This window comes from Pongo abelii, chromosome 19 (assembly GCF_028885655.2).
Source record: "Pongo abelii isolate AG06213 chromosome 19, NHGRI_mPonAbe1-v2.0_pri, whole genome shotgun sequence".
NCBI classification, from domain to species: domain Eukaryota; kingdom Metazoa; phylum Chordata; class Mammalia; order Primates; family Hominidae; genus Pongo; species Pongo abelii.
Genome location: NC_072004.2, coordinates 19,249,271 through 19,314,805, shown reverse-complemented (window position 1 = coordinate 19,314,805; position 65,535 = coordinate 19,249,271). Strand labels below are relative to the sequence as shown.

The window sequence follows — 65,535 nt, the reverse complement described above, 5'->3', positions numbered from 1 at the left end:
TGTGCGTCATGCCCTTACTAAGGAGGCATGGCAGGGAATGTGTGTCTGTAAGGAAATGAAGATGGCTCAAGCCCCTGGTTCCCTGGGTGTTTGCACAGGCACCCTCCCTGCAGACCTTTCTTTGGTCTCTTTCTCTCTCTTAGTGAAAGAGAGAAGCAGAGCCCCAGCGGGTACCCGGCTGCTTAGGGCTCAACCCAAGGTCACAAGCTTCCTCGAGAGCCTGGTGGGATGGGGGCACCATAGGGCCTCCCAAACCAAGGGGGCAGCATTCAGTGGAGCCTTGTGCCCAGGAAAGTGACAGACAAGATGTCTCGGTTCATCAAAGACCCAACCACAATGCAGTGAGGAAGGGCAGCTGCCAAAGGTTTTATTCTCCAGGAGGAGGGGCTCTCGGGGGCTGTGAGCAGCAGGCACGAGGACTTTATTGCACGTGTGGTTAGGTGATGACGACCTACAGCTGCACTGGGAACTGGGACTCAGAGTGCCCCGACCTCCTGCTCTATCTCTCTCTGTCCCTCTCTCCCTCTCTGTCTCTCTGCCTCTCTCCCTCTCTGCCTCTCTCCCTCTCTGCCTCTCTCCCTCTCTGCCTCTCTCCTTCTCTGCCTCTCTGTCTCTTTCCCTCTCTGCCTCTCTTCCTCTCTATCTCTCTCTTCCTCCATCTCTCTCTCCCTCTCTGTCTCCTCTGTCTCTCTCTCCCTCTCTGCCTCCTCTGTCTCTCTCCTCATATCTCTCTCCCCATCTCTCTCCCCTCTCCCCACCTCTCTTTCTCTCTCCCCTCCTCTCCATCTCTCTCCCTCCTCCTTTCCCTCCCTGACCCCCCTTTATGCACCTGGGCCCCCCTCCTGGGCAGGCACACACACAATGCCAAGGCCGCTGTCTGGGATGTGTGGGCAAGGCTGCAGGACTGTGGTCCTGGTGTGGCGCCCCCACCTTCCAGCACAAGTGGGGTCGGGGGTCCCAGGCGTGACTGCACTCTCCTGGGTGGGCGCCCTGCACTCGGGGAAGCAGAAGCTGCAAGTCTCCACTGGCTCGGGGGATGTGCCCACAGGGCTGCCGGCTTCCATCACGTGATCTGCAGAGGCAAGAGTGGAGGGCGTGGGCCAGGCCTGGCCCTGCACTAGGGTAGAGGTGACTGTGTGGGCAGCCCCACTCTCCCCCAATGCAAGAGCTAAGGGCAATCACCGGCCTAGAACGCCCCTAGGCCGGTGTCAGTGTCCCCCAGTTGCCGACCAGAACCTGTGCCAGGGCAGGGGTGGGCAGGCAAATCTTGACTCTCACTTCTGTCCAGCACCAAGCCTGACACCCCCCGCAAAGGGACGCCTCCTCCTGGGCTTAGCCCTGAAGGCCCTGCATCCGGAGAATCCTGGGCCCAGGCAAACCTGAAGACTGACACCCCACACCCACCCTTCCTGGGTGCCACTCTCCCAGGTATCTGTCTGCCAGGATGTCTTAACCTGATTTTATCAAGCTATAGCAAGTAACAGGGATGAGCCCTGGGCCTCTCTACTTAGAAACAGGGGCAATGACAGGACCGAGGGATGGCCCGAGGCTTGTCACCCAAGCAGTGAGAAGGGTGAGGACCCCGGTTTCATGCACTCACCCTGGGAAGACTTGGCCGGACTTTGACGGGGCCTTGAGCGGGGCTGGCAGGAGCAGGGATCCCCCCTCTTCTTGAGGAAGCAGGCCACCGCCACCAGGAAGCAGCAGAGGACGGCACACAGGCAGAGCCCCAGCGTGCTGTAGACCAGGGCCACCTGATCTGCACTCAGCTTCAGCCCCGGGAGAGCTGCAAGACAGTGTGAGACCCCTCTATGCAGTGCCTCCTCCTCTTCCTCTCATTAGGCTCAAGCAATCTACATGCCCGCATCCCCCTGCTGTGAGCCTGTCTGGCTCCTGGAGAGGCTGGGCTCCTTTCCTGACCCTGAGGCTGCTGGGATGCTCTCTGGATCCTGGAGGAAGTTGATCCCTCCCCACATCCTGGCAGCAACTTCCTAAGGCCTCGAAGCTGGAAACGTGAGCTGGGCCTTCTTGTTTCTCCACTTGCTAGGGCTGTAATTGGGACAGCGCTAGAGATGGGCTGATGGGTGAATCGACAAACGAACAGACGATGCTCCAGGGAGCATGTCTCTGTGCATCCTGAACTGGGCCCTTCCTCCAAGGAGAAGGCTTCCTGGGTGAGCATTTACAGTCGTCCCTTGGTATTCATGGGGGACTGGTTCCAGGATCCCCCACAGATACCAAAATCTGCGGATGTCCAAGTGCCTGATACAAGACGGCCTCGCATTTGCATATAACCTATGCACATCCTCCTATACAATTAGAGTCATCTCTAGATTACTTATAATACCAAATACAATATAGATGCCATGTAGATGGGTGTTATACTGTATTGTTTAGGGAATAACAATGAGAAAAAATGGCTGCAGAGGTTCAGTACAGATGCAACTATCCCCTTATCTTTTCTGAGTATTTTCCAGCTGCTGTTGGTTGAATCCACAGACATGGGTCACACAACACAGAAGGCCCACTGTGTTTGAGAGTAGGACAGGTGACATTACACTGAGACCAGGACAGCAGGTGCCAACCAGGAGGGCCTTGGGCATCAGGGCACCTGGCCACCCTATGACTCAGGACTTGTGCCTCCAGGTTTGGATGCCAGAGACAGACTCAGCCCAGATAAAAACCCTCCCCTTGGAAGTTCTCCTTATCCCAAAAGCTCTTCCTTGACCCTGGAGCTGGGCATCCTCTAGGCGCTGGGTGGAAAGACACAGATGAGCCAGATTTAAGATGACACGTCAAGAAAAGCGAGTCCCACTTCGTGCCAGGCACTTCCCCTACAGCACCCCCTTCATCCTTCTGCTCTGATGGTGGACAACTACCCCCATTTAAAAAACTGAGACAGAATTTGTATACCATCAAATTTGCCATATGAAAGTGTACAACCAGTGGCTTTTAGCCCATCACAAGGTTGTGCAGCAATGGCCACTATCTAATTGGAGACAATTTTTATCACCAAACAGAAACCCTGTCTCATCAGCAGTCCCTCCCCATTCCCTCTTCCCAGCCCCTGGCAACTGTTCATCTCTTTTCTGTCTCTATGGATTTGCCTGTTCTGGACATTTCATATTAATGAAATCATACAACATGTGGTCTTTTATGCCTGGCTCCTTGCACTTGGCTTTGAGTTTTCAAGGTTCACCATGTCCTGCCATGCTGTGTATTAGACCTTTGTTCCTCTTTAGGCGGAATGGACAGACCACATCTGTTTACGCATTCAACAGGGAATGGGCATTTGGGTTGCTTCCACTTTCTGGCTATTGTGAATGATGCTGCTGTGAACATTCACATCCACATGTTTGTGTGGACAGATGTTTTCCATTTTCTTGGGTGTATACACCTAGGAGAAGAATGGCTGGGTCACATAATAACTCTGTTTCATTTTTTGAGGGCCTGCTGGACTGCGTTGCACAGCATCCGCCATTCACACTTCATTTTACAGATGACAAAACTGACTCTCTAAGATATTGTTCCCAGTCTCAGACCTGCACCCAGGAGCCGGTCCGACCAATTCCCAGGCCGGTGCTCCAAGCCCGTGGGCCACACAGCGGTCCCAGGGCTGGCGCTGCCCCTCTTCCTCACACACGCTCTTAGATTCAGGAATCTCATAAAGTGACAGAGCTGCCAGGACTCTTAGGGGTCATCAGTGTCACTCTGACATTTACAGGGGGGAGATGGGAACTTGGGGTGAGTTAGTGTCACTCCACCAGCCGGTGGCTATCCTTCCTGTCTGGTGCCCAGAGCTCAGAGAGGCCTAACGGATTAAAGTAAAGCCCCCAGGATGTGCAAACTTGGTGCCACATATCCAAGGCTTACCTGCCCCTACTCACCTCTCGAATCAAACGCAAACACTGCCCTGGAGGCATGAGCAAGGGAGACGCTGCCAGCCCTCAGAGCACAGACAAAATGCCAGGCTACAAGTTGTTACTAAGCGGAAATGAACGGCGTTGATTCAGGGAGGAAAACTAAACATCCGTGCATATTTCAAACATTTCATCATGAGATTCTGAAACCCGACTGTTCAGAGACCATGCAAGTGTTCAGAGACCACACCCAGAGCACAGTCACTTGACATCATGCCCTGTGGACCATCTGGGCTGGGCTGGGCCTCATCCTATCCAGGAGAGTGCCATGGGGGCGAGGTTGTGCCACTCTAGGCCTCTGCCTCAAGAAGGCCTGACAGCCTCGGTGTTTGCTCCCTTGGGCCTGAGCCACCACTCGAGAAGTCCAACTGGAGAGTCCCAGTGGAGATGGGCAGGCCCTGAGATCAGCTGGAGGAGAAGCAAGGCCTGAATATCCCAGCATCAGAGTCAAGCCTCCAGTGGCTCTATCCCCAGCACCATCTGCATGACAGACCCCAAGCAAGAGCAGCGGAAGACCCGCCCAGCTGAGCCCTGCCTCCCCACAGAGCCACGCAACGTCACAACATGAAGATAAGGATCTGGTGACAAGTGTCCAGATCCAGTGACAAGTGTCCTTATACAAGAAGAGAAGGGAAGAGACACAGGCACAAGAGAGAAGCCATGTGAAGACAGAGGCAGAGGTGGGAGTGATGCGGCCACAAGCCCAGGAGACCTGGTTCTGACCTTATTCCCAGAAGGGGTCATGGGCACCCCCAATGTCTGCAGGACACAGAGGCTGAGCAGCTTCATGGCTGATCACATGCCAGCACCTCTCCCTCCAGTTCTAATCTCATGCCAATGCACTGTCTCTCTTTCCCCCTCCCAGGTCTCTGGTTCCTATTATTGCCAGACGTAGCCTCTCACAGGGTCCCTGCTGCCATCACCACCATCCAGGGGCAACAGAGAGCTCTCCCCACAGCCCTGCTCTTACCCCTTCTCTCGTTGCTGCCCCTGCCCCCAGCAGGACATCAGCCTCCCAGCCTGGCACATAGGACCCTCTGTCATCTGGCATCTGGTCCCTCCTAGTGCCATCTCCAGCTGCCCCTGAATCCTTGCTCTTCCCAACTCAGTCTTCTGCAACCCCCATGTTGGGGGACAGGGTCCTGCCTTTGGTGCTTTTCCTCATCTTCTGCTGGATAGAGGAGCAGCCCCACCCACTAGGGCAGGCTCCCTGGGCCACCTGTTCCCCTCAGGGAGACGCAGACACTCCCTGCACCTGCCCCGGAGCCCGGGCAGGAAGCTCCTCGCGTTGGCCTGGAGTCGTCGCAGTAGAACCCCACGCCAGTCTCCTCTCCTGTTCAACATCTCAAGCCATTTTCAGTCCAGCTTGGGAACCTGCCCTGCTCTCCCCACCAAGCCCCATGTGTGAGCAGCAGGGCTTTCTGTGCTCTCTTGGTGAGCATGTGGAGCGGTCAGTCTCTACCTTTAAAGCAGATCTGGGGCGGGGTCCCTCCTGCTTCTGTGGAATGGCCACCATACTCCTGCAGGCTGGGAGCCCGAGAGGAAGGGATTTAGCCCAGCCTCCAGCACAGAGCCCCCTCACAGCCTCCCAACAGCACAGTTCTCTGCTCCTAGCAGCACCTGTACGTGCTGTTGCCTCTGTCTGGAACCCTGTCCCCACTGTGTGGCTTCAACATAGTTGCTTTTTGAATGAGCAGTTCCAGCGCACAGAGCACGTGCTCCCCAAAAAACATATTCTCCCAAATCACCCTCACAGCAACTCTATGAAGGCGAACAACTCCAGCCTCACAGAACTAAGGCTCAGAGAGGGTCGGTAGCTTGCCCCAGGTCACACGGCTTGTGAAGGCCATAACTAGGGGTCTGGCTCCACACTCTGCACCCGCACCCCAGCCTGCCCTAAAGGCTCCTCCTCGGGGAAGCCTTCCTTGTCCCCGTGTCAGCTGCAGCTGGGTTACATGGCCCCCGTGCACTGAGAGGAATTTGTCATCTGCATGGCTTGTCCACTGCCTGGCCTTCCACGAGACGGTGAGCTCCATGGGTCTGGGACAGGAACTGCCTCATTCTCCCCGCTCCCTATGCACAGCAAGCCTGCCACAGTTCCAGGTCCCACTAAGGAGTGGCAGTTCTGAATGGGATGCAAGAGAAACCTGGAGTCAGGGTGAGGTGGGGCCTGGCAGGGCTGGAGACAGGGAACGGCAGAATTCAGGGAGCCCACGGAAGGGGGCAGAGAACAGGTGAGCCCTTCCACCATGTGCAGCTGGAGAACTTGGTCACATGGTGTCCTCTGCTCCCTGCCCTTAAATAGGTCCACCTCTGGGTCCCTCCCCTGGCCATGTGGCTCTGTACTTCCTGTTTGCAATCCACAGCAAGCTGCCCTCCTGCCCCACCAGCCCATGCGGGCATCAGAGGTCAGAACAGAACAGACCTTAACCCTGGGCCCCTGGAGAAATACAGGGCAGGACAGGGCAGTGCACAGCAACAGTCACAGAGCCACCAAAAGCCTCGCCATGGCACAAGTGTGGCAGCTGATGTAGGGTGAGGCATGGTAATGCCGACCCCACTGGCACCAACATGTCCTCACACAGCCCCCAATGCTCACAGCCTTGGGCTCCATCCCTGGAGCCAAGATGAGGCTCCGAGGTTCTGTCCAGTGCCTCTGGGAAGGGGGCTTGGTTGATGGTCACACACAGGAAGTGGCTAACCTTGTCCCAGGGGCAATAGTTCACCGCCAAGGAGCAATAGCCTGTGGATGCCACTCTGGGTCATTTTGCTGTTGCAGAGGGGACAAACTTTGGAACCCCCAGACTGTGCTCAAATCCCAGCTCAGCCATGCACTCCCTGTGTGACTATCAGTGAGTCACTCCAAATTTGAGACTCACTCTCTCGATCTGTGAGGTGGCTAGGAATGACCCACGGGGGAATCTATTGCATCAGAGGCGGGCAATGTTCCAGGTTCGCAGGAAGTTTCAAATGCATCACTGGATGCAGGGAAGGTGTGCAGGTGGCCAGACAGCAGGGCAGCAGGCATGATCACTCACATCTGTGGCTGGGCTCTTCAGCCCCTCTGTATCCACACCCCCTCCATGTGAATCTGCACCTCCCCTCAGGAGAGGCTGTGCTAGATTAAAAATGGCCTTGAATTCACCATGGCTACAAGTTTCCCCCCTCCCCCAGCTTGCTCCTTCCACCAAGAGGTGGCGTCTGTTTCCCCTCTGGAATCCGATGGCACTGTGAATGGAAGAAAATGCAGCAGCGGTGATGAAGTGTAAGTTCCCAGCCTAGGTGGCTAGAGGCCTGCATGCTCCTGTCTGCTGCACTCCTGTATCGTCATGAGATGGATGTCCCTGGCCAGCCCACTGGTCCCAGGAGGAGGATGAGAGGCACATGGAGCAGAGCCAGCCTGGCACAGCTGAGCCCAGCCAAACCCCTGACTCGGGAGAAAGCACACATCTCCGCATTTGGGGATGGCTTGTTAGGCAGCAGCAGTTAACTGGCAGGAGAGCAGGAGATGCCAGGCTAAGCAGGGACAATGGGGTGCTGGGCAAACCTCCATCATCAGGCACACAGGCCCTGCCCATGGGACCTTGGCCCTGGGACCTGGCCTCATGGAAATGATGTTATCACAGGAAAATCACTGCAAAGGAAAGGAACCAATCAGCCCCGAGAAGAGCAGGGCCAATGCCATCGCTAGTGTTTATGGATCCACATGGCATCCCCCCTCTTCTGTCCTTTCTGATGCCACAGAGCAGGGCAGGTGCACAAAGAGGTGTTTGCTGGGATAGGAGTCATTAGATCATTTCTGATGCCTGGCACTTAGCAGATGCCCAGCTCAACAGGACCCTTCTTCCCATGTCCAAAGTGGCCATCTCCAGCCATAAGTTTTTTCATTTTCTTTACTTATTTTTTATTCTTTTTATTTTTATTTTATTTTATTTTTTTTTTTTTGAGACACAGTCTCACTGTGTCCCTCAGGCTGGAGAGCAATGGCACGATCTTGGCTCACCAAAACCCTCACCTCTTGGGTTCAAACAATTCTCCTGCCTCAGCCTCCCAAGCAGCTGGGACTACAGGTGTGCACCACCAGATCCAGCTAATTTTTGTATTTTTGGTAGAGATAGGGTTTCCCCTTGTTGATCCAGCTGATCTTGAACTCCTGACCACAAGTGATCCACCTGCCTCTGCCTCCCAAAGTGCTAGGATTACAGACGTGAGTCACCATGCCATGCCTTTTCTTTTTAAAATTTTTTTCCCTCTGGCAATGGCCAATGAACCACATAAACTTTTTTAGCGATACCTTTCCCTTCTCTTTCTTAGGAAGCCTCTTTTGCCTCTAAATGGAATCTGATGGATTCACAGCCAGATTCGACCAGATGCACAAAGAAGAGCTGGTACCAATTCTACTGCAACTATTCCAAAAAATCAAGGATGGTCTCCTTTAACTCATTCTGGAAAGCCAGCTTCACTCTGGTACCAAAACCTGGCAAAGACACAACAACAAAAGAAAACTACAAGCCGATATCCCTGAGGAACATAGATGCAAGATGGATTACAGATTTAAATGTAAGACCCTAAACTATAAGAATCCTAGAGAAATCCTGGAAAATACCATCCTGGACATTGGCCCTGGGAAAGAATTTATGACTAAGTCCTCAAAAGCAATTGCAACAAAAACAAAAATTGACAAGTGGGATCTAATTAAATGAAAGAGCTTCTGCACTGCAAAATAAACTATCAGTGTAAACAGGCAGCCTACAGAATGGGAGAAAATGTTTGCAAACTATGCACCCAACAAAGGTCTAATATCCGTAATCTATGAGGAAGTTAAACAATTCAAAAAGCAAACAACAAATAACCCCATTAAAAAGTAGGCAAAAGACATGAACAGACACTTTTCAAAAGAAGGCATGCAAGCAGCCAACAAACATGAAAAACGCTCAACATCACTGATCATCAGAGAAATGCAAATCAAAACCACAATGAGGGACCATCTCACACCAGTAAGAATGGCTATTGTTAGAAAGTAAAAAAACAACAGATGCTGGTGAGGCTACAGAGAAAAGGGAACGCTTATACACTGCTGGTGGAATGTAAATTAGTTCAGCCACTGTAGAAAGCAGTTTGGAGACTCCTCAGAGGACTTAAAACAGAGTTACCATTCAGCACAGCAATCCCATTACTGGGTATGTATCCAAAGGAAAATAAACCATTCTACCAAAAAGACACATACACACGTCTGTTCATCACAGCACAATTCACAATAGCAAAGACATGGAATCAATCTAGGCACCCATCAATGGTTGGATAAAGAAAACGTGGTAAATATACACGATGAAATACTACACAGCCATAAAAAGAAAAATATGTTTTTTGCAGCAATATGGATGCAACTGGAGGCCATTATCCTAAGTGAATTAATGCAGAAACAGAAAATACCACATGTTCTCACTTATAAGTGAAATGCTAAGTGTTGAATACAGATGGACGTAAAGACAGGAACAACAGACACTGGGGCCTACTAGAAGGTGGAGGCAGGGAGAGGGCAAGGGCTGAAAAACTCCCTATCGGGTGCTATGCTCACCACCTGGGTGACAAGACCATTTGTACCTCAAACCTTAGCATCAAGCAACATACCCATGAAACAAACCTACACATGTACCCCCGGATCTAAAATAAAAGTTGAAATTATAAATAAAATAATAATAGAAATAAATGGAGTCTGCAGCACTGGTGGAGGGCAGGTGGTGGCTGCTGCTCAGGTGCTCACACAGGTGGGTCTGCTGCTTACTTGTGCCTGTGCTTCAAGAACTGGCACAGCCTCGGCAGCCTCTAGTGCAAGGCTCTTCCTCACATGGCAGGTCCTTTCTCCTGCTTTCTTCTTGTCCACAGGCTTCTGGAAATATTGCCTACATTGTTTTTTTTAATCCTGGGATGATCTCCCTGGCTTCTGGCCATTTGCTTGGACTCTGGGCTTCGTGCATTGTGGACTCTCCTGTTCTAGGCCTGGCATCAGGCCTCCCACCCTTTCTCACCCTGCGTGACACCATGCAGGTTTGCCTCGGGTGGCTTACCTGGACTTGCTTCTGAGCCTCTGTGCTCCGATCCTTGGTACCTTCCCAAGTTGTCTGAATTGTTTTCAACTTCTCCACTCCGCTGTCTCCTGAGCTCCGGTGGAAGGTTCACTGGGCTCCTGAGCTTGTTCTCACAGAAGTATGCACATTGCTTAGGGTGCTGTCCACAGATGGAGGCACAGCTGATGCAGTCCCTCAGGAGATGGTCATAGAACTTGCCTTGCTCCTTGCGGCAGCTGAGTGACCCTGGGAGAGAGAAATTCATGATACTGCTGGGTAACACAGACTAGCAGGAACTCTGGGTTTGACCACAAAAGACATCAAAGTTAAAAAAATATATATGGTAAAATTCCAGAAGGCAATTCCAGAGAAAGCCAAATACTTTTACAATATACACATTGAAGACTATGCATTGTCCTCTAAGTACTATTTTAGCTGCATTGCATTTTGATGTGTAGTATTTTTCCTCTACCTAGTTCAAAATGCACTTATTTTTCATTATTATTTTTTCTTTGACCTATGGTTTATTTACAAGTGCATTTCTTAGTTTCCAAACATATGAAGATTTTCAGTTATCATTTAAAATTTAGATCTAGATTACATTGTTACATAAGACTTTTACTTGCATTTTTCAAGCCTCATCAAGGAGAAATATATTTCAAATCAGCATAAGGAATGAAGCGGAAAAGCCAGAATCCTCTTTGACAAGCTGGGGGAGGGGGCTGGAAGGAAGGTGGAAAAGTTCACGTAAATAGTGTTTCTTCTATCTTAATACTAAATGAGAATTACAGCAGCTTACACAAGTATCAGTGCCAAGGCACAGAAGCCAAGGAAACTAAAGCCAAATCACATTTGCCTTAAGAGCACAGTGGACCCAACTTTGAATGCATAAAGAAATCTATTTGGAACAATCAATTATTTATCTAAAGCCTCAGAATATTTCTTTCTAATTTTTTTTTTTTTTTTGAGAAGGAGTTTCGCTCTTGTCACCCAGGCTGGAGTGCAATGGCACGATCTCGGCTCACTGCAACCTCTGCCTCCCAGGTTCAAGCAATTCTCCTGCCTCAGCCTCCCAAGTAGCTGGGATTACAGGCGACCACCACAACACCCGGCTAATTTTTGTATTTTTAGTAGAGATGAAGTTTCTCCATGTTGGCCAGGCTGGTCGTGAACCCCTGACCTCAGGTGATCTCCCTGCCTCAGCCTCCCAAAGTGCTGGGATTACAGGTGGCATGAACCACCGCATCTGGTCTAGCCTCAGAGTATTTGTACATGGAAGTTTTTATGTGAAAAATGCAAGTTTCCTTTGTCTTTAGAATAAGGTATGGCTTTTGAGATGTCCTGACTTCGTAAATATGAATAAATAAATAAATATGTATAAATAAAATGTATGTGGCTCACACATATATTTTAAGGACACATTTCAGAGACAGTGCAGGATAGTGGATAAGAACCCAAATTTCAGAACCAAATTTCAGTTGGGGCCATCCCTGGCTGTACCACTTGCAGGCAGTGTGGTCTTAGCCTCTCCACGCCTCAGTTTCCTCATTTCCAACATAGGGAAAGTAACATTACTGACTTCTTCTTAGGGTTGTTGGCAGAGTTGTAGGGCCCAGCACAGTGCCTGGCAAATACTAAATGCTCACTTAATGGAAGGCTTGAGTAGAATATTCATTTGAGCCTCTTCACAAAGCAAACAGATCTGTTCTTGTGTCTTTGACAGAGTAAAGGAAGCAACTAAAAGATCACGGAATTGGGACCTTAGGGAAAACTCAGATGGCCCACATGGGGCCAGTGACCTCCCCTGCTCTGGCCCTGCCCTATCCCCCGGGCTGCCCTGAACCTCACAGAAACTGACACCTCCACTCTGCGTCACACAGGGTTAGCCCAGCATTGGTGTCCTTGGGGCTTTCTGCGACCTCCTCTCCTGTTGCAGGTGGTGCCTGAGCACCCCAGACCACTGACCCTCCCTGCCTGACCTCACACCCCTCCCCTCCCCCGCCTGGGACTCAGTCCTCCCCACTGTTTCCCATCTCTGAGCCTCTGCTCATAGTGCCCTTTCTTCCAGGCGCCTATCTGATTTCCGCGTTCTGTGGCCTCTTAACAATCTGCCTCTGATGGTGCTTCCTCTAGGGACACCTCCCTGCTCCCCAGCCCTTCAGCTGAAGGTGGTCTCTCCCAACTGTGGCTTTCTACCTTGACACATAGTCATTTCTCCCATTAGATGACACTGTCTTTGAAGGGCCACGTCAGATTCCTATTTCCATGGGGCTGGAGCACTCCATCTATGTTTGTGGGATGAACCAATGAATGTTCTAATTCATTAATGGGTAGTGGTTCAGGTCATGATTTAGGAGTCAGAGTCCCGGGTTCAAACCAGGATGTCGCTGTGACACCTCCACTTTTAAACTGGGTGATCTTGGGTAAGTCACTCAGCCTCTCTGAGTTCCCCTCAGTAAGTATATTCATGAAGGACTTACTATGTGTCAGGCACTGTGCTAAGCTCAAGTCAGACATAGTGCCCCTGCCAGGGAGCTCCCAGTCTAGCGGTTGAGTCAGACATAAAACACATACACACGAAGGAACAAAACAGCAAATTGTGGTAAGTTCTATCAAGGAAAAGAACAGGTTATGAAAAAGAACAGCAAGCAACGAATAATTTTCAAGACAATCAGGAAAAACTGGATGTGGCCTGAGTATTACACGATGTTAATAAATTATTGCTGGCAGTGATAGGATATTCGGATTATGTTTCACAGGTCTTCGTGGTCCAGTATCTGCAGGTAAAATTATATGAGATCTTGGCTGTGCTTTAAAATACACAAGGCAGGCTGGGCGCAGTGGCTCAAGCCTGTAATCCCAGCACTTTGGGAGGCCGAGGTGGGTGGATCACCTAAGGTCAGGAGTTCAAGACCAGCCTGACCAACATGGAGAAACCCCGTCTCTACTGAAAATACAAAATTAGCTGGGTGTGGTGGCGCATGCCTGTAATCCCAGCTACTCGGGAGGCTGAGGAGGGAGAATCACTTGAACTCGGGAGGTGGAGGTTGCGGTGAGCCAAGATGGCACCATTGCACTCCAGCCTGAGCAACAAGAGTGAAACTTCATCTCAAAAAAAATAAATAAATAAAAAATACAATAAATAAAATAAAATACACAAGTCAAAAAAATTGGTTGGGAAAGTACAAGGCAGAATTTAAACAATTTGTGAAGCTGGTGATGGGTTTAGAGGGCGTCATTGTGCTGTCCTCTCTATGTACATGTGTGATAAGTTCTGTAATAAAAAGTTTCAAAAGAATATAACAACACACAGTGACAAGGGAGGGCCTAGTTCTACTGGATGGTCAGAGGAGACCCCTGACGTTTGGGCTGAGACCTGAAGATTGAGTGGGAGAAAGCTGAGGGAAGATGATAGAGGGAATGCATTCCAGGCAGCGGGAATAACATGTGCAAAGGAACTGAGGCAGGAAAGAATGGACTGTGTTTGAGACACTGAAAGGAGGTTGTGTGACCAAAGCAGAAAGGTGGAGGGGTAAGAGGTGCCACACTGTACATCTCCTCCTGCCACCCTTTCCTCAGCCACCTGACTGTGGGGCCAGAGGGTGCTCTAGGGAGAAAGGAGGAGGGTGATCACACTGTCCCCTCAGCTCAGGCCCCAGAACTCACTGCAGAAGGCTGCACAGGTGCGCTGGCTCTGATGGTTGCAAATGGTTTTGCAGGACATGCAGGTGCCCAGCAGAGGATCCCAGTACTGCTCTTCGGGGCAGGATCTCATAGCCACCCCTGTCCACAGGCCCTGTGGAGCTGAGAGACCAGGAGAGTGAGGGCAGCTGGCAGGCGGCCACAGCCCGGCCTCTTGTCCCTGATGGGAACCCAGACGGCCTCTCCTGCCCACATTCCCACAGACAACCTTTCTGTCTCAGGAGCAGAGAGGGCAGACAAAGTTGGCTTCTAGCCCCCACTGCACTTGCTAGGGGCCTGGGGCAGCCACCTCCCCTCTCCAGCCTCAGTTTCCCCATCTGCACATGGTTGTTTTCAGGCCCCCTGCTCTCTCACATCAGCAGTGCCCTACTGGGCCCTGTTCCTTGCCCTCCTTAATGTGCCACACCTCTCCCTGCCACAGGGTCTTTGCACATGCTGTTCCCTCGAATGACGTGCCCTTCTCCCCAGCCCCTGCCCCTCAGCTGCTTATTCCTTCTCAGACTGAGACCTCTGTCTAAAACTGATCTCCAAGGGAAGCCTTTCTGACTCACCCCCTAGACTAGGACGCGGTCCTTCTTCTACACACTTGCGCTGCCCTTTACTTGTTGCTGTGGTCACTTTCCTTCTATGCGTGTGGTTATTTGATGCTGGCTCCTACACTAACTGTTAGCACCATCTGGCAGGCACTGTGCCTAATTTTTCTTGTCAATTGCTGAGTCCTCGGAACCTAGATAGTACTTAGGACATAGTACGTGCTCATTAAGTGAATGGTTTCTTTAAGTGCAGACCAAGTCAATGCCTAGCACACAGCAAGAACCAAGAAATGTCATTTCCTTTCCATTTTCTTTTTTTACTGATGTATAAAACAACCACAATGATGTGTGTAAGGTGCACAAAAAGCTGAAGAATACAGCTTGGTGAAATTTGGTGTATGTATGCACCTGTGTCATTACAGCCCACATTGAGATGGAGGACATTTCCTCACCCCTGAAGCCTCCCTGGGGTCCCCTCTCACCCAATGCCCACTCCTAGAGGCAGCTACTCTTCTGTTGTTACCCTCATAAGCTAATATTGCCCCTTCTGGAACTTCCGTATCTGGTTTTGTTCCTCCACGTGGTGCCTGAGACTCATCCATGTGGGCGCTCTCTGCATGTCTGGTTTTGTGTTACTGTGAGTCTTCCACTGTGTCCATGCATCACCTTCTCTATCCTCTTCTGATTTCATGACATTTGCTTCCCCCAATAACTTCTCCTTAAAAATGCTTAAAAGCATTTTGCAAGGCATGTGTTTGTTCTTTTTTTTTTTTTAGATGGAGTCTTTCTCTGTTGCCCAGGCTGGAGTGCAGTGGGTGTGATCTTGGCTCACTGCAACCTCCACCTCCCAGGTTCAAGCAGTTCTCCTGCAGCCTCCCAAGTAGCTGGGATTACAAGTGCATGCTACCACGTCTGGCTAATTTTTGTATTTTTAGTAGAGAAGGGGTTTCACTACGTTGGCCAGTCTGGTCTCAAACTCCTGACCTCGTGATCCGCCCGCCTTGGCCTCCCGAAGTGCTGGGATTATAGGCATGAGCCACCACACGCAGTGGCATGTGTTTGTTCTTTAACGAAAGCAAGCTGAGGGAAGACCAGAGGTGGCTGGACACCATGGCTCATGCCTGTAATCCGAGCATTTTGGGAGGTAGAGGTGGGAGGATTTCTTGAGGCCAGGAGTTCAAGATCAGCCTGAGAAACATAGTGAGATCCTGTCTCTACAAAAGGATTTTAAAAATTAGCCACGTGCTATAGTCCCAGCTATTCAGGAGGCTGAGACAGGAGGATCGCTTGAGCCTGAGAGTTCAAGGCTGAGGTGAGCTATGACCACATCACTGCACTCCAGCCTGGATAACAGAGTGAGACCCAGTCTCTAAAAAAGGAAAAGAAAAAAGAGCAGAGGCCTCTCATTTAACACGGCAGCTTAAACACAAGGGTTTATCTTCCTTCCCTCCTGAAACCATGCTAAGCTGACAGTCAAGTCCATCTGTCTTCAGAGATCAAGGGAATGGCAGAGGTTTCTACAGCAAAGAACACATGTCTCTAACATTCTGGGAGATGGAGGAACCAGAGTACCTGACTGCCTTTGAGAATCTCTCATCATTGATGCCTACATGGGAAGGAAGTTGTTCTGAGTCACAGAACTCAAGGAAGTCTCCAGATTTGGAGGCACCAAGTATCTCTGACAGCAGGGGCTGGGCAGAAGGCGTGAAGCTCTGTGAGAGGATTGGTTGGAAACTTACATAAAGAGGGTGTGACCCCAGCACATCCCCATTCCAAGGCAGGTGCCAGTCCCTCACCCACCCAGGCATAAGAGTAGAGTCTCCTTAGACACAGGTAAGAGTAGAAACGTGTCCTTCCTGGCAACAGGGGAATTGTGAGAGTCTTCCTCCTGGACAGTCAGTCTCCCCTCTCTTTACCCACCCCAGTTTCTATCTAAGGAGTGTGGCAACCAGGTTTTTAAAGATGCCTACCTCCCTACCGTGCAATTGGCAGGAAGTCAGAAGTCTCTGCTCTGGGAAAACAGACCCAAAGGAAAAGACCCAGAGGCACTGACAGCGGGAGATTCTCTCCGGAAAATGTCCAAGTCCCTGCCTGATCCCACTGGAGCAAAGCTTCTACATCAGTGAGCCCATCTGCTTACCCAGAACTTCCAGGCAGCTGTCAATGCCTCAGTCTGACTTGAGAACCAATGGCCAAGGGTCACCTGATATGGGAGCGCCGCCTCTAGCAAGAAAGCAAACTCAAACCAAACAGAAGACAAACACCTGGCACCAACGAAGACATGCAGGAAACAGAAGAGCATTTTTAAAACAAGAGCAGCAACAGTTGAGATCCCCAGAAATATAAGAGAGGATTGTGTATCTAAGAAACAAAACAGCAGACTATTTGTAAAGGACGTTCGTAGAACAAATGAGAATTGTTAGAATTATAATTTATAGCCAGAATAAAGACATCAGTAGAAGGGCTGGAAGATGTAATCGAATAAATTGTCTAGAAAATAAGAGACAAAAGATATGAGATTATGGAATCATTTCAGGAGCTCCGAAGGTTGACTAATGATTGGAAGGACATTGGCTCCAGACTGAAAGAGTCAATCAAGCATCAGTGCAATACAGTCTCACAAACTGGGATACATCATCATATTTACGAAGTCAGGACATCTCAAAAGCAATCCTGGGATGTGAGGAGTGACATGGAGGAAAGCAGTAGAGTGGCAAGCTCTGGGAAACTGTGCCTCCTGCTAAATGACTACGGAGCTGCCAGCCACTGTCTGAAGTCACTATTTGGGAACTCTGGAGTTGTCCAGGGGAAAGCTTGATGGTAAATTTCAGGAATTTCAGCCTATCACATGGTAGTGGCTACTATTCCATGGCAGTGCCACTTGCTGGAGCCAGGATAAGCAAGAAGGACCCTTGTCCTCCAAATATTGGGGTTGTGGGTTCTGATTGCTGATGGCTGCCTGTGACCACTGATGGGCCAGCACAAAGGACATTGTTTCAACCCTCAAGGGCTGAAGTGGCTTCCACGGGATTTAAAGAGGCAGTATCCTTCTCTGGTCGGGGAGCCAAGCACTTAAGGAAATCTTTGTTGGGTCACTGGTTGACTGCAGAGATAAAAGAACAGAAACTTCAGTGACTACACACAACAAGGAATACATACTGTGCAAAAATACAAATTAAAGTTGGAAAAATACATAGCTTGAAACTAAAAGTTTGGAAAAGTCACAAACAGATGGCTTCAGCCCTTAAAAGGCAAGTTTCAGCAATCCTTGAGGAGTGGTAAGGTTAGATTTCCAGTCACCACAACATAACACTCAAAATGTCCAGGTCTCAAAAAAATATTACAAAGCATACAAAGCAGCAGCTTTGCCACATTTACAGGAAATACAGACTATGACAGAAACCATTTCCAGGGAAGTCTATATATTGGGATTACTAGTCAAAGGTGTGAAATCAAGATTTGTGTTAAGCATGTTCAATGAGCTTAAGGAAACAGACAAAGAACTGAAGGAAGTCAGGAAAATGTTGTATGAACACAATGAGCACATGGTAAAGAGAAAGAAGTGGTAAAAAAGGAACCAAAACTTGGAAGCAACCAAAATGTCCTTCAGTAGGTAAATGTATAAACAAAGTGTGGTATATTCAAACAATGGACTGTTATTCAATACTGAAAAATGAGCTATCAAGGCATTAACAGACATGGAGTAACCTCAAATGCATATTACTAAGTGAGAGAAACAAAGCTAAAAAGTCTACTGTATGATTTCAACTCCGTGACATTCTGGAAAAGTCAAAAACTATGGAGACAATAAAAAGATCAGTGATTCCCAGGGGTTGGAGGACGGGAGGGATGATTAGGTGGAGCACAGAGGATTTTTAGGGCAGTGAAGCTACTCTGTAAGATACTCCAATGGTGGACACATGTCCACGTACATTTGTTCAAAGCCATGTACAACACTGAGAGTGAACCCTAATGTAAACGTCGGACTTTAAATGATAATGACGTGTCAGTGTAGGTTCACTGATTGTAACAAATGCACCATCTGGTTTAGGATGTTGATAGTTGAGGAGGCTGTGCGGGGGGATGTGGACAGGGATGTGGGACCTCTCTGTACTTTTGCTAAATTTTTCTGTGAGCCTAAAAATGCTCTAAAAGTATTCTTTTTTTTTTTTTTTAAAGAACCTTACAGAAGTTCTGGAATGAAAAAGTTCAAAAAGTGAAATACGTACCTTAATGGAAGGGAACTATCGCAAATTTAAGCAAGCAGAAGAGGCAATTGGCAAACTTAAAGATAAAACAATTGAAGTAATTGTCTGTGTAGCAAAAATGAAAAAAGATTGAGGAAAATTGAACAGAGCCAAATGTACTAACATGTGCTCATAGAAGTTACAGAAGGAGAAGAGACAAAATGGCAGAAAAAGTATTTGAAGGAATAATGGCCAAACTTCCCAAATCTGAGAAAACATGTGACTATACTCATCCAGGAATCTCAATAAATTTGATGCAGGAAAACTTCAAAGAAACCCACACCAAGACATATTACAATAAAATTGAAGAAACCCAAGGCCAGAGAGAATTGTGAAAGCAGCAAGAGAGAAGCAACGTCTTGAGTACAAAGGATCCTCAATACGGTAACCACTGATTTCTCCTAAGAAACCGTGGCAGCCAGAAGGTAGTGGAATGATATATTTAAAGTCCTGAAAGAAAACAGTAAGCTATCAACCAGGAATTGTATATACTTTTAAATCAGCTTTCAATAATGAAGGAGAAATTAAGACATTTCCAGATAAACAAAATCTGAGGAGTGCATTATCAGTAGACTTGCCCTACAAGAAATCCTAAAGGGAGTCTTTCATGCTGAAATAAAAGTACTCTAGACAGTACCTTGAAGCCATAAGAAAAAGTGAAGTAAATATAAAGGTAACTAAATAAGTAACTATAAAAGCCAGAATTATTTTACATTTTGCATGGTTTGTAACTCCTATTTTTTTCCTATATGATTTAATAGGCAATGAGTAAAACAGTGTTACAAACCTATGTTAGTGGCCATAGAGTGTACAAAGATGCAATATGTGATAATAACAATATAAAGGGAAAGGCAGGGACATATAGGAACAAAGCTTTTATGACCTACTGAAACTAAGTTGATATTATTCAAACTAGGATGTCATAAGTTTAAGATATTAATTGTAATCTCCAAGAAAATAACTAAAATATGTATAGAAAAAGAAAGAAAAGGAGACTCAAAGTGGCCCACTACAAAAAAAAATGAACAAAATACAAAAATGAAGTAATTGAAGAAACAAAAACATATAAGGCATACATAAAACAAATATATAAATGGCTGAAGTAAATCTTTATCAGTAATCATATTAAATGTAAATGAACTAAACTCTGCTAGTAAAAAAAATTGGCAGATTGGATTTAAAAACCCACAGGCTTCATGTATATTCTGTGTATAAGAGACTTACTTTAGATTAAAAAAAATACAAAGCCAGAATTATTTTACTTTTTGCATGGTTTGTAACTCCAGTTTTTTTCCTATATGATTTAATAAGCAATGAGTAAAATAGTGGTGAAATAGAGGTTGAAAGTAAAAGAATGGAAAAGGTATTTTATGCAAATAGTAAGCGAAAGAGAGCTGGGGCAGCTATACTGTTAGACAAAACAGACTTTAAATCACAAAAAGGTTACAAAAGACAAAGAAAGACAATATATATTAATAAAGGGGATACAGCATAAAGATGTAACAATTATAAATGTATACACACCTAATGACAGGGTTCCAAAATATATGAAACAAAAATTGACAGAACTGAAGGGAGAAATAGATAGTCCTACACTAATATTGGGATATTTCAGTACCTCACTTTCAATAATAAGACAGAACAACCAGACAGATAAATAAGAAAATAGAGGACATCAAGAACACTATAAACCAATTAGACATCACAGATATATAGACAACGCTCAATGCAACAACAGCAGAATACACACTCTTTTCAAGTGCACATGGAACATTCTCCAGGATAGACCTCATGTTCAGCCACAAAACAAGGCTAAACTTTAAAATTTTTTAATTTTTTAAAATTAAAATTATTCAAAGTTTCTTTTCTGATCATAATGGTATAAAACTACAGATCAATAACAGAAGGAAAACTGGAAAATTCACAAATATGTGTAAATTAAACAACACGCTCTTCAACAACAAATTGGTCGAAGAAGAAATGACAAGGGAAATTATAAAATATCTTGAGACAAATGAAAATGAAAATACAACATGCCAGAAGTTATGAAATACAACAAAAGCAATGCAAAGAGGGAAATTAATGTAAATACATACACTGAAAAAGAAGAATCACAACCTGATCATAACTAAATCATAACCTAATTATATACGTTGAGGAAATAAAAATAGAAGAACAAACCAAATCCAAAAACAGCAGAAGGAAAGAAATAATGAAGACTAGAGCAGAGATCAGTAACACAGAGAATGAAAAAACAATAGAGAAAATCAACAAAACCAAAAGCTGGCTCTTTGAAAAGATCAACAAAATTGACAAACCTTTAGGTAGACTGACTGTGAAAAAGAGAGATGACTCATATTATTAAAATCAGAAATGACATTAAGAACTTTATTATTTATTTTACAGAAATAAAAAGGATTATAAAAGAATAGTATAAACAATGGTACACCAACAAATTGGATAACCTAGATAAAAATGGACATATTCTTAGAGATACACAATCTACCAAAACTGACAAATGAATGAATAGAAAATTTGAATACTCCTATAACGAGATTGAATCAGTAATCAGAAACCTACCAGTGACAAGCTCAGGACAAGATTGCTTTACTAGTGAATTCTACCAAAACATTTAAAAAAGAATGGACACCAATTCTTCTGAAATTCTTCCCAAAAATCAAAGAGGAAAGAACACTTCCTAACTCATTCATGAAATCAGCATTACACTAATACAAAATCACAATAAAGATGTCACAAGGAGAGAAAATTACCAATATGCCTTATATATGCAAATTGAACCCAATGGCGCATTAAAAGTTTATTCACCATGAGCAAGTGGGATTTATTTTTGGAGTGCAGTGATAGTTCAACATACATTTTATCAACCAGTAAAATGTTCCACACTAAAGGAATGAATAATAAAACTAAATGGTCATCTCAATTGATGCAGAAAATGCACTTGACTAAATCCAACTTTTTTAAATGATAAAAACTCTGAAGAAACTAGGAGTAGAAAGTAACTTTCCTATCATGATAAAGGCCATATTTGAGAATCCCACATTCTCAATGGTGAAAGTGAAAGCTTTCCCCTAAGATCAGAACAAGGTCAGGATACACACATTTGCCACTTCTCTTCAACATAGCACCAGGAGCACTAGCCAGAGCACTTAGACAAGAAAAAGAAATAAAAGTATCCACAGTGGAAAGGAGAGCATAAGATTATCTCTGTTCACAGATAACCCAATCTTATATGTAGAAAACCCTAACAATTCCATTCAGTGGGGAAAAGGACAGTCTCTTCCACAAATGATGCTGGAAAAATTGGATATTCACATGCAGGAGAATGAATTTGAATGGTTACCTAATGCCACATACAAAAATTAACTCAAAATGGACTAAGGGCTAAAACTATAAAACTTTTGGAAGAAAACATAGGGGGAAATCTCCATGCACTAAATTTGACAATGATATCTTGGATACAGCACCAAAGGCATAGGCAATGAAAGGAAAAAATTAGATAAATTGGACTTCCATCAAAATTTAAAATTTTGTGCACCAAAGGACACTTTTGAGAGAGTGAAAAGACAACTCACAGAATGGGAGAAAGTATCTTCAAATCATATACCTAATATGGGATTAATATCCAGAATATATAAAGAACTCCTAAAACTCAACAACAAAAAACCAAACAACTCAAGTCAAAACTGAGCAAAAGGCTTGAATCAGCGTTTCTCCAAATAAAACATTCAAGTGGTCAATAAGCACAAGAAAAGATGCTCGACATCATTAGTCATTAGGGAAATGCAAATCAAAACTACAATGAGATATCATTTCACACCCATTAGGATGGCTATTACTAAAAATGGAAAATAAGCAGCGTTAGAAACGTGAAGAAAGTGCATGTGAAGGCACTGCTCATGGGAATGTATAACAGAGCAACAGCTATGGAAAAGTCTGGCATTTCCTCAAAAAGACAAACATAAAACTACCACATGACCCAGTAATTCCACTCCTAAGTAAACATCCAAAAGAACTGAAACAGGGATGCAAACAGTTACTTGTGCCCCAACATTCAGAACAGCATATTCACAATAGCCAAATGTGGAAGCAGCCCAGTTGTTTATCAGCATATGAATGGACGAAGAAAATATGTTACAGGTACACAGCAGGATACTATGATGTTATTAAAATAAATGGAATACTTATACATGCTACAATGTGGATAAACTTTGAAGATATTATGCTAAGTGAAATAAGACAGTCATATAGAGACAAATATTGTACAATTTCCCTTACCTGAAGGAAGTAGAAGAGGCAAATTCACAGAGTTAGAGAGTGAAATAGAGGTTAGCACAAGCAGCCGTTATTGATTAATGGGTACAGAATTTCTTTCTGGGGCCAAAAAAAGTTTTGGATATAGATAGTGGTGCTTGTGCATGTACTTAATGCCACTTAATTGAATATGTCATAATGATTAAAATGGTAAAAGTTTCATTATATATATTTTACCAGCAAAAAGTAGAAGTAGAAAGCAGAAAGTAAGCAGAAAATGGAGCAATGCCTTAAAGTTTATGATAGAAAGTTATTTTCAGTCTAGAACATTGTTATCTATCAAGTGTGAGGTAGAATAAAGACTTTCTCAGACATGCAAGATCTTGGAAGCTACTGGAAGACTTGCTCCACTGAATCTGGGGAGTGGCCAAAAAAACCACGGGTGGTAAAGAACAGGACCCCTCTCAGCGGAGGGGGGAAGATGGACATTCTCAGCATGATGGTGAAGGACTTCCCCAGTGACAGCTGCTTGGAGGTCTAGAGGGTACCCTATCCCAGCTAAAATGGAAGAAGGGTAAATGTCACCAGTGAAAATACAGAAGTGATAGGTAAGTGAAGATGTCTGACCAACTGACAGGGTGGATTTGTCCCAGAGCTGGAGATGAATTACCTGCATGTAAAACAGAGGAGTTACCAACTCCAGCGAAACAAAATACATTACTAAGAAAAGAAAGGTAGGCCAGGTGTGGTGGCTCATGCCTGTTATCCAGTCACTTTGGGAGACCAAGGCAGGTGGATCAGTTGAGGTCAGGAGTTCAAGACCAGCCTGGCCAATATGGTGAAACCCTGTCTTCACTGAAAATACAAAAATTAGCTGGGTGTGGTGGTGCATGCCTGTAATCTCAGCTACTTGAGAAGCTGAAGCAGGAGAATCACTTGAAACCAGGAGACAGAGGTTGCAGTGAGCTAAGATTGTGCCACTGCATTCCAGCCTGGGCCACAGAGTGAGACTTGGTCTCCCAAAAAAAAAAGAAAGAAAGAAAGAAAAGAAAGGAAAAGAAAAGTACTCATAGGACATGTACAGCAGCTCGGCTGTGGGCAATATTTACATTGTCATAAATAAATGAGCCATCTGAGTCAATGAATAAGGTGGAGACGTGGAATTATTCCTTCTGTAAAAGAGTTTACTCACTGTGAGAGCCATTAGACCATTGTCAGTGAACAAAGGCAAAAACAGGCTTTCTAGGAGAGAGGAAGGAGAAGGGGAAGAACAAAAAGGCAGAGGAGTTGACATTCTGGAGCAGAGCCAGCAGGCAGCAGGTCTATCTTGACTCCAACTGAAAACGCGCCCCTCCTTCACTGGGGGCCTGGGGAGGGGAGGCTGCATGCATGCAGATAGTGACGTCCAAGTTAAGTTCTCACCTTAGAAAGTGGGAAATCAATCCAGAGTGTCTAAAATGGACAAGTCAAGGACCAGCAGGGGGAGTGGACCAGATTCTGAGCCACTTTGGGGATGAGCCTGGGGAGAGCCATGGAGCAGCCCTGCTTGGAACCCTGGGCTGTGAGTCATGGGGCTGGTACTCCTCGCTGTGTGACCTTGGGCACAACTTTCCCTCTTGGAGACCCAGTGTCCTCCCCTGTAAGATGAGGATGCTGTTGCTTACTCAGAATCATTGTGAGCAGCATACGCATGGCAGGTGCCTAATATGGTATTGAGCACACTAGTAAAGACAACCCCCTGAGCTGCTGCCCTTATTAATATTGCCATTTCTTGTGATAAGGAGTGCTGTGCTGGACAAGGCCTACACCTGGATCGAGAAAACACAAATTTTAGGGGCCAATTCCTGTTGGCGTGAGCCAACTCCCTCTTTTCCTCCTTGGTGGGGAGGGGTCTGTGCAGAAGTGAAGGAGCAGGGTTGGGGGGAGGGGTCAGCTCGTCATTCTTAACCTTTACAATTTCACCAAGAAAACCTGTAGATGTGACTGGAAGAGAAGGAACAGTAAAAGTTTGGCAGATAGGAGGAATTTCTTATCCAGTTTTTTGTTGTTGTTGTTGTTGTTGTTGTTGTTGAGACAGAGTCTGGCACTGCCGCCCAGGCTGGAGTGCAGTGGCACCATCTCGGCTCACTGCAAGCTCCACCTCCCGGGTTCACGCCATTCTCCTGCCTCAGCCTCCAGAGTAGCTGGCACTACAGGTGCCGCCACCACGCCTGGCTAATTTTTTTGTATTTTTAGTACAGACAGGGTTTCACCGTGTTAGCCAGGATGGTCTCGATCTCCTGACCTCGTGATCCCCCACCTCGGCCTCCCAAAGTGCTGCGATTACAGGCGTGAGCCACAGAGCCCGGCCTTTCTCATCCAGTCTTTCAAGCAAACACTGACTGCAAACTTGGGCTGGGGGCTATGAATTGAGCTCACCAGTGGGGTGGGGGCAGGAGAAGATTCCAGCGTGCAGAGACAGGGTGTGTGCCCCGATGAGGCTGCAGCCTGAGACCTGAGGGACATGCAGGGGAATGGATGGCGACCTTACAACCTGGCTTCTGCTAACTGGGAAGGAGGAAGAGGAAGAAATGGAGGAGGAAAAGAAGGATGAGGAAGAGGAGGCAGAAGAGGAGAAGAAGGGAAAAAGAAGAGAGATGAGGAAGACAGGGAAGAGAAGGGGAGGAGAAAGAAGGAGGAGGAGGAAAAGATGGCTTTTGGTTTCTGTGAGCTGTATATGGTTTTTCCCCAGGCTATTTTGAAATATTGAAAATGGCTCTAAGACCCCCCTGCCTGCTCCCACCTCCACTCAGAATGAACCTTCAGAGATGTTCAAGGTTGAGAGTCCACCATCCCCATGCTTTCTTTTTTTTTTTTTTTTTTGAGATGGAGTTTCGCTCTTGTTCCCCAGGCTGGAGTGCAGTGGTGAGATCTTGGCTCACTGCAACCTTTGCCTCCTGAGTTCAAGCGATTCTTCTGCCTCAGCCTCCTGAATAGCTGGGATTACAGGTGTGTGCCACTACACCTGGCTAATTTTTGTATTTTTGGTAGACGGGGTTTCTCCATGTTAGTCAGGCTGATCTCAAACCCCTGACCTCAGGTGATCTGCCTGCCTCGGCCTCCCAAAGTTCTGGGATTACAGGCGTGAGCCACCATGCCCGGCCTCCCATGCTGGTTCTAAAGGAAGAAGAACTTAGTCAGGTCCTGGGAGAACTGGTCAAGTCACCTTCTCAGTTTTCTGTTTGTGAAACGGGGACAGCCACTTCTACCCATCATAATTTTCACCTCCTGCCAGCTCATGTTGAAAACGGATTCGCCATGGTTCAGGGACCCAGAGTGTGCCGGAGTCAAGTGCCCGTGGTGGGGAAAGCACGGCTGAGTCATCTTGGGAAGGACTCTGGCTGTGCATAACCTCAGTTTTCCTGACCTGTAAAATGGACACTCTAGGCTTTCTTTTGTAGATCTTCTCAAGGGTGTGTACATGACAAGCATGTAACTGGCCCAAGACATGGCTGCTACTACTGGTATAATAACTACCAGTAGTGATATAAATAGTGTGAAATATAATGGGCTAATAGTTATCATTTTATAATAATTTATAATAATGTAAAAGAATTTTAATATTAGTGATAATTACATTTTCTTTTGTAGAGACAGGGTCTTGCTCTGTCTCTACAAAATTACATTGGTGCAATCATAGCTCACTGCAGCCTTGAACTCCTGGGTTCAAGTGATTCTCTCCCCTCAGCTTCCCAAGTAGCTAAGACAACAGGTGTGAGCCCCTGTGCCCAGCCAATGATAATCATTAATAATGATAGTAGCATCAAATTAGTGCTCTGGGCTGGGGGAACTACCCCCAGAACCTGAACTCCCAGCACCCACTGCTGGGTGACATTTCTTGTTGGTAATGTGACATTTCAGGATATAGCCATTCTGCTTCCCCGTACTGTCTCATTTGTCTCTGAATCCAGTGCCTTCCGTGATAGCAGGCACACAGCAGGTGCGGGATAAATGCTAATCAGTAGCTGGATATAGTTGTACTCAGTAAAGACTTGTGGAGGGAAAAGCAAGCCGCATTCTTGCACTGAGCTGATAGACAGCTGGGCAGGGATCATACTGAGTTTCAGCAGCAGCTCCCTCCCTGCCTGCATCTTCTCCATCCAGGGAGGATGCAGGGAGAGGTGCCCTGGTGGGGAAAGGCGAAAGTCTTGGCTGTTGCTTTCAACACTTGGGAGAGAGGATTCTTGGCACAAAGTGACTGGTCCAGAAATGAGCACAGGAAATAATTTCCCTCAGATCAAAAAGCAACCCGATAAAATATTTAAATGTGAAAAGAATAAAAATATGTAAATTTAATAGAGAAGAAACCATTTCATAATTTTTTTACATCATCGAAGTGTGAAAGGCCTTTCTAACTATGACCCAAAATCTATAAAAGAAAAGATGCATAACACAGAATCCACAAAACAACAGGCAAACAAAAAAACTTTTTTATGGCTGGATGCGGCGGCTGATGCTTGTAATCCCAGCACTTTGGAGCCCGAGGTGGGTGGATCACCTGAGGTCAGGAGTTCGAAATCAGTTTGACCAATATGAGGAAACCTTGTCTTTACTAGAAATACAAAAATTAGCTGGGCATGGTGGTGTGCACCTGTAATCTCAGCTACGCAGGAGGCTGAGGCAGGAGAATCGCTCGAACCCAGATGGGGAAAGTTGCAGTGAGCCAAGATTACACCACTGCACTCCAGCCTAAGCGACAGAGTGAGACTCTATCTCAAAAAAGAAAACAAAAAAAAAAAAAACACAAAAAACAACAACAACAAAAACCCCAAAACTTCTTTATGACAACAAACACCCAATTCCAAAGACATATGAAAAACAGGCACAAAACCTTTGCAACTCAGATCTAAAGAATAAGCAGAAAAATAAAGAGCTACCCATGAGAAAAATGGGCAAAGGTCATGAATAGTCAGTTCACAGTCAGGGAAATACAACATAAGGATGCTTGGTCTCATTCAAAAGTGACAGGCAAATTCAAACTACACTGATACCATCTTCACGCTGAGATTGTTAAAACTCCAAAAGTTTAGTAAAACCTTCTATTGGCAGAGCCTGTGGGGAGAGTGGCATTCTTATTCATTGTGGAAGGAGAGTAAATAGAAATAACCCCAATGGAGGGTAATTTGGCAACATTTGTCAAAATTACTGATGGATTTACCCACTGACCCAGTGATTAAACTTTGAAATTTATCCTGAAGTGTGAAATGATAAACTTATTACAGCAACATTTTTTTTTTTTTAGTATATGTGCTGCTGAAGTGAGCACAACATATGGGTTTTTTTTGTTTGTTTCTTCTTTTTATTTTTTTATTTTATTTTTTTTTTGAGATGGAGTCTCACTCTGTCTCCCAGGCTGGAGTGCAGTGGTGCGATCTCGGCTCACTGAAACTTCTGCCTCCTGGGTTCAAGTGATTCTCCTGCCTCAGCCTTCTGAGTAGCTGGGATTACGGGCACTCGCCAGCATGCCTAGCTAATTTTTGTATTTTTAGTAGAGATGGGGTTTCACCATGTTGGCCAGGCTGATCTGGAACTCCTGACTTCAGGTGATCCGCCCACCTCAGACTTTCAAAGTGCTGGGATTACAGATGTGAGCCACCATGCCTGGCCAATTGCAGCAACATTTGTAATAGCAGAAGATTAAAAGTAACCCAACATCCATCAGCAGGGAATTGACTGAGTAAATTACAGTATGTTTATACACTAGATTGTTCTGTAGCTATCAACAAAAGTAATGAGGAAGCTCTCTGTATGTTGCTGTGGAAAGAACAGCAAGACATATTAACTAAAAAACAAAAATAAAAACAAAACAAGGTATATAACGGCATGGCTCCTAGGCCCTGTTTTTGTTTTGGAGGTTATTTTTGAAAAAAGGGGGAAATTGTAATCATATTCGTAAATGGTCATGTATGCATAAGAAAATTCTGTTAAAAATAAGAAACCAGGCCGGGCGCAGTGGCTCACTCCTGTAATCCCAGCACTTTGGGAGGCCGAGGCTGGCGGATCACGAGGTCAGGCTAACCTGACCTAACACAGTGAAACCCCGTCTCTACTAAAAATATATAAAAAAAAAATTAGTCGGGCGTGGTGGTGGGTGCCTGTAGTCCCAGCTATTCAGGAGTCTGAGGCAGGAGAATGGCGTGAACCCAGGAGGCAGTGCTTGCAGTGAGTGGGGATCGTGCCACTGCACTCTAGCCTGGGCGACAGAGTGAGACTCCGTCTCAAAAAATAAAAAAAAAAAGAAAAAGAAACCAAACACACTATTTTAAAGAAAATATTTAAGAAAAAATTTAATAAAAGAAATGCAAGAAGGCCAGGCATGGTGGCTCACGCCTGTAATCCCAGCACTTTGGGAGGCCGAGGTGGGTGGATCACGAGGTCAGGAGATCAAGACCATCCTGGCTAACACGGTGAAACCGCATCTCTACTAAAAAAAAATACAAAAAATTAGCCGGGTGTGGTGGCGGGTGCCTGTAGTCCCAGCTACTCAGGATGCTGAGGCAGGAAAATGGCCTGAACCTGGGAGGCAGAACTTGCAGTGAGCCGAGATCGCGCCACTGCACTCCAGCCTGGGCGACAAGAGCGAAACCCTGTCTCAAAAAAAAAAAAAAAGAAAAGAAAAGAAATGCAAGACATACATGAAAACTAAAAAACATTGCTGAAGGAAATTAAAGATTTAGATAAATGGAAAGCCATCCCACGCTCATGGATTGAAAGAAAACAAAGCATAGTTGGAAGACTCATGGTTCCCTACTTCAAAACTTATTGCAAGGCAATGCTAATTAAGATAGGGTGGTACTGGCATCAGACAGGCATAAATCAACAAAATATAATTGAGAGTCCAAAAATAAAGCCTAACAGTTATGATCAACGGATTTTCAACAAGGATACCCAGACAATTCAATGGGAGAAAGAATAGTGTTTTCAAAAATGATGCTGGGTCAACTGGGTATTCACATACAAAAGAGTGAATTTAGGCCATTATCTCACACCACACACAAACGTTAACTCAAAGTAGATCATAGACTTACATGTAAGAGCTAAAACCACAGAACTCATAGAAGAAAACATAGAAGTAAATCTTCATGATTTGAGGCTAGGCAATGACACCAAATGTGCATGTGATAGAAGAGAAGATTGTTCAAAATGGGACTTAATCAAAATGAAAAACTTTTGCGTTCCAAAGAAAATCATGAAGAAAGTAAAAAGACAATTCACAAACTTGGAGAAAATAGGTTCAAATATTATACCTGAAAAGGAGCTTGTGTCCAAAAATATATAAAGAATGCTTATAACAGAATAATGAAAAGGCAACCCAATTTTTCTATGGGCTAAATATTTCAATAGACATTTTCCCCCAAAAAAACCATATAAATGGCCAAACAAGCACATGAAAAGATGCTCAACATCATTTGTCACTAGGGAAATGCAAATCCAAACCACAGTGAGATACCACCTCACACCCCCTGGGAAGGCTAGAATGAGAAAGACGGTCAATGACAAGTGTCGGTGAAGATGTGGCGAAATCGGAACCCTCGTGCATGAAGTGAATTATAAAATAGTGCAGCTGCTTTAGAAAGCATTTGGCAGTTCCTTAAAATGTTAAACCTAGAATTTATCATATGACCCAGGAATTCCACTTGTAGGTATCCATCTACTTAAGAGAAATGAAGACATGTTCACCCAAAACTTGAACCCAAAAGTTCATGGAAGCATTATTAACAATCACAGTGACAAAAAAATAGAAACAACCCATATGTCCATCCACTGATGACTGGATAAGCCACATGATATATCCATAAAATGAAATGTTATCTAGCCACAAAACTGAAGGAAGTACTGACACCTGCTACAACATGGATGGCCCTTGAAAACATTATGCCAAGTGGAAGCAGCTAGTCACAATACACCACATATGATTCCATTTATGGAAAATGTCCAAAATAGGCAAATCTATAGAGTCAGAGAGTAGATTAGCCTGGGGCTAGGGAGGAATGAAGACTGACAAAGTTTCTTTTTGGGGTCATCAAAATGTTCTAAAATTAGCTTATGGTGATGGTTGCACAACTCTGTAAATATACTAAAAACACAGACTTGTGTACTTTACACAGGTGAATTTCACCGCATGTAAGTTATATGTAAATAAAGCTGCTTATTCTAGGGGAGGTGGGAACTGGGCAGATGGAGGACAAGGAGGAAGAAAAGACTTTCTATTATATATCTTTCAATACTTTCTGGGTTTCAAACCATCTAACTATACTATCTATTCAAAAGCAAATCCAAAATCAAAGGATCAAACAAAATTAAAGACAGACCCCTGATTCTCCCCACATTTGGGTTGGGGAGCAAAGAGGGAGAAAGTCACCACCCACCACATATCACCATGAAGGGTTGGTTGAGTGGAACATGGGCAGAAGGTTCTATGTGACAAGGGCAGCCTTGGAGAGGTTCCAAGACCCATTCATTGCCTGGAAGCCACCAAAGCCACTGGACCTGATAGACAGACAGTGCCTGACTGACCAGATGGCAGATGCCAAGCTGCCCAGAGGGCCTGTCCCTGCCCCCTCCTCTACCACCATGTGGACCTACATAAAATCCCAGAACCATCATCAAGTGCCAAAGGAGGGCAGGAAAACCCCATGACTGACACCAGCCAGGCAGAATAGAAGCTTGAGAGAGAAACTTCGTTAATGGAAAGGGAAGAAAGGGAACTCCTCTCTGACACTGGCTTTGTGGGCTGGGCTCAGACTCTGGGCCGCCACAAATTTGGATGAGGATGGAGACTCTGTCCTGCACCCCGAGACCAGAGCTCAGCCAAGGAGGGTGATTCTCAGAGCCCTCTGCTTGTGCCTCTTCACGTGCTTGGCCAGTTAACAGATGCTGCACCAAGACAGAGCTCTGTGGTCAAATTAGCTTGAAAAACACTGGGTTAAAGAAAGTCAAGGCAGTTTTTTAACTGCAGGCCTTCTCAGAGCCTTTCCTCATGACTCCCCAAGAGGGGGTCTAGTAGTTTCATCAAAGCACTTTTGTGTTTTTGAGGGATGTCTTGTAGGAAAGACAGTCTTCTTCGTTTTACACTGAGGGGAAGTGGCTCAGCCAAGGTCCCAGAGCGGGCCAGTGAACAAGTGGCCAGGGCTGATTCGGCAGCACCAGACAGCTTCTGCCACTGCCAGGTAACTGTTCTAGCTGGGTCCTGACTCGTGGTCCCAGAGCACTGGGCAATTTCATCCTGTGTTAAGGCAGCCTCTGGCCACTGCCTTGTCCAAGTCTCTCAGAAACTTTACATATTTGAGCCCCTGGCTGTGTAGATTCTGGGGATGTGGTGGCTGGACACAAAAGAGGACCAAAGAACAGATTTGCTCCTTGCCTGGGGTGTGGGACAGAGCAGCAGGCAGAGGCTGTGAATCTAGGCTGTGTCCCGGGTCCATCTGGCCATGGGTTCTGTCTGCACTAAAGGACCTGGGGCCCTTTCATAAAACCTTAGAAACCCACCCTGATAAAAATGCTATAGGGGCCAGGCGCCGTGGCTCATGCCTGTAATCCCAACACTTTGGAGGCTGAGGCAGGTGGATCACCTGAGGTCAGGAGTTTGAGATCAGCCTGGCCAACGGGCGAAAGCCTATCTCTACTAAAAATACAAAAAATTAGCCGGGCGCGGTGGTGGGCACCTATAATTTCATCCACTCGGGAGGCTGAGGCAGGAGAATGGCTTGAACCTGGGAGGCGGAGGTTGCAGAAAGCCGAGATCATGCCATTGCACTCCAGCCTGGGTGACAGAGCAAGACTCTGTCTAAAAAAAAAAAAAAAAAGCTGTAAATAGTCCAGTTTTGTCAACAAATAACTGAGAAAAAATGGGTGGAAACTGTTATAGATTAAAACATAGCCAAAAGTCTAATGTAGGACAGGCTGATTTGAACAAATCAACTGAGAAAGATATTAATGAGACAGCTGGTACAGTCTGAACCCTGGCGGGCTATGTGATGATGTTCAGGAATTGTTGTTTCAGCAGGGGTGAAGGTGTGATGCTTAGTCTTTTGTTTGTTTTTAGTTTATGTTCTTAAGGAATAAATCCTGCAGTCTCAGCAACTCAAACAATCTGGTGTTTGAGATTAGCATTAAAATGGTCCAGTGGGCATGTAGAGGGGAAAATGGGGGCTGTGCGGGGGCCGTGGTGACAAAGGGAATTCCTGCCCGTGTGGCCAAGCCTGCAGCCTCAGTGGCTTCTCTCCCGGAAGGCAAGCCCCACACCCCAGAGGCATCCAGACTCGGGGCTCTCCACGTGCAGGGGCTTGGGGAGGCTGGGACTGCCCCAGTGTGTGGATCTGCTGTGGGCCTTGCACCCACTGGACCCTGCAACCCCCACAGCACTCAGGCCCAACCCTCCTCACACCTCCCACCTGCCCTCCTGCCCTCCTGCCCGGCTACTCACACCGCTCCTCCTGGTCCACACGGCTCCGGCCACCTCGCCTGCTCCGGCCCAGGCCACTCATTACTCAGGATGCTTATTATTAGTCTTAGATCTGATTAGTGCCTGGGCTGCACTTCCTGGGTTTTCCCCTTAACCTGTTGGATGTAAATCAGCCACACCCACTCCCGCCCCCATGCCTGTGCATTGGGTCTCAGGAGCCCAGGTGGGTGGCCACAGCCCAGGCTCCTGGCATCCCATGGGGTACACACAGAGCAGTGGAAGGCCTGCCGGGCCTTGCGATGAGGTATTGACTATGGGATGGCCCAGGCTCTTCTAGATCTGGCCTTGGCCATCCCTTGGTCCTGATCTCCTGCCGCCCCCCCCGGCACACACCAAGCCAGGCCAGCTCTCCAGCCTCCCAGCATCACTCAGGCCTTTCTCTCTTCCTGGGTATACTTATTCTATTCATTGCCTGGTCAGCTCCTCCTGCTCTTCCTTCAAGGCTCCATTGAGGTGTCACCTCCTCCAGGAAGCCCTGACTGTCTCAGCTTGTCAGGTGGTGCTTATTCTCTGTATCTCCTTGACCCTGTCCAACACCTAGCAGAGCACTGGAGAGGCTGAACCCCAGGGCCGGACAGCCTGCGTTTGAATCTTGACTCTGCTGCACACCAGCAGAAGGCCTTGGTGGCAATTTATGGAACTCCTCTGTGCCTCCATGTTCTCTGTGTAAAACAAGGATGAGGTCAGGCATGGTGGCTCACGCCTGTAATCCTAGCACTTTGGGAGGCCAAGGCGGGTGGATTGTCTGAGCTCAGGAGTTCGAGACCACCCTGGGCAACACGGTGAAACCCCATCTCTACTAAAAAAAAAAAAACAAAAAATTAGCTGGGCGTGGTGGCACGTGCCTGTAGTCCCATCTATTTGGGAGGCTGTGGCAGGAGAATGAACCTGGGAGTCAGAGGTTGTAGTGAGCCGAGATCGTGCCATTGCACTCCAGCCTGGGCGACAGAGACTCCATCTCAAAAAAAAAAAAAAAAAAAGGATGAGAACATTGCCCGTCTCACAGGTGGTTATGAGCATGAAATGAGGGAGGGAGCAAAGTTATGTTCTTAGAGCAGGTTCTTGGCACACAGTAAGTCCTCAATAAAGGCCGTGGAGAATGAATACTACGGCCCGTATTGCACTGCATGGCGACTGCACTCCTGTGTCTTCCCCATCCTCTGAAACCTCCCAGGGGATGGGAGGCCCAGCAACAGCCAGAGGCGGAGTGAGAGGAACATAAAAGCCAAAGAAATCCCATGGGCCCTTAGGAAGAAACTGAAGGACGAGGAGGATGTGGGCAGGTGGAGAGGAAGGAGGGAGGCTCCAGGAAGCAGCTGGAGCAGGGTGATGGTGCACAGAGCAGGAGAGGAGATGCAGGCGGTCAGTAAACATAGAAAATGTCCAGTCTCCCAAAAATCAGAAAAAAAACTGAACAATGAAAAACTAATTTTCACCCATCAGGTTGCAAAGTTTTAAAGTTGGTAACATCAAGGGCAGGGGGGTGATCTACAGAAACATGAACTCAGGGCCCACTGGAGGGAGGGAGCTGGCAACAGCATTCTGGAGGGCAACCAGCCAGGGTCAGTTAAATGCAGAGCACAGACCTAACCCACCCCCCAGAAATTCTCCTCCTCGGTGAGCCTCCTCATGACAGCGAGAAACGGGAAACAATGTAAATGTTCATGCAGCAGAGGATGCCTGAATAAGCAGAGTGCACAGGCCAGAGCCAGGAATCTATGCCACAGTTAAAAGAATGAGAAATCTCGAAGCTCTCAGGACAGACGCTGAGTAAATAAAAGTAGCTTATAGCATGAGCCTTACAGCATGATGCCTTTTAGTAAAACAAAACCAAAAGCAAACAACACACACGCACACACACACACACACAGTACAGCGCTGTGTTGTCTGTGATCACGCACACATGACTGTGAAGCATAAGAAGTCTGCAAAGACGTGCATGACGCTGCTGGCTCTCATCGGGTGGGGCAAGAGGGAACCAGGACTGGGGGTGAAAGTCAAAGGGGACTTTAGCCCTATTTGTAACTTTTACATTTAATTACTTATGTCAATGAACAGTAACAAAACCATAGCTGGGCTCTGGCAGGTGGATTTCTAAGAGAGAGGTAAGAAAGAGATTCCATTGCCAGGAACTTTCTGCCTGTTGAAATGGGCAAGCCCAAAGTCACTACAGGATGCCCTCATTGAGTCCCCCCTCACCTCCTGTTTGCACACCCCCAGGGTTAGGGCTGTCACCACCTCACGGAGCAGCTGGCTCCCTGAGGGGTACCTCTGATGGTTAGAAAGCTCAGCTGTAGCCTGGGCAACGTAGCGACCCTGTCTCTATAATTTTTTTTTTTTTTGAGACTTAGTCTTACTCTGTTGCCCAGGCTGGAGTGTGGTGGCGTGATCTCAGCTCACTGCAACCTCTACCTCCTGGGTTCAAGCGATTCTCATGCCTCAGCCTCCTGAGTAGCTGGGACTAGAGGCGTGAGCCACCACTCCTGGCTAATTTTTGTATTTTTAGTAGAGACGGGGTTTCACCATGTTGGCCAGGCTGGTCTCGAACTCCTGACCTCAGGTGATCCACCCATCTCAGCCTCCCAAAGTGTTGGGATTACAGGTGTTAGCCACTGCACCCGGCCTAATTTTTTTTTTAATTAGCTGGGTGTGGTGGTGTGCACCCGTAGTCCTAGCAACTTGGGAGGCTGGAGGATTGCAACCTTGGGCTGGAGCTCAGGAGTTCAAGGCTACAGTGAGCTATGATCACACCACTGCACTCCAGCTTGGGCTACAGAATGAGACCCTGTTGCAAAAAAGGAGGAGGAGGAAGAAGAAGAAGAAGGAGAAAGAGGAGAAGGAAGGAGAAGGAGGAAAGACAGCAAGTTCAGCTTTGTCCAGTGAGCAGACTGTGCTTCCAGACTGTGCTTCCATGGGACTGAATGCTGCTCTCTGCAGCCACACACATTGTCTGGAGTTTTAAAGCCAATACCTGTTATGCATGAAATGAAAAACAAACAAAATCCAGCCTGATTTGGGGAGTGGCTGAGAATTGAATGGCAGGGTTCCCTAATGTCTTATTGCCAATCACAGCTTGTTAATGCTTTTGCTCAAATGCAGTTCACAGAGAATGGATTTAATTTGCTTTCTATTTTCTTTAATTAGATGGTGTAATTTACAGACAGTGAAATGCACCCTTTTAAAATGGGAAGTTCAGTGTTCTCATACATGCACACCCAGGCAACCACAATCCAGATCACAACTCAGAGCACACACAGCCCCCAGAAAGTCCCTCACTGCCCCTTCCAGCCGGCACACCCCACTCCATCCCCAAGAGAGCCACGATTCTGACTCCCACCATCACAGATTCATTTTGCTTGTTCCCCGAACTTTGTATAAATGGAAACATACAAATGGAATCATTTCATGAAACACAAAAATAGATTCCCCCTCTGCACTGGCTCCCCCAGAAGATTGAACAGGTGCTGGAGGTTTCTAAAGCTCATTCTGAGACCAGCCTTTTTTTGAGCTGTCTCCCAAGAGGATGCGGGATTCTAATTTTAAGCTCCACAGCCAAGGTGACAGAAGAGATTTAGAACCCAGAGTAGAGATAACTCATACACCTTAAGGTTTTGGACCTGGTTCATTTATATATGTGTAATTAACGAGTTAAAATGCACACATAGTAAAGAAAAAAATTCAAGCAGTGTGAAAGAATATGGCAGAAGTAAATTTCTCTCCTATCTAGTTATCCTAGGCCCATCATGTCCCTACTCAAAGGCAGCAACCCTTAGTGGACCTTGTTCACACAGCCTCCCAGCAAAGCCTAGGCATTTCTGAGCATGTGCGTGTCGCTAGAGGATATATTTCCCCCCTCCCTCCCCCTCCATACCTTTTCTTTTTTTTTTAACACAACTGCTGGCTTATACAGATCAAGGTCGCTGTTTAGCATGCTACCTTTTCCATTTAGTATAGACTGCCGGACAGTTCTTAGCTTTTTAAACGAACTCCTACAGTGCTCATTGGGAGTAACAACAGGGAAAACTTAGGGCACTATTCTAAACATGTAACATCTGCTCATTTAATTCACATTTTACCATCTTTGTCACCTTGAAGGGCATGAGCTCCTTAAGTTAAATTGTTTGAAGAAAGGGAACACTGGCCTGTTGATCAATATTTCCCAGGGAGATGGTTCCACTCTGCACTAGCATGTCCATGGCATTTTGGCCCTAAAGACCCACATCCTTGCAGGTGCTGTGGTCTCTTTGAGCCCCCTCATGTCTGCCACCTACTCCTGGTCCCTTGAGGCCCTGCTGTTGAACCTCCTCTGAGACAGTTCTGGGTGTAAAACAAAAGGAAGAGTCTCCAAAAGAGGACATTTCTTAGACATGCAGCGAAAGCCCTCATTTTCATTATTGCCATTTACATAGATGACTCAGATGTGCTGAATTTCCTGTTGCTAATGTAGCTGTTCATTTGTGCTAATTTCTCAGAAATGCTAGATACCATTATTTTAGCAAAACTCACTTTGAAAAAGCAAAGAGCAGGGTTTAAAAAAATAATAATAAGTGTCCCCAGTGTTCTGTGGGAAGATCTATTTTCTCTACTTTAAAATGTTTCCCTCCTAACTTTTTATTATGAAAACTACAAAACTTCAAGAAAGTTAAAAATATAATGAAGACTCAGGGACCCTCCACCAAGATTCAGTAGCTCTTCACCTTGGTGTCTGCATGGCTCCATCCATCTCTCTCTTCCTGCCTGCCTTCTGGCTGAGACCCTGAAGGCAATTTGCAGACATCCTGACACTGCAGTCCTAAGTGTGTCCACAGACACCTCCTAAGAAAATGGACATTCTCTCGCATAGACTGTCATGATCACATCTAAGAAGTCAATCATAGTTCAATAAGACCATCTGACGTCTAGTCCACATTTAAATGGCCCTGGTGGTTATAAGAAGTTTTCCATGGCTGTGTCTTTTGAATCAGAATCCCTCTGGGGGTCACATATTACATCCAGTCTTTGTATCTGTATAGTCCTTTTTTGGCTAGAGCAGTCCTTTCCCTTTTGCTCTTTTTCTTCTCTTTTATCTTCTTTTCCTTTACTTGGTATGTTTGACATTGACTTTGTGAGGAGACTTGGCCGTGATCTTGTGAAATGTCCCACAGCTGATCTCTCAGGCTGCATCCTCCTGGTGTTGGTTCACGTGTTCCTCCATCCTCTGAGAGCTCCTGGAGGTGCACAATGTTGGCTTTTTCCCCCCCACAGTGATGCTGTCAGATCCCTTGTTAAGATGGTGACACCAGCTGTCCCCCTGCAGAGGCACACTGTCCCTTTTGCAATTAGTGTCCCTTGTGGGCAATGCCTTGTGAGCATCCTGGTTCCCAACAGAAAGGACCACCCTTCTGTCGATCATTTTAGTATCTTTGGCCAAAACCAATATTCCACTTGCAAGATGGTAACTTTCTATACCTTTTAGATTCCTTCTACATTTTTTAGCTGGTGTTTTTCTGTAAATAGAGCTTTCTTTTTATTTTCCCCTTTGAAAAAAATACAGAAAATAACCATGAAAAATATAACCAACATCCATATTTTCACCACCCAGAATTTGTGTTAAAATTTTGGCATATTCACCTTCAAGTTTTTCTTATAAGAAGGAAAACGTGACAGTGAAATCTCCGAAATCCCCCAACTCCCTATTCTACTTTCTACCCTACACTCATCATCATAAATGTGGCTCTATCTTCCAGGCCCCTTTTTATACTTTTATAAGTACAGTACAGAATGTTTTAGCTATGAAAAATACAGTATATAGCATTATTTTACGTGAGTTATTTTTAAACATTTTATATAAATAGCATTCTAAATCTATCATTATGCCCCTTTCTTTTCTCACCCAACACCTTTGAGATCAGCTCATATGGATGCTCATATAATGAGCTCATTCCCGTTTAGCTGCTCTATGGGATTCCACACATACTTTTCCATTCCTCCTCCACTGAAGAACACGTGGACTGTTTTTGATTCCTCGCTGTTAGGAGCCACACTACAGTGGGCAGACCTGTGCGTGCCTTTGTGCAGATGTATGAGCATTTCTCTGAGTTGTGGCCAGCTTCACTAGATATCCCCCAAATGACCACACTAATATTCCCTCCCACCAGCAGCCTCATGTGGCTGGCTCCTCCCCCATATCTTCATCCACGTGGGATAGTATCAGACTATTACGTTTTTGCCAAACTAATAGGTGAGAAATGGTATTTGTTGCTTTAATTTGTATTTCCCGATTACTAGCAAGGCTGTGCACAGATGTTTCTCAGCCACTGTGAAGGGGTGTTTCCATGAGACACATGGGGTATGCTCTGCTCTATGGATCTGAGCTGCTAGTGAATACTCGGTCTCTCCTCTAGAGAGCCCATCCTCAGCCAGTCGAGGCACTAACAATCAGGTGGCTATCACAAAGGGAATGAAATTATTCTCAATTGTCATTGTTCTTATATTTGTATGAATAATATTGCTTGTCACCTAGTACTTATCACCCGGCTTTCTATGTGCCAGGCTTTATTACTTTACCCACTTTATTTGATCCTCTCAGAAATTTATTTATATTTACTTATGTGTTTATTTTGAGATAGGGTCTCACTCTGCCACCCAGGCTGGAGAGCACTGGCATAATCACAGCTCACTGCAGCCTCAACCTTCTGGGCTCAAACAGTCCTCCCACCTCAGCCTTCTGAGTAGCTGGGATGACAGGTGCGAACCACCATGCCTGCCTAATTTTTAAATTATTTTTTAGTAAAGACACAGTCTCAATTGTTGCTGAGGCTGATTTCGAACTCCTGTGCTCAAGTGATCCTCCCAGCTTGGCCTCCCAAAGAGCTGGGATTACATTCGTGAGCCACCATGCCAGGCCTAGGAATTGATTTATTATTTCCGTTTTGCTGAAAAGGAGACAGAGGGTCAGAGCAGAACAGTGACTTGCCTAAGGTCACAGAGCTGGTAAGCGATCTGCTTCCAGAGCCCAAACCCTTCCCTCTGTACAGTATTGCTCCTTCACACTCCTCCCAGATGCCCAGATAGTTCCCAGGAAGAATAAAAGATGGTTTCGCACTGAAAGAAGAAGATTGGTTCTGGTTTTCTTGTCTCCTTCCCGGTTCCCATGGCTGTGAGCAGAGAAGTTGTTTGTTAACCAAAAATTACAGCCTTGCAAATAGCTCCTAGCCCATTCGCCCAGGTTTCTGGGTAGAAGACAAGCAGAGCAGGCAGTTATAGTACAGCCGGCCCTTCATAGCTACAGTTTCTGCCTCCACAGATTCAACTAACCACTAACCACAAGTAGAAAATAGAAATAAGGCCAGGCACAGTGGCTCATGCCGTAAACTCAGCACTTTGGGAGGCTGAGGCGGGTGGACTGCTTGAGGTCAAGAGTTCAAGACCAGCCTGGTCAACATGGTGAAACCCTTTCTCTACTAAAAATACAAAAATTAGCCAGATGTGGTGGCGGACGCCTATAATCTCAGCTACTTGGGAGGCTGAGTCACGAGAACTGCTTGAACCCAGGAGGCAGAGGTTGCAGTGAGCAGAGATTGCGTCATTGCACTCCAGCCTGGGTGACAGAGTGAGACTCCATCTCAAAAAAAAAAAAAAAAAAAAAGAAAATAGAAAATAATGCAAATGAAAACAATATAGTATAACCATTTATACAGCGTTTACATTGTATTAGGTGTTATAAGTAATCTAGAGATTATTTAAACTCTATGGGAGGATGTGCATAGGTTATGAGCAAATACTACACATTTTATATCAGAGACTTGAGCATCTACATATTTTGGTATTCTTAAGGACCTGGACCAGATCCCCTGTGGATACTGAGGGACAACGGTGCTTCTTTCTCACTCCAGGTCAGGAAGGAAAGGTGGGTTGGTAAACTCTTAATCTCTTCAAGTTTTTGGATTGGTTGTAGCCAGGGAGAGTGATCTGGGAGGGCAGTGGAGCCACAGAACTGAACGTTCAAGAAACTTTAAATCCTAAGTTGGGAAAAAGGAATCTCTCTCTCACTTGCTTTAGTTAAAGTCCTCTGTTGTACATGTGGTATTGGGCAGAGATATGTACAGGCTTCTCCAGCGTCATCAGAACTCCAGAGGAGAGGTGGCTTCCAGGCGGGTGAGCCTTCAGGACTTCAGATCCAGTCTGCCCATTTATAAATAGGAAAGCAGAGGCATTGAAACCTCTAGGTCCTGGGCTGTTTGAGGGCATCAAAGTGCCTGACTGGTCCTCAGAGCCTGGCAAACTATTCAGCTTGCAACATACATTTCGTGAATGTTTGTTGAATGAATAAATAAATGGACAAGAAGGCCAGACACGGTGGCTCACGCCCGTAATCCCAGCACTTTGGGAGGCCGAGGCACGCGGATCACTTGAGGTCAGGAATTCGAGACGAGCCTGGCCAGCATAGTGAAACCCCGTCTCTACTAAAGATACAAAAATTAGCTGAGCGTGGTGGCAGGCACCTGTAGTCCCAGCTACTCGGGAGGCTGAGGCGGGAGAATTTCTTGAACCTGGGAGGCGGAGGTTGCCGTGACATGAGATCGTACCGTTGCACTCCAGCCTGGGAGACAAGAGCGAAATCTGTCTCAAAAAAATAAAAAATAAAAAAGTAAATGGACAAGAAAGTTGGAATCTTAAAACAAATGCACAAAACCCCCAAGCTTTTGATTCCTTTGGGTTCTGCTGGGTGGAGGGGACCTATTTGAGGAAGGAGAATCAATGAACCGGGTCCTTCGTGAGAAGATGTGGCCAGGTCCTGCCGTGAGGCCCTGGGTGACTCAGTGAGCACTCCCTGTCCACAGCTCAGCGACTCACAGATGTCCCCAGGGAGAAGTACAGAAGCTGAGAGTCTGGACGAGGCCCCGGGCTGCCTGGCCCCTGCCTTCCTGCTCTCCTCTCCCACCTCTCCCCTTAACCCCGCTGCAGCCGCAGCCGTCTTGGTCTTGAGACAAGCCAGGCCCATTCTCCGCTAGGCCACCTTGCCCCTGCTGCTGCCCTGCCAGGAGTGCTCAGCCTGTGGCTCTCTGAAGGACTGAGTCCTGGTTCCAACAGCACCTCCTCAAAGAGGACTTCCTGGATACCCTGGCCAGAGTCCACACCCTGACCACTCCCTACCACTCCCATCTGGTTGATTTCCTGAGCACTTGCTCCTGCTTGGACTGACCTGGCATGTTCCTGTGCTCGCTGGTGGGCTATCTGCTTCCCTCATCTGAATGTAACTATGCCTCCAGCATCTGAGGCTGCACCTGGCATGTGGCAGGCACTCAACAGACAGACGGTGCAAGAATGAGAGAAAAAGAGGCTGGGGCTGAGCGTCATGCTGACGCCTCTGGAAACCTTTATCTCTGAGCAGGGGGGAGCCCCAGCTGGAAAAGGCCGCACGGCTCATGGCGAAGGTGATGATGATGATGCATGTGTGTGCACGGCAGGTGTTAGGCTAACAATAAGTGGCCACAGTTAGCTGAACACCTACTATGTGCCAGATATGAACTTGATTTTTAAATCACTCTATCCTCAGAATAAGGCAAATGCTGCCATGACTCCCTTCTCACAGACAAGGGAGTCAAAGCCCAGAGAGACTGAGCTTTTTGCATCCAGTCTGGGATGTGGGGAGCTGAGATGTGCTCCCACAAATACCTGACCCCAAAGCCCAGGCTCTTTCTAGTGGGCAATGAACAGCTGTTACCAATTTTCATCAAGCCCTGAATGGCAGCCCAACTTCCCGCTGACCCTGTTGTTCTTCTTTCTGCCCAGGGACTCCCTACCCTCTCAGAGCAGAAGACAGGCCCAGAAACAGAATGTCCACTCACTCAGTCCACAAGCATTTATTAAGCACCTACAGTATGCAGGGGTGCAGGGATGCAGCAGGGCTTAAGTCAAAGCTCAAGCACTGGTGGAGCTCACAGGTGGAGCTGCTGGGGACATAACAAAGAAGTAGGCAAAGGAGTGGGCAGCAGATACTGGTCTGAACTGGGACAGTCAGGGGACAGGACCAGGAGAGCTGGGGCTGGGGACCTGGGTAGGGGGAGTCAGGCAGCCTCTCTGCGGAGGAGAAGGCAGCTTGCAGCAGCCCAGGTGAGGGGCTGCCCAGCAGCCGGTGCACTTAGGAGAGAGTGGACTTAGCACACTAGTGGAGAAGAAAAGAAGGCCACTGTGGTCGGGGTGGAGAACAAGGTGGAAACAGTTGCTGAACTAACGAATACTGAAATATCATCTCGGGCTCCCCCAGTGCCTAGCACAGAGAAGCCGCTCCAGAAATGTCTGCAATGAATGAAATTGGATCAGGTCAGTGTCCTGCTTGACAATAACAAAAAGCAATGTCTGGTGCAGCCTGTCTCACAGAAAAATATCCTTCAGGGAGGAGGATGAAGGTGAACCTCCTGGTTTTAGCAAACCAAAACAATATGTTCAGATGGAATAAGGCAGATTAGCAATTCTCAGGTTGCAGGTTGCAGAGGCAGAATTTAAACGTTTTGGGTAAAAAACAAAAACCCACTTAAGATCTTTTTTTTTTTTTTCCTTTTTTTTTTTCCTTTTTGAGATGGAGTCTCCTTCTGTCACCCGTTCTGGAGTGCAGTGGCGTGAACTGCAACCTCTCCTCCTGGGTTCCAGCGATTCTCCTGCCTCAGCTTCCTGAGTAGCTGGGATTACAGGTACCTGACATCATGTCCAACCAATTTTTTTTTTTTTGTATTTTTAGTAGAGATGGGGTTTCACCCTGTTGGCCAGGCTGGTCTCAAACTCTTGACCTCAAGTGATCCACGGGCTTGGCATCCCAAAGTGCTGGGATTACTGAGCCACTGCACCTGGCCCCACTTAAGACCTTCTATGTTGCAGGATTTGAGCTTAATCTCCCATTACTATTGAAGGCTTATCTATTTTTCCCTTTTTGCAGATAAATGAGGAGTTGTCTCTGGTACAGGAACTAAACCAGCTCTGGGATCCCTAATGGCTGGGCTGGCCTGGTTGCTTCAGCTCTGGATTCAAACTCGCCAAGGATACAGGAGCCCAGGGGTGGGAATGGTAAGATCCTGCTTCCAGCTGCCTGCCAGAACCATTGACTTAAATGTGTATAATAACAGGAGCTAACATTTAATCATCCTAATAAAGCTATGAGGTGAGTACAAGTATGGCCCCACCCAGAGATGAGGAAAATGTAGCTCAGAGAGAATAAATTACCTACTAAATGTAAGACATCCCAAACCGCTTCCTTCCCCAGTCTTTCCCGTTTCACTAAATGACACCACCCCTTACTGTACTAAATTGCTCAAACCAGAAATCTGGGGGTGGCCCTTGATTCTTTCCTTGCCTCACCCCCACATCTTACCCATCACCAATTTATCTGTTCTATCTTCCAAAACACAGGACATTCTCAATGTGGCTATTTCTCTTCCATTCCCCCTGCTATCACCATCACTGTACCCACCATCAGCTCTCTGCTGAGCCACTAGCTGGCCTGCTACTGCCACCCATTCTCCTCCAGCAGTGGCGGGTGATCTTTTTAAAACCTAAGTCAGATGCCATGTCAGCCCTCACTGAAAACTCTCTAATGGCTTCTCATTGCCTTTATTTTTTTTTTCTCCGTCTAGTTGTAAGATTTTTCCCTTTGTCTTTCATTTCCTGTAATGTTACATTGTGCCTAGGGGTGATTTTCTTTCTATGTATGCTGCTAAGTGTTCACAGTCCTTCTCAAACCCATGGCTCCATGTCTTTCATTTACTTACAAGTATTCCACACATAATCACAGCTGTTTCAAAGTCTGTGTCTGATAACCCCACTATCTGGATCCTCTTGGACCTGTTTTTGTTGTTTGTTTGTGTTTTTCCCCCTGAATTGTGGTCAGGTCTTGTATTCTTGTAAGGATAGACATTAAATAGGAAAAATGGTAGAGATAATTTATGCCATCTTCCTGTTTACTTTTGCTTCTTCTCAGGGATTATACCTGGATCTCTGACCTTTGGGCTCCCTACTTCCCTGGTGCCATGTTTCTGCCCTCTGCCTCTCCTGATATGATTATTAATTTTATATGTCAACTCAACTAGGCCACAGTACTGGTATTTGGTTAAATACCAGTTTAGATATCCCAGTGAAGGTATTTTTTAGATGAGTTTAACATTTAAATCAGTCAACTTTAAGAAAAGCAGATTGGGGCGGGTGCGGTGGCTCATGCCTGTAATCCCAGCAATTTGGGAGGCCTAGATGGGTGGATCACCTGAGGTCGGGAGTTCGAGACCAGCCTGACCAACATGGAGAAACCCATCTCTACTAAAATCACAAAATTAGCCAGGCGTGGTAGCACATGCCTGTAATCCCAGCTACTCAGGAGGCTGAGGCAGGAGAATTGCTTGAACCTGGGAGGCGGAGGTTGTGGTGAGCCGAGATCACACCATTGCACTCCAGCTTAGCCAACAAGAGCGAAACTCCATCTCAAAAGAAAAGAAAAGAAAAGCAGATTGCCCCAAAATGTGGGTGGACCTCATCCAGCCATTAAAAGGTTTTACAAGAAAAGGCCTATGGTTCCCCCGGGGAAGAGGGAATTCTGTCTTCAGAACACTTTCAGGCTTGAGCTGCAATATCAGCTCTTTCCTGGGTGGCCAGCCTGATGGTCTGTCCTGCAGATTTCAGATCCTCTAGCCCAACAGTCACCTGAGCCATTCCTTAAAATCAATCTCTCTCTCTCTCTCTCTATCACACACACATGCACACACACACACACAACTGGTTCTGTTTCTCAGGAGAACCCTAATACACTTGGCCTGTGTTCAGTGACAGCACCCAAATCCCTATCTGCAGTCTGGGCCTCCTTCTGGGCTTCAGAACTGAGGATCCATTGGCCTCCTCTGTGTCTCCTCTAGGATTCCTAGCGGGCATCTCAGTCTTAGCACAGCTTCACCAAAGTGAGCGTCTACTTCAGCTCCACGACCTGCTGTGTCTCAGCCATCCTGGTCTCTGAGGCTGGCATCCATTCTTCTGGTGGCCCAGGCCCTGCTGTGGTCTGAATGTGTCCCCCAAAATTCATGTGTTCCCCAAAATTCATGAGTTGGAAACCTAATCCCCAATGCAACAGTGTTAGGAAGTGAGGTCTTTGGGGAGGTGTCAGGTCATGAGGGCTCCACCCTCAGGAATGGATTAATGCTGCTATAAAGAGGCTTGTGGGAATGGGCTCTCCATTCTCCTGCTCTTCCACCATGTGAGGACTGAGTTCATCCCTTTTTGTCTTTCCACCTTCTGTCATGTGAGGATCCAGCAAGACGGTCCACACCAAATGTTGGCACCTTGATCTGGGACTTCCAGCCTTTAGAACAGTAAGAAATAAATTCCTGTTCTATGTAAATTACCCAATCTCGGGAATTCTGTTACAGCAGCACAAAATGGACCAAGGCAAATATTGGTACCCAGAATGTGGCTGCTGTAACAAATGCCTAAAAATGTGAAAGCAGCTTTGGAACGAGTAATGGGCAGAGGCTGGGACAGGATGGAAGTACATGCCAGGAAAAGCCTGTATTGCCATGAACAGCCCATTGAGGGTGATCCTAGTGAGGGCTTAGAAGAGGACAGCTGTAGGGAAAGCCAGAATCTCCTTAGAGATTACTTGAGTGTTCATGAAGAGAATGCTGGTAGAAATATGGCCAGTACAGGCCATTCTGATGAGGTCTCAGATGGAAATGAGGAACAGGGTATTAAAAACAGGAGGGAAAGTGATACTTGTTCCAGAGTGGAAAAGAACTTGGCTGAATTATGTCCATGTGCCAGGACTTCATGGAAGGCAGAACTTAAGAGTGATGAACTATGACTAGGCACAGTGGCTCATGCCTGTAATCCTAGCACTTTGGGAGGCCAAGACAGGAGGATAATTTGAGGCTAGGAGTTCAAGGCCAACCTGGGCAACATAAGAAGACCCTGTCTCTATGAAATTTTTAAAAAATTAGCAGGCATGGTGGCATATGTCTGTAGACCCAGCTACTCAGGAGGCTGAGGCAGGAGGATCACTTGAACCCAAGGGTTCGAGGCTATAGTGAGCTATGATCATGCCACTGCACTCCAGCCTGGGTGACAGAGTGAGACCCTGTCTCAAAAAAGACAAAAAAAAAATTGAAAAAGTAATGAACTAGATATGTGGCAGAAAAAACCCCTAAGCAGCAAAGTGTGCAGGATGCTGCACATCCTCTCTTAGCTGCTCATAGTAAAATGCGAGAGGACAAATGATTTAAAGATGGAATGTATAACCACAAGCGAAGCAGAACACAAAGATTTGGAAAATTCTCAGCCTGGCCACATAAAGAATAAAAAGGTGTGTTAAGGAGAAAATACCAAGGGTATGGCCAAGAGCCCATGTGATAAAGAGATGAATATGGCTAGAAAGAAGCCAGGTGCTAGTCATCAAGACAATGAGAGAAAGACTCTGAAGAGATTTGAGAGATCTGGATGACTCATCTCATCATAAGCCCAGGGCCCTTGGAGCTTGCGGGCAGAATGATTTGTGGGGATGGGCCAGGGGCTGGCTGCCTTGGGTCTCTACTCCCTGTGTTTTGGCACAGTGCTCCTTGGCCAGCTGTGGCTCACATGGGCCCAGGTGTGGCTTGGGCTGCTGCTCCAGAGGGTGCAAGCTGTGAGCCTTGGCAGCGTGCATGTGGTGCTAATTCTGCAGGCACACAGAGTGCAAGAGTTTTGGGGGTATGGCTGCCTCCCCTTGAATTCAAAGAATGCCACAGAAGGATAGCCCCCATTAGGGCAATGCCCACCAGAATTGTGGGATTGGGTCTAAAACTAAGATAGGCCCTAAGTCCCTGGAGTCATCCTTGACTTCTCTTTCTCTCCCTGTCTCCTTCCCTTCCACCAATCCATTAGCAAACACTGTTGGCTTTAAGTTCAAAATATGCCCAAAGTCATCTGAGCACTTCTTACCACCTTCAGGCCTGCTTCAAGCCACCCTCCACCGGCCCCTCCTCAGAGGCCCCCCGCCCCCAGGTGCCATGTACCCTGTTGGCACCTGAGCCACAGCTGAGCCCTCCACTGCCCAGGACCCTCTGCCACTCCCCAGCTGCTCTGACTGAGCACTGGATCCTTACAATGGCCCTGGGCCTTGAACCTGGGCCTTCTCTGCCTGAGCCCTCTGCTGCTCTCCCCTGCCCACACCAGGCCAATACTGACAACTTCCTCTCTGTTCTGTTCCGCTGCCTGGAATGCTGTCTGCCCAGATGTGTGCTTGGGTGACTGCTCGCCTCCTAGGAAGCTTGCTCAAATCTTGCCTCCTCAGTTAGGACAGCCCTGGCCATTCATCTCGAAGGCAAGGGGCACACAGTATGGGCTCAGTACGTGTATGGGGGAGGAGGAAGGGAGGGAGGGGGAGAGGGAGGAGGATGAAGGGAGGAATGCACAGGCCATTTCATTCCAGTGAAAACAGGTTACAAGGAATACCCAAAAACAACCCAGGCAGTACAAAACTAAAGATGACCGAAGGCCACCATGAACGGGCGGGAGAGGGCAGCTCTGTTCATCACCCCTGGGGCAGATGTGGAGACCCCAGATGTGTCACATCTGGACAGCTCCTTCTCTGCCCCTTCCTACCCCCTGCCCCGCCCATCCACCAGGGGTTCAAGACAATACAGGAGACAGTTGTCCTTCTCCAAGGACCCTGGGAATGGCTGGGGCTGGGGCTGGGGAAGATGTTCAGTGGCCCTTGAAACTCAGCTTATTTTTGCTCCAAATGGGTGACACTGCCACCCCCATGAAAAGGCAGAGCACTAGAATGAGAGTCCAGACTATGGACTCTAGTCCTCTTGATGTCCCAAGCTCAGTGTGTGACCTCAGACTAGGCACTTAGCCTCTGTGGGCCTCAGTTTCCCCTTCTGTCCAAATCAGGGGGGTTGGAATGTGGTCACCCAACTAAAAGCCCACTCTATACACTGAGCATCTATAAATACAAGGAACACAGTCGATTTGTTAGGAAACCCATCACGCCCATCCTGACCTGGATGGGTTTCACTCTGACGTTGTGCACTCAAATGCTCTACCCCTGAGCTACACCTCCTACTCTGACGTTGTGACCGCTGCACCTGGGCTGATTGTACCCCAGACCAGGGGCAGTGTCACCTGGCACCACCCTTTCCCACTACTCTTCCCTCTCGAGAGAGACTGGGGTTTCACACAGAGCAGTTGAGCCCCATAAATAGCAGCTGGCCACTCACAGGCCAACCCTCCCAGGCCCCAAAAAGGAAGTGAGAGACAGGCAGACACTTCTGTTCTTCCTGCAGAAAGTGCTGCTTCTGTAGTAACTCGTCAGATGCTCCCCAGAGCCCAGCACAAACCCGGCTCCACCCACTTCTGTGGGTTGGCCAAATGAGTGAGAAACACGGGCACAACCAACGAGAGGGAGCTGAGGCCGGACCCAGGAGTCTTTTTCCTATGGTAGGGGACATCTCTGTGTGAGGAAGCCCCATGGGGAGTCCTTGGGTGAGTTGCCAGGAGGAGGTGACTCAGGGTAAATTCCCTTAGGAGGTGCATTCACTTCTAGATCCAAAGAGTCATCCCCTACCTCCTTAGGGTAAAACTAGATTTTGAGTATCACAGTGTTTGTGGATAACCTGGCCCCAGTGAGTCCCCTTGCAAGGGCCTTTGGAGATGCCTCTGCACATGGACACTAGGAGCCATGAGCAGAGATAGTCCCTGCAGTAGCATCTGAAACCACGAACCCCGGGAAGACAACGCGGCACTGCTTTTGTCAGCCCTGCCTACACCTTGCTAAAGCCCATCCATTCAGCTCTTTTTCATGTTGACCGCACCACTGTTTCCTGCCCAGGTCCTGCCTGATATAGTAACAGGGAAAGAGATGAATATGACGCAATGTGCTCTTGTAATGGAGCATCACAGAGCAGGTCAAAGACACAAGCCACACAGCGACGAGTGCAGACAGGCGGGGCAGAGCACAGCTGCATGTAAGTACATTTTAAACACGGACCCCAACATAGCACTAGACGTTGTTCATAACACCTCCCTACATATGTAAAACACAAAAGTGGATTGGAGACACACAGAGGGGAGACTGCAGGCGCCTCAGCCTCTCATCCCTCTTCTCATCAGGCCGTCTCTACACCAGCGGTTCTCAACCAAAGTGCTTCTGCCTTCACTGTCAGGAGACACGTGGCCATGCTGGGGACATCTGGGGTGTCTCAATGATGGGGGTGGGAGGGATTGCTACTGGCATCTGGGGGTAGAGGCCAGGGATGTTCCCAACCATCCTAGGATACATGGGACAGCCCCACAACAAAGCAGGTGTCGCCCCAGCTCCTTCACAGCTGTCTACTTCCTCCTGGAGTAGCTGTGCAACTTGTACAACCACAAGCAACATGTATTTGTTTTACAAGGAACTCACTGGAGACAGCACCCAGTCTGAGAACTTTGCACTACGGAGGGGTTTTGTTTTTGAAAACCGAAATTACAGAATAAATTACAGAGAGAGAGAGAGCAAGAGCGAGAGCGAGAGAGAAAGAGAGAGAGAGAAACTTCACCATATGGGTTCAAATGAGCAACCTGGGTGTTCTTGGCTCCTGGTGGAAAGGGAGGTGCTAATCTCAGGTGGGCCCATCTGCTGTGGCATGGGGCTTGGTTTTGAGCTGCTCCTTCCTTTCCTGGCACAAGAGGAGCAGATGTTTAGGGCAGCCACGTGACTAACTGGGCAGCCAAGAACAAGACTCCTGTGCACGCTGAAACTCATGTTCTCAGTGGAAAGGAAAGATCTGCTGACCACTCACTCAGGATGAGAGGTGTGGTGAGTCACCCGCAGGTCCTCTGTATGGCCCAGACCAAACAGCTAGTTTTGGGCATGGCAGAAGTCAGTGAGGCAAGGCCCTGATGGGTAGCGCCTACCTGAGTGCTACCTGGCTAAAGCCGAGGAGGAGCCATGCGGCAGAATCCGTTCATGCAGCTCGCACACTACAAGTGGCTGCTAGTGTCTTGTGGAGATTTAAATTTAAAATCTTGCTTCTCAGCCCCACCAGGTACATTTCAGGTGCTCAGCAGTGCACTTGTGCCTTGTGGCTGCCTTCTGGACAGCACGGATGCAGACCGTCTCCAACCATCCCAGAGAGTTCCATCACAGGCACCGAGCCGAAACTGGCCATGGTGATGGAGCTGCCAAGAGGGTGAAGCCCAACCTCACTTTGGTCAACATGGTCAACGTGTCAGGGAAGGGTATCCAGGGACAGGTACCCAGGGGCAGGTGCCCAGTGGCAGAAAGGTCTTCAAGGAACCTCCCTGCTCACAGGCACTTTCTCAATGTCATCTCCTGCCTCCCAGCCCAATCACGCTCCATCCTGTGTTGGCTCCTCTCCTCCACTCTGCCCCAAGCCTGAAGCCATCTGTCCTTCCTCTAAGCTCCAGGAGTCTCTGGGAGGTGTTTATGGGTTAACTCTGTTGAAATGCACAGGGATTGCTCAGAATAAAGCTCACCAGCCTTTGTTGGCCTGGAAGCCCTGCCTGCCCTGCCTCTACTGCCTCTCTGTCCTCCCCCCGGCTCTCTCCACCCCAGCCTAGGTTCCCCAAACACATCAGGCAGGGCCTGCTTGCGGCCTTTGCAGCTGCTGTTCCCTCTGCTCAGAATGCTCTTCCCCAACGCCCCCGGTCATCCCCCTGCCCCTCACTGCTTCAGTCAGATATCTCAAATATCACCTCATCAGAAAGCCTCCCATTCTAGCCAAAAAAGCTCAGGTATATGCACACTCTCTCACACACACACACTCTTACCCACATACATTCACACATGCACACACACTCACACACTCTGATGCTCACACACTCACACACTCACACTCACACACCCTACATGCACACCCGGCACACCCCACAGGCACACCCTGCACACACTCACACACCCCACAGGCACACCCCCCAAACACACACCCCACAGGCACCCCACACATACTCACACACCCCACAGGCACACCACACACACTCACACACCCCACAGGCACAGCCCCCAAACACACACACCCCAAAGGCACACCCCACACATACGCACCCCAAAGGCACACCCCACACACACACACACCCCACAGGCACCCCACACACTCACACCCCCCACAGGCATACCCCACACATACTCACACACCCGACAGGCACACCCCCCAAACACTCACACACCGCACACACCCCACTGGCACCCCACACACCCAATAGGCACCCCACACACTCACACACCCCACAGGCATACCCCACACATACACACCCCACAGGCACCCCACACACACACACCCCACAGGCACACCCCCCAAACACTCACACACCCCACAGACCCCATAGGCACCCCACACACTCACACACCCCACAGGCATACCCCACACATATTCACACACCCCACAGACACCCCACACACTCACACACCCCACAGGCATACCCCACACATATTCACACACCCCACAGACACCCCACACATGCTCACACACCCCACAGGCACCCCACACACACTCACACACCCCACAGGCACCCCCCACACACTCACACATCCCACAGGCACCCCACACAGACATTCACACACCCCACAGGCACAACCCATACACACTCATACACCCCCTGCGCACACGCCCACACCCGGACACAGCCCACAGGCTCCATGCACCCCTCGTGCCCATGCTGCCCGGCAACCGGCTGTGATTTTCCTAAGCAGACGCCCCCTGGCGGCTGTCCCTCCACCGATGCTGGAGGAAGCTGGCACCCAGCAGCCGCTCCCAGGCTTAGGGGCCTGAAAACCTCCTCTTCTCTTACCTGGCTGGGATTAGTGCCAGCCAAGGGCCTTGGAGGGGACATGATGGGTTTCTGAGAGTCAGAGCCCTCGAATGGGGCTCCCAGCCCTATGCTTTGGCTTCCCTGGCTGTAGGAAACCCGTGTGGCAGGAGGACAGGTCACTGGACTCAGGATCAGACGAGCTGGGCTCCAGTCCCGACACTGTCCTGACTGACTGTGTGACCTGGAGCAAGTCACTTAACGTCTCTGAACCTCACTCTCCTCCTCACTGAAATGAGGGAGTCAATGTGTTGAGCAGGGTTTGGTGAAAATGTTTCTCTCCTGGATCCTGAGTGGTGGTGTAACTGACTACACACTCTCTGGAAGGGGATTTGGTAACATTAATCTAGAGCAGGGGTCTCAAACTCAGGTGCCCCTAAGAGCCAGGTAGGTGATGTAATAGAGAGAGAGCCCATTAGCACAAGGGCAAGGGCAGCTCTGATTTTTTTTTTTTTTTTTTTTTGATATAGGGTCCTGCTCTGTTGCCTAGACTGGACTGCAATAGTGCAATCTCATCTCACTGTGGCCTTGATGTCCTGAGTACAAGTGATCTTCCAGCCTCAGCCTCTCGAGTAGCAACAGATGTGCACCTCAATACCCAGCTACATTTTTAACTTTTGTAGAGATAAGGACTTGCTTGTTGCACAGGCTGGCCTCAAACCCCTGGCCTCAAGTAGTCCTCCTACCTCAGCCTCCCACAGTGCTGAGATTACAGGCCTAAGCCACTGCACCTGGCCCGATTTTAAAGAAAAAAATTGGTCAGGTGCAGTATCTCATGCTTGTAATCTCTACACTTTGGGAGGCCGAGCTGGGTGGGTCACCTGAGATCAGCAGTTCGAGACCAGCCTGACTAATATGGTGAAACCCTATTTACTAAAAATACAAAAATTAGCTGGGCATGGTGGTGTGGGCCTGTAGTCCCAGCCACTTGGGAGGCTGAGACAGGAGAATTGCTTGAACCTGGGAGGCAGAGGTTGCAATGAGCCAAGATCTCACCACTGCACTCCAGCCTGGGCAAGAGAGAGCAAGACTCCGTCTGAAAAAAAAAAAAGAAAGAAAAAAAATTTGAGGTAAAACTCACATAACATAAAATTCATCATTTTAACTATTTTAAAGTGTACCCTTCAGTGGTGCTTAATACCCTCACAATGTTGTGCTACCGTCAGCAGTATCCTGTTCCAGAACATGTTCATCACATTAAAAGGACACCCGTACACATTAAGCAGTCACCCCCCATTTCCTCCTCCCCTCCTTCCCTGAAAGCCATTCATCTCCTTTCTGTCTTTCTGGATTTACCTATTCTGGCCATTCCATGTAAATGGAATCATACCATATGGAATCTTTTATGTCTAGTTTCTTTCACTTAGCATAATATTTTTATAGATTTATCCACATCATAGCACGTATCAGTATTTCCTTACTTTTTATGTCTGAATAATATTCCATTATGGATAGAACACATTTTGTGTATCCATTCATCAACTGTGCACATTTGGGGTGTTTCCATCTTTTGGCCATTACAGCAATTACAATGTACTGCTAAGAACATTTGTGTACAAGTGTTTGTTATCAATTCCTTTGGGATACACAGCTAGGAGTGGAAATGCAGGGTAATTCTATGTTAAACTATTTGGGGAACCACCACATTGTTTTCCACAGCAACTGCACCATCTTACATACCCACCAGGAGTGTACAAAGCTTTCAATTTTTCCACATTTTCACCAATACCTGTTATTCCCCCAGCCCCAAAATTATAGCCATCCTGGTGAGTATGAAAAGGTACCTCATTGTGGTTTTGATTTCATGTCCCTAATAATTAATGATGTTGTACAACTTTTTCTGTGCTTATTGGCCACTTGAATATTTTCTCTGGAGAAATGTCTATTTAAGTCCTTTGCCAATTTTTAAGTTGGGTTATTTGGGTATTTTGTTGTTGAGTTGTGAGAGTTCTTCCTCTATCCTGGATACTAGATGTTTATCAGCTATATGCTTTGCAAATATTTTCTCCTATTCTGTGGGTTGCCTTTTCACTCTCTTGATAGTGTTCTTTGCTGTATATACGTTTTTAATTTTAGTGACGTCCATGTTATTTTTTCTTTTGTTGCCTGCACTTTTGTTGTCATAGCTAGAAAACCACTGCCAAATTCAGGGTCATGAAGATTTACCATTATGTTTCCTTCTAAGAGTTTTATTAGTTTCAGCTCTTATATTTACAATTTTAATCAATCTTAAGTTAATTTTTGTATATGGTGTGAGGTAAGGATCCAACTTCATTCTTTTTTATGGATATCCAATAGTTCCAGCACCATCTTTGAAGAGATTGGCCTTTCCCCACTGAGCAATCTTGGCATTCTTGTCCAAAATCAACAGACCATATATCTGAGGGCTTAATTCTGGACTCTTAATCTATTTCATTTTCTATATGTCTGCATTGTCTCAATTCATTCCATTGTTTATATGTCTATATTCCATTCTGTAAGTCTGTCCTTACGCCAGTATCACAACCTTTTGATTGCTGTAGCTTTGTAGTAAGTTTTGGAAATCAGGAAGTGTGAGTTCATCAATTTATCCTTTTTTTCTTTTCAAGATTGTCTTGGCTGTTTGCGGTCCCTTGCAATTCCATAGCAATTTGGGAATCAACTTTTCCATTTCTACAATAAAGGCCATTGGAATTTTGATAGAGATCGCATCGAGACTGTATTTTGCCTTGGGTGGTATTGCATCTTAACAATATTAAGTCTTCCAGTCCATAAACATGAGCTGAGTTTCCATGTATTTAGGTCTTCTTTAATTTCTTTCAGCAATGTATTGTAAGTTTCAGTGTACAAGTCTTTCATCTCCTTAGTTAAATTTATTCTTATGAATTTTATTCTTAAGGATGCTATTGTAAGTGGAATTGTTTTCTTAACTTTCTTTTTGGATTGCTCATTGCCAGTGTATAGAAATACAACTAATTTTTGTGTGTTGGTCTTGCACTCGACAACATTGCTCAATTCCTTTGTTAGGGCTAATAGTTTTTCAGTGGATTTTTTTCTATGTAAGATCATGTCATCTGTGAATAGTTTTATTTCTTCTCTTCTGATATGATGCCTTTTATTTCTTTTTCTTGCCTAATTTATCTGGCTAGAATCCCAGTACTATGCTGAACAGAAGTGGTGAAAATTGGGCATCCCGTCCTGTTCCTCTGTTGGGGTAAATGCTTTCAGCCTTTCATCATTGAGGGTTTTTCACAAATGTGCTTTTTCATGTTGAAGAAGTTTCCTCTGTTTCAAGTTTGTTGAAGGTTTTTAATCATGAAAAGATGCTGGCTTTTGTTAAATGCTTTTTCTGCATCAATTAGGATGATCATCTGGCTTTCTCCATTCTTGTAATGCAGTGGATTACATTGATTGATTGGGCAGCTTTGATTTTCCAAGATAAGCTGTAAATCTGCATTCCGATGGGAAATCTTACTTTTAAAAATGTGTTCACAGTCTGGGTGGCTCATGCCTGTAATCTTAGTGCTTTGAGAGGCTGAGGCAGGTGGACTGCTTGAGGCCAGGAGTATGAGATCAGTGTGGGCAATATTACAAGACCCTGTCTCTGCAAAAATAAAAAAAAAATTAGCCAGGCATGGTGGCATATGCCTGTAGTCCCAGCTACTATGAAGGCTGAGGCAGGAGGATTGCTTAAGCCCAAGAGTTTGAGGCTGCAGCGAGCTATGATCACGTCACTGCACTCCTGCCTGGGCAACAGAGTGAGACCTCATATCTAAAAAACAAAACAAAACAAAAAAACTGTATGTACATAAAACAAAAAAAAAACTGCATAGGCCAAATGAAACTCAGCTAACAGACAAATTGGCTCTGGCCCACCAGTTTGAAATCGCTAATCAAGGGACTTAAAAGTCCTCCCTCCCTTTGACTCAGGAATTCCACTTCCAGGGATTCATCCAGAAGAAATAATCCAAAATGTGGGCAAAATTTGACACCTGCAGTTGAGTATCACCTTTAATTGCCAAAGCTAGAAAGTCCCTGAACACCCAAAAATAGGGGACACAAAAAATGTCACAGTCAGCCTAGTAGAGTGAATGTTTTGCAGCCACTTAGAATGGCTTTCATGAAGGCTATGAAATGTCATCAATAGATACAGGTGATATCATTTTAATGATGGTTGTTCAATATCACCATAATTGTCTCCTACTATGAACATACGCTTTTTTTGTGACAAAAAGAAGAGGGGTTCCCCAAGGCCTCCTCTCCTGGCTGGGGTAGTGTGGCTCAACAATAGGTCATCTCCCCACTGCCCGCCTTTCCTCTATTTCCAAATTTGGAGTGATGTCCTGATATAACGTTTCTTGGCATTTCCCACATTTGACTCGCATTTTAAGCACTTGACTCTCAGGAGCACATCTCCACACACCAGTTTCCCTTTGGCTGGCTGCATGCTGGTCCACAGCCATTTGCCCTGCTGGTCCCACATAGGAAGTGTTTTGGGCAGAAATCCACCCCCTGTCCCACCCATCCCTGTTTTTCATAAGCACTTGAATCAAAACAATCTTTTTGCTATTGTTGTTGTTGTTGTTTTGAGACAGAGTTTTGCTCTTGTTGCCCAGGCTGGAGTGCGATGGCACGATCTGGGCTCACTGCAACCTCCACCTCCCAGATTCAAGTGATTCTCCCACCTCAGCCTCCCGAGTAGCTGGGATTACAGGCATGCGCCACCATGCCCGGCTAATTTTTGTGTTTTTAGTAGAGACAGGGTTTCTCCATGTTGGTCAGGCTGGCCTCGAACTCCTAACCTCAGGTGATCTGCTCGCCTCGGCCTCCCAAAGTGCTGGGATTACAGGTGTGAGCCACTGCACCCGGCCGAATCAAAACAGTCTTGAACATCATTTCTCACATTGCTGGTTGGCAGGGAGGCACCTGTCTCCAAGAATTCAACACCATGGACAACGGGATTCACTGGGCTGCCATTTTTGACTGTTGCAACCTCAGCCCTTTCTCTAAGCAGCTGGGATCACAGCCTCTTCCATTCTTCCTTCATGTACATCATGTCATGGAACAGATGCTACACGCAGAAACCCAACAGTTCTTTCCAGGCTTCAACCTGTAAAACCCGACTCCACTCTGAGTATTCTAGGCCTACACATCAATGACAGTGCCTTGAAAACAGATTTAAAAAAAAAAGGGTCCCTAACCTGGCTCAGCATCCCCGAGGAGTTGCCGCTCAGCTGCATGTTGTGAGGTAGATGTAGAGAGAAAATGCTTCACAACCAGCAAGCCGGGTGCAGTGTGGCACAGGCCCGTCGAGCAGCCCACAGCACCCTGCTGGGCTCAGAGGACAGGGGACACTGCAGGGGGTGGGGCAGGGCTGTGTGGAGGGGTCCGTGTTTGAGCTGAGCCTCTGTGCTGAGTTCAGTAGCGACCTCCCCAAAAGTCATATCCACCCAGCACCTGTGAACATGACTTGATTTGGAAATAGCGTCTTGACAGATGTGATCAAGGAAAGATGAGGTCTTGCTGGATTAGGGAGGGCCATAACCCAGTGACTGGTATCTTTATAAGGCAGGGGACATTGGACAAAGACACAGGAAGGAAGGCCACGTGAAGACAGAGGCAGAGGTTGCATCCAGAGCCCAGGAACACCGAGGGCTGCCAGCCACCAGCAGAAGCCAGGGAAGGGGCCAGGAGGGGCAGAACCTGCCGACCCGTCAATCCTGGACTGTGGTCTCCAGAACCCTGACAGGATAAACTTCTGTTGTGTTAAACTCCATTTGTGACACTGTGTGATGGCTGCCACAGGACCCTGGCAGCTTGAAGGAGGCCTTATCTAAAGGCCCCTCAGCACCTGTGGGTGGGCGGCCACTCCTCCTGGGTGACGGCCCTCCTGGGTGACAGCCCTAGTGACAACCCTCTTGGGTGACAGCCCTGGGTGAAAGCCCTGCTGGGTGACAGCCCTCCTGCGTGACAGCCCTCCTGGGTGATGCCCCTCACTGCCCCTTAGTGGCTGACTGGCATGCAACAGGGCACCAGGCGCCGGCACCTCCCTATGGTCACCAGCAGGTGGCACCCCTGACATAGGTGCTGGGCACACTGCACCCCAGGTTCCTGGTTGGACTGGGAGGAGCTAGTTTGGGCGGAGTGGAACCCTGGGCCGCCAACCCTGGACCAAAGGCAGATGGTAAGCATGGGTGAACCCAGCTTCTTTACCTTCCCAAGGCCTTGGGCGAGGGGCTGGCTGCCTGCCCTGTGCAGAGGACTTTGTCCCTGGAGCAGGTGCAATGAATTTCAGGGCTCTGACCCAGGGACAGAGGGTCACAGAGGGGTAAAGGGTCCCTCACTCTCGCCTGGCCCCTAGTCACAATCTGGGAAAATTTCCAGAGGCTGTGCGGGGTAGGGTTTTTCAAACCAGTCCAGTGGCTCGAAACCAGTCCATCCTCCCCTCTGACTCTGAGAGGCTGGGCCTGATCCCCCGCCCCCAAGCAGGCTGAGATGAGAAGGAGTGTCTGTCCCAAGAGGGGCAGGAGCAGCCTTCCCTTCTGAGGATCCGCTGGGGTGGACGGGCTTTGTCCTCCTCCTGGAGGAGGGAAACGCTGGCTTCTTGAAGGACCATTCCTTAGGGTGGGGCGGGGTGGCATGGCACGGGGATGGGAATGGTGGAAAGAGCACAGATGAGGAGGGAGACCGAGAGTCCAGCCCCCTCTACTGCTCACCTGCTGGGTTCCTCCCTCCTCTGGCAGAGCCTTGGTTTTCTCAGTTGTAAAATGGGCCTGTCTCTGTCCCTATCTTTCATGGATGGGGCATCAGCTGACCCGACAACACACAGGAAAAGCTCTGCAGAGAAACCTCTCTGGGTGTTTTTGGTTTTCAGTCTGGGGTTTTGTTTTACATGTGGTAAAATGCGTAGAATATAAAAGTTACCATTTTAGGCCGGGTGCGATGGCTTACACCTGTAATCCCAGCACTTTGGGAGGCCGAGGCGGGTGGATCACGAGGTCAGGAGATCGAGACCATCCTGGCTAACATGGTGAAACCCCGTCTCTACTAAAAATACAAAAAAAAATTAGCTGGGTGTGGTGGCGGGTGCCTGTAGTCCCAGCTACTTGGGAGGCTGAGGCAGGAGAATGGCATGGACCCGGGAGACGGAGCTTGCAGTGAGCCGAGATCACGCCACTGCACTCCATCCTGGACAACAGAGCGAGACTCAGTCTCAAAAAAAAAAAAAAAAAAAAAAAGTTACCATTTTAGCTATCGTTAAGTATCTAGTTCGGTGGCATTAAGTACATTCATATTGTTGCTCAACCATCCCCATCGTCCATCTCCAGAACCCTTTCATCTTATAGAAATGAAGCTGTCCCCATGAAACACTGACTTCCTTTCCCCCTTCCCCAGCCCCTGGCAACCCCCATTCTACTTTCTGTCTCTAGAGATCTAACTACTCTAGTGCCTCACCTACATGGAATCATACATGATTTGTCTTTGTGTGACTGGCTTATTTAGCTTAGCATAATCTTCTCAAGGCCCATCCATGTGGTAGCCTGTGTCCAAACTTCCTTCCTTTTGAAAGCTGAATAACATTCTGCTGTGCAGATGTCCCACAGTGCGCTTCTCCATTCATCCGTGGAGGGACATCCATGGAAGGGACACCACTTCCACATTTCAGCTATTGGGAATAAGGCTGCTGTCAACACGGGTGTGCACACATCTCTTTGAGACCTGTTCTCTATTCTTTTCAGTATGTTCCCGGAAGTGGGATGCCTGGATCATGTGGTAATTGTGTGTGTGTGTGTGTGTGTGTGTGTGTGTGTGTGTGTGTGTGTAGAATCTCCATCCTGTTTTCCTTAACAGCTGCACCAATTGACATTCCCACCAACAATATGCAAGCATTGCAGTTTCTCCACATCCTTGCCAGCATTTGTTGTTATTATTTTTTTACAGTGGCCATCACAAGGGGTATGGGTGATATCTCCAGGTGTTTGAGCAGCTAGGATTTGATGCAGGCATCCAGCACTTACCAAATCCCTGGGTGAGTTGGAGGAGAGGTCTTGGGTTGCCCCTGCCCCATGGCTCCCAGAGCCCAGCAGAACCAAGCTGCCCAGGAGGTAGGAATCAGGGATGCCACTGAAGCACCACTGACTTCATGGGGTGCAGGGACCTGGGATCAGGGCCACTGGGCAGCTCAAGACCAGACACTGGAACATTGCTTTAGACACTTCCATGTGCCTGTGACCCTGCTGGGTGGCAGAACACAGCCCAGAGCTGCCAAAAGATGTCCCCCACCCCCGCCTCCTTGATCTCACCTGGGCGTGTTACTAGTGGATCCTAACCCTGGAAGCCATTGCAAGGGAACCTGGAAATGTAGCCTTCAGCTTCCCAGTCCCTGCTGGTCAGGAAGGCACAGGAGGAGGTGGTGAGAATGAGTGTGGAGGGCCACATATCAGGCCAAGGCAGCAGGCACTCAGAACACAGCGGCCTAGAAGCAGGGTACAGGAATGGATGCCCCTCAGCCACACCAGCCTTCAGGGCCCCAGGCAGGCTCCCTCCTGCCAAAGGTCTTTGTGTATGTTGTTCCTGCCTTCTCAAATGTTCCTCCCTATCCTCTCTGCCTCCGCATAGCAAGGTAACCTCCACTCAGCCAAAAACTATCACTGTCTAGCACAACCCAAATATCCATAAACAGAAAACATCAACAAATGACAGTGTATTCATACAATGAAATACTATACAGCAATGAAAAAGAATCACCTACAACCACATACAACAATATGAGAGGATCTCACAGATGTCATTGTTGAGTGAAGAAGCCGGACTCAAAAGAGCACCATCCACAAACCTCCATTACTAGAAAGCTCAAAAAGTAGCAGAATAAATCTGTGGCACAAGGGTTGAGAAGAATGGTTACTTCTCGGCGGGGAGTGTTGGATGGGAGGGAACAAAGGAGCCCTCTAGGGGCTGAGCGAACTTGGTCTTGTCCAGCTTGGTCTGGGGGCTGAGCCTGAGTGCACCCATGGGTAAAAGTTCATCAAGCTGAACACTTAAACTGTGCGCTCTTCCTATGATGAAAAAGTGAAAAAAAAAAAAAACAGACCGCTTTCTCTGAGAAGACTTTTCCCAGACTAGAGCACCTTCCCCAGGATGAGCTGCCAGGGTTCTGTGCACCCCTCCTGCAGGCTATTGTCGTGCTGTGACAGTCTGTTTACCCGTGAGATGATGAGGTGGTCGGTTCCCCCAGACAGTAAGCTCCATGCAGGAGGTCTCTCTGTCTTTCTAGGGCCTGTATCTCCAGTGCTCAGATCTTAAGCATCTGCTGCAAGCGTGGGTGACCCCCATCATGGAATGAGCCCACTCTCTGGCAACAGCAATGTGAGCCTTCTGCTTGTAATGTAAATTTGAAACCCAGGGCCAGTGAGAGACTCCTCAGACTTGCTGTGCAGCCATGGAAGGCAGGTTTTTCAAACAGAAACTCTTCTTCCTAAAAATATTCCACGTTCAAATCTTTTCTCTGCAAAAAAGACGGAGGAGGAAGAAGTGAAGTTGCTGTGCCTGAGCCCACCTGGAGGGCAGCAACCCAGGAAAGGCCAAGGGACTGACAGTGACAGCTCAAGCATTGCAGCACCTGGGCCTCCTGCTCTCCCAAGCCAGCAGGATTTTCACTGACTTCCAGATGGCAGAGCCAAGCCAGTGAGAGACAGATGTTGGCTCAAGTGGTTTTGAGAGCTGATGAGTTCCCTGTCCCTGGAAGTGTGCAGGTAGAGACTAAAGGACCACTCCTGAGAAATATTTTGAGACAAGCAGGGGTTGGGACTGAAAGGATGGCCCTTGGAAGACCTCAGAGACCCAGGCCTCTTGTGTCTGTGTCCTTTTGGAACTCTTGGTCTTCACCGAGGGAGGGATGCCCTCCAGGCTGCCTGGGACCACAGAAGGTCTTGGGAGACAGGAGCAGCAGTAGCAGCTTCGTGTATGAAGGTGCTCCCAGTGCTGGGCACTGTAGGGAGGGCTATCCTACCACATCCTCTCAACGAAGGGCTTTTGTAGAGTATGGTTAAGAATGCAGATTCTGCAGTGGGTCACGCCTGCAATCCCAGCACTTGGGGAGGCTGAGACAGGAGGATGGCTTGAGCCCAGGAGTTCGAGGCTGCCTACCCCCTGCACCCCAGCCTGAATGACAGAGCGAAGGGAAACCCTGTGGTCTCTTTATTTAAAAAAAAAAATTTTAAGTAGGTTCTGGAGCCCGAATGTTGCAGAGAACCAGGCGCCGGCGCCTCCCGATGATCACCAGCAGGTGGCGCCACTGACCTAGGCGCTGGGCCCCTCTGCACCCCCCCCCCCCCCCTTGTTCTGGGTGGCGCTGGGAGGAGCCAGTTTGGGCGGAGAGGAGCCCTGGGCCGCCTGCCCTGGACTGATGTCAGATGTTGAGCACGGGTGGACCCGGCTTCTTTACCTTCCTGAGGCCTTGGTCGAGGGGCTGGCTGCCCGCCCTGTGCAGAGGACTTTGTCCCTGGGGCAGGTGGGTGCAATAAATGTCAGGGCTCTGACCCAGGGACAGAGGGGTACAGAGGGTAAAGGGTCCCTCACTCTCCCCTGGCAGCGGCCCCTTGTCACAATCTAGGAAAATGTCCAGAGACTGTGCCATGTGGGGGGTTTTGCAAACCAGTCCAGTGGGTCAAAACCAGTCCAGCCGCCCCACTGAACAGATTCTGCAGTGGGTCACACCTGCAATCCCAGCGCTTGGAGAGGCTGAGGCGGGATGATGGCTTGAGCCCAGGAGTTCCAGGCTGCCTGCCCCTTGCACCCCAGCCTGAATGACAGAGCGAAGCAAGACCCTGTTGTCTCTTTATTTAAAAAAAAAAATTTTTTTTTTTTGAGACAGAGTCTCGCTCTGTTGCCCAGGCTGGAATGCAGTGGCGTGATCTTGGCTCACTGCAAGCTCCGCCTCCCAGGTTCACGCCATTCTCCTGCCTCAGCCTCCCGAGTAGCTGGGAAAAAAAAAAAAAAAAACGTTTTAAAGGTAGGTTCTGGAGCCCGACTCTCTGGCCCAACTCCGGCTTTGCCACTATCTCGGGTGGGGCTCAGAGTCAGACCCCAGGACGAGGATTCCAGAGCAAGTGCCTGGTTTGGGAGATGCACGAAGCCCCAGGGGAGGGCATAACAGACAGGGAAGGGAAGGAGCCAGTAAAGTATGTGTTATCAAGGCAGTTACAAGTGAAGCGCCAGGCTCCGTGCTGCGGGGAGCCCTGGGAGATAGCGTGGAGCAGGCCCCAGAGGTTGCCCTTCTGAGGAGCAAGGGGCTGGAGTAGTTGTCTGCCACCCCCACAGCCACTGTTGGCTGAGACCCTCTCCTGGGGCAGGGACTCTCCAGGCCTCCAGCTGTGGAGCCTGCCTGTCCTTGCAGCTGGGAGAAGCAGCCCAAGGATCCTGCTCGGGCGTCCCAGGCTTACACGTGAAGAGGCGAGTCCTGCGTGGTGGGGGTGGGTGACTGATGGATAGGACACCAGCTGTGTCCTCTGTGGCCACTGGGCAGCTGTGTGACCTCAGGCAATTGCTCAGCTTCTCTGTGTCTTCTCATCCGCCTTTGCTAGGAGGCTGCCTAGGCCCAGTGAAGGTAGAGGGCCTAGAACTGCGCCTGACACAGCACTACGCATGCCAGGATCTCAGGAGCCCAAGAGGTAGTCCTGTTACACCCCATTTCACAGAGGAGGATGTGGAGGTCAGAGTGGCTAAGACAACTGCTCGATGCCACTGGGCACGAGAGGGCAGATGGGGCCTGGGGGACCCCGATCCCACACTCACAGGACCCCTGTCCAGTGTGCTCCTGTGGGTAGATCAAGGCAACGCTGCCCCTAGGACCACCTCCCTCTTGCCCCGCACCAGCCAGGCATCCTCTGGGCAGGGACCATGGCACCACGGCCCCCACCTGTGGCCAGGCCTTCGGGGTCCTCTCCAGAAGGTGTCTTGGCACCACACTGTGGCATCAGCATCACACACAATGCTGAGATGAAAAGTCTTACTCAGGTATCTTCGCACACCTGAGCAAACATTTCTACAGGAATAATTCCCCCCAGCGGGATTCTTGGATCAAAGGGAAGCACACATGATTATTCTAGAAGTTGACAGGCATTGTCCAATTGACGCCCTCACCCACAGTGGTCTTTCCTCACATCCTTGGCAATACCGGGTCTTTGTTTTTAAATCTGTGCAGACCCGATGGGCAGAGAGTGGCACCTTGTCATGCTGTCTCCTGCCTGTTTGATCCAGGATTTTGTGGACTGTGGGTTTGGCAGCTGCTGGCACTTCTTCTTCTGCACATTCCCTCTTTGTGTCCTTTTCCAGATTGCTATTTCTTTGGGGCTTTTTTCTTAGTGATTTGTAGGGTGCTTTAAAATAAAATCCTCTGTCTGCCATGGTCTGTAGGTGACAAATATTTCTTCTCAGCTAATTGTTTTACTTTCAGCCGTGTTGGTGGGGACTTCGTGATTGTTTTGTTTCTTGTGATTGGTCTTTGGAAGTTGC

The 65,535-nt window shown here is 47.6% G+C and overlaps 2 protein-coding genes and 1 long non-coding RNA gene across 4 annotated transcripts; 1 reads left to right on the top strand and 2 right to left on the bottom strand.

The window, feature by feature from the left end:
* Positions 1-342: 342 nt before the first annotated feature.
* TNFRSF13B (TNF receptor superfamily member 13B) lies at positions 343-33,309 on the bottom strand. Of its 2 annotated transcripts, XM_024235193.3 has the most exons (5): positions 33,208-33,309; positions 13,655-13,792; positions 9,989-10,234; positions 1,601-1,786; positions 343-1,072 (listed from the first exon to the last, which is right to left on the bottom strand). In XM_024235193.3, the coding sequence occupies exons 1-5, from the start codon at positions 33,266-33,268 to the stop codon at positions 822-824; spliced, it is 882 nt and encodes a 293-aa protein (XP_024090961.3). In that variant the 5' UTR covers positions 33,269-33,309; the 3' UTR covers positions 343-821. The 2 variants fall into 2 exon arrangements, with proteins under 2 accessions (XP_024090961.3, XP_063574120.1); XM_063718050.1 differs by lacking the exon at positions 13,655-13,792 and having other exon boundaries at positions 822-1,072; positions 33,208-33,268.
* A 3,824-nt stretch (positions 33,310-37,133) lies between these two features.
* Positions 37,134-42,483, bottom strand: LOC112129725 (uncharacterized). The gene is made up of 3 exons (XR_002912080.3): positions 42,431-42,483; positions 41,332-41,847; positions 37,134-38,762 (listed from the first exon to the last, which is right to left on the bottom strand). It is a non-coding gene; the product is annotated as an uncharacterized LOC112129725 (long non-coding RNA).
* Positions 42,484-49,479: 6,996 nt separating this feature from the next.
* LOC112129577 (uncharacterized) lies at positions 49,480-51,602 on the top strand. The gene is made up of 3 exons (XM_054535506.2): positions 49,480-49,674; positions 50,066-50,201; positions 51,255-51,602. Exons 1-3 carry the CDS (start codon positions 49,606-49,608, stop codon positions 51,389-51,391), a joined length of 342 nt encoding a protein of 113 aa, XP_054391481.2. The 5' UTR covers positions 49,480-49,605; the 3' UTR covers positions 51,392-51,602.
* The last annotated feature ends 13,933 nt before the right edge of the window (positions 51,603-65,535 follow it).

Coding starts and splice junctions, on each gene's coding strand:
- TNFRSF13B (XM_024235193.3), bottom strand. CDS start 33,268: ATGAGTGGCCTGGGCCGGAGCAGGCGAGGTGGCCGGAGCCGTGTGGAC. Junction 13,793..33,207: donor TGTGGACCAGGAGGAGCGGT/GTGAGTAGCCGG, acceptor CTGGTCTCTCAG/CTCCACAGGGCCTGTGGACA. Junction 1,073..1,600: donor TCCGGCCAAGTCTTCCCAGG/GTGAGTGCATGA, acceptor TTGCCTCTGCAG/ATCACGTGATGGAAGCCGGC.
- LOC112129577 (XM_054535506.2), top strand. CDS start 49,606: ATGAGTGAGAAACACGGGCACAACCAACGAGAGGGAGCTGAGGCCGGA. Junction 49,675..50,065: donor CCAGGAGTCTTTTTCCTATG/GTAGGGGACATC, acceptor TTTCCTGCCCAG/GTCCTGCCTGATATAGTAAC. Junction 50,202..51,254: donor GGGGCAGAGCACAGCTGCAT/GTAAGTACATTT, acceptor CTTGCTTCTCAG/CCCCACCAGGTACATTTCAG.